We start from the raw sequence: 72,089 nt of genomic DNA, 5'->3' as shown, positions 1-72,089 counted from the left end.
AAGACGTACAAACTTGTAGTTACAAAATAGTCATGGAAATGTAAAGTAAAGGATAGGGAATATAGTCAGTAATATGGTAATATCTATGTATAGTGCTAGGTGGGTACTAGACTAGTCAGGGGGATCACTTCTTAAATTATATAAATGTCTAACCATTATGCTGTACACCTGAAACTAATATAATATTGAATGTCAACTGTAATTGATGAACTTAAAAAAGGGAGAGAGAGGAAGGGGAATAAGAGGTCCAAATTTCCAGGTATAAAACAAATAAGTCATGGGGATGGGATGTACAGCATAGGAAATATAGTCAATAACATTGTGATATCGTGGTACAGTGTCAGATGGTTGCTGGACTTATCATGGTGATCACGTCTTCAGGTATATAAATGTTGAATAACTATAGTGTACTCCTGAAACTAATATAATATTGTAAATTAGCTATATTTTTAATCAAAATCTTAAAAAAAAGGCCATGAGACAACTCTTGCAATCATATGGGATTAGGAGGGAGGTTGATTTCAGGGAGCAATACCCTTCATATGCTTATGAAGGAAAATAACAGTATATAAATTAATGTAATCCTCCTCATTCATTTGTATTCTTAAATTGGCTATATCCTAATTGAGGTATATGTGTACACTATGAAGAAAAGTAGAAACAACCTGAATGAGTAATGCTGGAGAATTGGTTAAATACTCGTACATTATAAATCCATGATCTAATTTATGCAGCCATCAAATCATGTTCTGTAGGAATTCTTTTTTATGAAGAATATTCATAATCTATTCCTGTGTCATTTATGGCTGTCTGGTTGCTACAGTGACAACAACAGCAACAACAAAAAAATAGAATACAGAATCTGAGAAAACTTAAGTAAAAAAGGAAACTTATGGATAAAATATGGAGAAGCTTATGTAATTTAGGGAAAACTTTAGGGACAGTGGGAAGCAGGGCTGCTGAGGGGGTCTGAGGAGGAGGAACCAGTAAACTTCGTTTCAGTCCGGTACTGTCAGAAGAAATCACTTCCAACTATTGTGCATCTTCAGTTTTTCTGTGAAGAAGTCTTTTTTACTTAACTTGCATTTTAGGCAAACTCTTAGCAAGAGGAGTATGGAACCCTCTAAAGCTGCATACAACAGGAACAGTAGATTCTCAAAAGAAAATTGGGGTATTGCTCACAAAAGAAGGAATTGTGTTTGTGTGCATGTATATTTATCAGTGCCTGGTTGAAATTCCACTTTCACTGTGGATTAGCTGCATGACCTTGGGCAATGTATCAGTCAGGGTTCTCCAAGAAACAGAACAAATAATATGTGTATATATAGAGAAAGATTTATATGAAGGATCTGGCTCCAGTGATCATGGGGGCTGGCAAGTGTAAAATCTGCAGTGGGCCACAGACTGAAAACCCAGCAAGGAGGTGATATTTCAGTTCAAGTGTGAAGGCCATCTGTCTGTGGCACAATTCCTTCTTGCTCAGGACAGGTCAGTCTTATGTTCTATTCAGGTCTTCTACTGATTGGACGGGGCCCATCCACATTATGCAGTGCAAACTGCTTTACTCAAAGTCCACCAACTAAATGTTAATCTCACCCAAAAATATCCTCACAGAAACACACAGAATGTTTGACCACCTGTCTGGGAACCATGACTCAGCCAAGCTGACACATAAAATTAACCAACACAGGCAAATTACTTAAACCCTCTGTCTTCCTTTTCTTATTTGGAAAATGGTGATAACAATAGCACCACTCTCACAAGGTTGTTGAAATGATTAAATGACTAATTAAAATACAGAGCACTCAGTACAAACACTGGTTCACGGAAATAGCTTGATAAATGTTTGGTGTTTTGAGTAGCTATGGTTATACTGTAATAAAGGATACTTTTTGCAATCAGAAAATACATGTCTTTGGTGGCACTGCTGGGACTTTCTTCAATTGTCATGATTCTTGAAGTTCTGATGGTTAAATTACTTTGCAATAATTTGGACCTTCTTATCCATAGTAAACCTAAGAGAAACTTGGGGACAAGCAACACACCATTACAAAGATGTACATTTAACCGAGGCTTATAGGAGTCATGAAAATCCTCTCTCTCTCCCACTGGCATAAGCTCCTTGTGGTCATGGGAACCAACCACTTCCCTGACAACAGGAGGAGAAAGACAGAGGGCAGGTGTGAGGGAGGTCTCAGAGGCAGCACCACTGCAGACTTCGTCCCTAATTCACATAATTTTGTATTCATGAAAATCTTCATCTTCTTCATGAGCTGTTGCAATTTTTGAAAGATGACATTTGCCCAAGGCCATTGATCCAGATACTCATTACATAAAGTAGTTTGTTCCCAGAGCCAATATTAATGGAACAAACAAAGGGTATGCTTGCATAGATCCTACAACTAACTAGGAAAAAATAAAGGTGAAACATTCTAAAATGTTAGGCTATTCCTAAGCGGCTTGCTTAATAATCAATAGGGGCAGGCAGGCAGGGAGGTGGCTGTATTACTGCTCAGACTTAGAGTCACAGGGGAGAAATAGCCAACAGAGCAGCTCCCATCTCAAGTCCCAGATATGAAATCTGTGGCCCCAGAATAGATTTCCCAAATTGCACTGACTAGTACCCTCCATAAACTTTCCCCCAAATTTATTTTTTAAATGAGGGCTCTGGGTTCAGGACTTTACAGTCTCTCTTATAGAAGAATAAACTGTATTTGCCTCCTCCCCGCCTCTTTACCTCCCTCCCTTTCTCTTCTCCAACCCCTTCAGTTAGGCATTCACGACCCCACACTATTAAAATTGCTCTTATTAAGTTGGAAATCATACTCAACTTTTGAGCAGCATTTTCTTTACCACCCCCTCCTATGGGAAATATTTCCCCCTACTAGCATTCTGACACAACACTCTCCTTGTATTCTTTTATCTTTCTGGCTGTCTTCCTCCATCACATTATTTTTTTGGTTTTTCTTGATGTATCAGGCCATGATGGGGAACCCCTTGACTCCATCCCAACCTTCCTCTCTTCTCCTTGCATGCTGCCTTTTCCATGTCATCTAGTCCCATGGCTTTAGATTTAAACTCTACACTGCTGACTCTCAAATTCTATCTCCATCTCCTCCTTTTCTCTCCGGCTTGAACTTGTATGGGCCAGCATCCATGGACATCTCCTAAACTACTGTCCATGAAGCCTCTTCCCATATCATCCCAATTGTGGCTTGTTTTCCCCATTTGTGGGCCCAGACCCTCTTCCTTTGGTGTTTTGCATTAGTTCCATTTCAAATTGTGGATTCTGCTGTATTTGATTTCTTTTTATTGGCTTCTTTCCTCAGACTTCTCAGCGTTACCCTGCTCCCCCTACTGAACACTCTTGCTCAAGGACTTATCAAATTCTTAATTTCTGGGACACCCCAATGAAGATCTGACCCTCAAAGTTCTGCTTTGTAAATGCTCTAGCCCTCGCCAATACTGCCTGTCTCTGAAATAGCGCCATGTTTTCTGTGTGCATGGCCTAGCTGGGACTTGAAAAGTGTTTTTTCATTTTGTTATTCATTTGTTGTGGATGGAAGTATCTCCGTCTTAATAACTGTAAGACGGTCATTTGTTCGTTGGTTTTTCTGGGACCTCACACTGAAAAGATACTAAGTAAGAGCTTAAGGCGCTGGACAACAGTGAGTAGCTTTAGGTACAGTGCACTGTAGCAGGAGCAATGGGCGAGCTAAGCTATTATTATGTTTTTTTTTTTTTCTCGGCCTGGACAGACTGTCCCATACATTATACTTTTTTCTGTGTGTGTATCTTCAGTGTTCCAGGGTGCTGCCTGGAATACAGCAAGTGGTCAATAATATTCATTGAATTTAACTCAATTAAGGACACTTTTGGTGGAGAAGGTGAATTTCCAAAGCTGCCTGAATAATATAAAAGAATTGATAGGCTCTTAGGAAAAGGATGACATTCTGAGCACATTATTCCTTTCCAGCATGTTTTAAAAAGGAAGAAAAAAGAAAAAAAAATGTACCAGGGTGAATAACCAATAACACACATTTTATGTTGCCTATAGAGAATTATAGAAACTCCCCATTTCTGCAATAATTTAGTCACATTATTTCGTGGTAACATGGCCCTACTAACCCCTTGGTTTCAGACTTCCCGCCTGCAGAACTGTGAGACAATAGGTCTCTGTTGTTTGAAGCCACCTCGTTTGTGGGACTTTGTTAAAGCAGTTCTGGGAAATTAGTGCAGAAACTTAATCCTTACCTCAGTCCATGTGGTTTTGGGGCTTCTAGTTACCTTTGTAACTGAAAGGGAAACTGAGTCCTTGAGGCAAAGCAGCAAGCTCAGAGTCACAGGGTAGAGCCTAGAATTTAAAGCAGGCAGTCTGACTCCAGAAAGTATGCTCCTAACGCTATGCTACACAAGTTATTAGAAAAGTTTTGCCAATTTCGTGAATTAGTGTCTGGACCTATGGGATTGCTCTATAGTTCATGAGCACATGCAAAATCATTTCTTCTTAACATAGTGTGCTAAATCACATTTCAAATAAAACAGTACATCCTCTTGCCATGGGTTTTATAACCACTGCACACCCCCACCCGACTTTCTACCAATTATTCACTAACCAGATACTAGCTTTCACTCTGTTATAATGGGGTGCTTTGTATGCAATATATTTTTTTAAACCTTTATGTATAGAAATGGAAAAAAAAAGGGTAATTCCAGAGCTTATAACAGCTGTGTACCTCTCCAAAAGGCTATTTCTTTTTTTCTTGAAAAAACTGCAAGACTAGAGCAAGACAGCTAAGTCAGCTCTTCGCAGTTGAGTGGCCAGGTTTTGTGAGTGAGCTTTAGCAGAGCGCTCTCTCTTCGGTCAAAGGGTCTGTTCATGAGCATCCCCGTGTGGAACACTGTGCCATCCACTGTGCTAGGAATCCTTACCTCCCACTCCGCACGCTACGTAAGAAATTTGCCAGTGATTTTGAAATTATAGGACACTTTCTGTCTAATCACTCCCTCTAGGCCCAGGAAAATGGTCTGCGTTGCTGGAGAACCAGTTTCTGAGCTGTGGTCCTCAGGTTTGGGCAGAAGGGAAGGAAGCAGCAATAAAACGATTCCGACTGGTAAAGTTGCTCCCTCTCCTTAGCCAGGTGATGGAGGGATGCTCTGATGACGGGCCTCGTGCTACGCCTGCAGCTGGGAGCATGACCGGAACAACTTCTGGTGTCCTTTCAAACATCAAATGACTAGCTATTGCAGTACCACTCAGTCCCCATTGCTCCTATTTAAACATTTCAAAACCTAACTACTGCTGGGGCCGTTGAAGTCTTAGACCTTCAAATGGAAATTTCCTCCCAGCGCAAAGAAAAGGCCTCTTAGAGAAACGTTGAGAGAGAAAATTAAGCTCTACTTTACAAAGGTCAAATCGCTTACGACTTCATCAGGTGCAGCCGGACCATGCACCCCCCCTTTCTGAAGGTCTTGCAGGTGCAAAGTCTTCGGGGCAAGTGAAGGCAGCAGGCTCATGCGTTTTATACAAGCGGGAGCCTGTTTTCCTTCTTCCTGGGAGCACGAAGACTGCTGGCAATGGCTTATGTGTAAATACCCACAGTGAGGTCAGCAGATGGGGCTTGTTAATTAGAGGAAGGCTAAGCTGAAGCAGAGGTCGAAACCATTCTGCAGGTATTATGTACGTGCCAGAACGATTATTCCATCAGCACTGGCAGCCTCGTTTTGGAGTTTTACCCGCTGGCTGGAGACCTGCAGTAACTCCACTGACTTTGCTGGGACTTATTTTTGTCATCAGATAACACGAGGAAGTGGTACCTTTAGATTCCTGACTTCTGTGAATCTGTGAAACTCTGACACAGAATCAAAGGCCACACAGCAGAGAGGAAGGGGCCAGTCCTGGAGCCAGCTATTCTGCCATCAACTCTCAGCTTCGTGGTTAATTCAATGACAATGGACAAGCTATGGGAACTCCAGCCCTTAGTTTTCTCATTTGTAAAGTAACGATATTTATACTGACCTGCAGATCTGTTATGACAATTAACAGAAATAATGAACAAAGAACAATCAACTTATATCTGTTGATAAATGGTAACCTTCATCACATTCTCTTTATCTGTCTAATCACTCCCTCTAGACCTGCAGCAATGATCCACATTGCAGGAGAACCAGTTTCTGAGTTGTAATCCTCAGGTCACAGCAGAGAATTTTAGTTTTCTTTAAGTGCACCTTTGACTAGCATCTAACATAATGCCTGGCTGATTCCTGGTTTCCATAAACAAGTGGCTGTTGAAAGAATGCATATGTAGGGGAATGAATGAATGAGAGCTAGCCACGTTCAGTGCTCTTCAGGCACCTGGCTCTGTTCATGCTGATCACTCATGCAGACCCTCCTAGTAGCCATCATGCTCTAATAAAATGATTGTGGCCTCATCACTCACGAAAACGTTTTTAAAATTAAGTTATACTTTCAATAAGAAACATTTTACATTTAGATATTCTACTAACATATTTTGATGTATTCCTCATAACAAGCATATGATATAGAAATTATTATTTCATGTTACAGTTGAGAAAAGTAAGACTTAGAATAATTAAGAATTTTTTTCCTAAGGTCATTCAGGTAAGAACTAACAAAACCAGGATTTAAACCTTGGGGTGTCTAACTCCAACTCTGCTAATGTTGATCACTAAATTATATAGCCTAAATCTCAAGGTGCTCATATACTAGTAGGAAAAAGAAGACATTTACACATATAATTGTGTATAAGAGGAAACAACCTAAGGACTATGAGAGGACATAGGAGAGATGGCTTCTACCAGGTACCAGGTAGATCAGCAGACGGTCTTAACAAGTTTGCTGATCCGTGGAGGAATAGGCAGATTTCTGATGGTGGGGAAAAGAGTAAGGGAGAGGATTTTAGACAAATAAAATGTAAGGAATGGCATGAAGAATTATGTATGTTTATGTAATATCCAGCCATTGGATCAAGTTGGAGCACAGAGGATGATGAGGGTAGTAGCTGTTGAGAAGGCTGGAGGGGGAATTATGGAGTCTTAAAACCCAGATCAAAGAGTTTTGATTTCATTTGAAATAAAGAGAAGCACCATTTATGAGATTTTATCCAGTGAATGATATGCTCAGAGCTGGTTTAAGAGGCCTGATACAGCTAGGGGTGAAGGGTGAAGGGGGAGAGGAGACATGGGTGTGAGGAGCCAAGGTAAGGCATGGAAGTAATTCTGATGAAGGAAAAGAGAAACATTTGTTAAGCACCTGTTAGGGAAATGCACTAGACATTTTACTCACATCACATTTTTAGTCCTAACAACAATCTAATGAGGAGACATGGACCCAGTTTTAAGAGGAGGGGGCCGAGTCTCAGGGATGGAATGGTCAAATGGTTAGGGACAAAGATAGTATTGGACTATGGTGCTCTCTGACTCCAATGGCCACTGAGTTAGGAAGACTCGGTTGCCAGTGTCCTGTTGGACGATCCAATTTATAGGAGGACTGGGCCGCAGTGGAGAATTAGGGACCTCTGGAAGCAATGGCTTGAAGTCTACCAGGTTGTTTCTACTTTCCACACACATTTCTTCCCATTAAAGATCCACTTTCTCGAACACCTGGTCACCATAGCCACAGCAACACCCAAATTTTACATCTTTCATTATTAGTCACTAGAGAAATACTTAGTGGGTCACATATCTCTAAACATCTGTGGGGAAAGAAGAATAATCACCTAGCTTAGGGGTAGCACTCATCTCTAGATCAGTGAACTCTGGGCAAGAGAGAATGGTCTGGTATGAGCAGAATACTCTGGAGGGTCTCACCTCTGTGGTTGGAGGGCATGGTCACACTTAATTAATATGTAATCTCCTTCAGTAAATATGGGGATGGAGAGAAGGCCAGTTTCTATTAAACAAAAAATTGGGGTTGCATGAGGTAAAGCATCCCATTGGTAACCACGCTATGCATTGTTTCTCTACTAAAAATCCCTTTGGACTGTACTTTTCATGGCCTGAATCATAGGAACACCCATCAAACTGGAATGGAGAAGGCAGATGCAGTGGTCAGTAGCAGTCTAAATTACGGACTTCACCATCAACGTTTCTTAACGATCTTTGTAAAAAAGCTTGCCCCAGTCAGCTCTGCTGATAGTCAGTGGGTTTTTCTACTGCACTGAAATTCTTATTTTTATCTTATGTCATGGTGTTATCTTACAAAAGCCACAGATGCAAAACCAGTGATTTTTTTTTTTATATGGTGGTGATTGACTATCAATTCGTCACCATCCCATAAGAAAATGATGGCAAACATTGCATCTTTTCTTTCAGACATGGGGATTTTTCAGAGGCTTTGACAAAAAGCAACATATTTTCCCCTTTTTGTTCTTAAGTATATGTTATTCTTTGAGGATAAGTTGACAAGGGAGGATACAGTCAAAATACCAAAGCCTATTCATCAGGATAAAATGTGTTACCCAGGCAACCTATGAACACGTTTAAGATCTGTTTTGCACAAGAAGTTAAAACATTTATTTTTTAGACTACTTAAAGATCTTTCCATCCTGTTCAGTAGATTCTTTAGTAATTACCTAATATGTTCACCTAGTTTTATAGTGCACTGTATTTTCCCATATATTTTTTTTTTTTTTTTTTTTTTTTTTTTTTTTATTTATTTATTTTTTAATTAATTTTATTGGGGTGACAATTGTTAGTAAATTTACATAGATTTCAGGTGTACAATTCTGTATTACATCGTCTATAAATCCCATTGTGTGTTCACCACCCAGAGTCAGTTCTCCTTCCATCACCATATATTTGATCCCCTTTACCCTCATCACCCACCCCCCACCCCCTTACCCTCTGGTAACCACTAAATTATTGTCTGTGTCTATGAGTTTTTGTTTCTCATTTGTTTGTCTTGATCTTTTTGGTCTATATACCACATATCAGTGAAATCATAGGGTTCTCTGCTTTTTCTGTCTGACTTGTTTCACTTAGCATTATTCTCTCGAGATCCATCCATGTTGTCACAAATGTTCCTATATCATCTTTCCTTAACGCCGAATAGTATTCCATTGTGTATATGTACCACAACTTCTTTATCCATTCATCTATCGAAGGACATTTTGGTTGTTTCCATGTCTTGGCCACCGTAAACAAAGCTGCAATGAACATTGGAGTACACGTGTCTCTATAGAGAGATGCTTTTATATTTTTGGGGTAGATACCCAGGAGAGCGATTGCTGGGTCATATGGTAATTCTATTCGTAATTTCTTGAGGAACCTCCACACTGCCTTCCATAGCGGCTGCACCAGTCTGCATTCCCACCCACAGTGTATGAGAGTTCCTTTTTCTCCACAGCCTCTCCAACACTTGTTACTATTTGTTTTGTTGATGAAAGCCATTCTGACTGGGGTGAGGTGATATCTCATTGTGGTTTTCATTTGCATTTCTCTGATGATTAGCGATGTTGAGCATTTTTTCATATGTCTATTTGCCATTTGTATATCCTCTTTGGAGAAATGTCTCTTCAGGTCCTCTGTCCATTTTTCAATTGGGTTGTTTGTTTTTTTGTTGTTGAGTTTCATGAGTTCCTTGTATATTTTGGATATTAGCCCCTGATCAGAGGAACTGTTTGCGAAAATCTTCTCCCATTCAGTTGGTTGCCTCATTATTTTGTCAATAGTTTCTTTTGCTGTGCAGAAGCTTTTCAGTTTCATATAATCCCATTTGTTTATTTTAGTTTTTACTTCCATTGCCTTTGGAGTCAAATTCATAAAATGCTCTTTGAACCCAAGGTCCATAAGTTTAGTACCTATGTTTTCTTCAATGCAGTTTATTGTGTCAGGTCTTATGCTTAAGTCTTTGATCCATTTTGAATTAATTTTGGTACATGGTGACAGGTAGCAGTCCAGTTTCATTCTTTTGCACGTAGCTATCCAATTCTGCCAGCACCATTTATTGAAGAGGCTGTCTTTCGTCCATTGTATGTTTTTAGCTTCTTTGTCAAAAATTATCTGTCCATATTTATGTGGTTTTATTTCTGGGTTCTCAATTCTATTCCATTGGTCTATGTGTCTGCTTTTCCGCCAATACCAAGCTGTTTTGATTATTGTAGCCCTGTAGTACAAGGAAAAATCAGGGAGTGTGATACCTCCAGTATTGTTCTTTTTTTTTAATATTGCTTTGGCTATTCGGGGTCTTTTGTGGTTCCAAACAAATCTGATGATTTTTTGTTCTATTTCTTTAAAAAATGCCATTGGGATTTTAATGGGGATTGCATTAAATCTGTATATGGCTTTGGGTAATATGGCCATTTTAACTATGTTGATTCTTCCAATCCATGAGCACGGAATGTCTTTCCATTTCTTTGTGTCTTCTTCAATTTCTTTCAAAAATGTCTTATAGTTTTCAGCATATAAATCCTTCACATCCTTGGTTAAGTTTATTCCTAGGTATTTTATTCTTTTTGCTGCAATTGCAAAAGGAATTGTTTTTTCTATCTCTTTTTCTGAGATTTCATTGTTGGTATATAGGAAAGCAATGGACTTTTGTACGTTGATTTTGTAGCCAGCAACTTTACTATATTCATTGATTGTTTCTAATAGCTTTTTGGTGGAGTCTTTAGGGTTTTCTATATATAGCATCATGTCATCTGCAAAGAGTGACAATTTAACTTCTTCATTCCCAATTTGGATGCCTTTTATTTCTTTCTCTTGCCTGATAGCTCTGGCGAGGACTTCCAACACTATGTTGAAAAGCAGAGGTGATAGGGGACAACCTTGTCGTGTTCCTGAACGTAGAGCAAAGGGCTTCAGCTTTTCACCATTAATTATGAGGTTAGCTGAGGGCTTGTCGTATATGGCCTTTATTATGTTGAGGTATTTTCCTTCTATACCAATTTTAGTAAGTGTTTTAATCATAAATGGATGTTGTATCTTATCAAATGCCTTTTCTGCATCAATTGATAAAATCATATGATTTTTGTCCTTTATTTTGTTTATGTGATGTATCACATTGATGGATTTGCGAATGTTGAACCATCCTTGTGCCCCGGGGATGAACCCCACTTGGTCGTGATGAATAATCTTTTTAATGCATTGTTGTATTCGATTTGCTAGAATTTTGTTTAGGATTTTAGCATCTGTATTCATCAGAGATATAGGTCTGTAGTTTTCTTTTTTTGTGTTGTCCTTACCAGGTTTTGGTATCAGGGTAATGTTGGCCTCATAAAATGAGTTAGGGAGTACTGACTCTTCTTCAATTTTTTGGAACAGTTTGAGCAGGATTGGTATTAGATCCTCTTTGAAGGTTTGGTAGAATTCACTGGTGAAGCCATCTGGTCCAGGACTTTTGATTTTGGGAAGGTTTTTGATGACTGATTCAATTTCCTTACTGGTGATCGGCCTGTTAAGATTTTCCAGTTCTTCCTGATTCAGCCTTGGAAGGCTATATGTTTCTAAGAACTTGTCCATTTCTTCTAAGTTATTAAATTTGGTGGCATATAGTCCTTCATAGTATTCTTGGATAATCCTTTGTATTTCTGTGGTGTCCGTGATAACTTCCCCTTTTTCATTTCTGATTTTGTTAATTAGTGTCTTCTCTCTTTTTATCTTAGTGAGTCTAGCCAAGGGTTTGTCGATTTTGTTAATCTTTTCAAAGAACCAGCTTTTTGTCACATTAATTTTTTCTATTGTCTTTTTGTTCTCTATTTCATTTAGTTCTGCTCTGATTTTTGTTATTTCCTTTCTTCTGCTGACCTTGGGTTTCGCTTGTTCTTCTTTTTCTAGTTTTTTAAGGTGTAACATGAGGTTATTTATTTGGGATTTTTCTTGTTTCTTGAGATAGGCCTGTAATGATATAAATTTCCCTCTTAAAACTGCTTTCGCGGCATCCCAAAAATTTTGGTAAGATGTATTTTCATTGTCATTTGTTTCTATGTATCTTTTGAGCTCTCCTCTAATTTCTTCTTTGACCCAGTCGTTCTTTAAAAGTATGTTGTTTAATCTCCATGTATTTGTGTTTTTTCCTGCTTTCTTTTTGCAGTTGATATCCAATTTCAAAGCTTTGTGATCAGAGAATATGCTTGGTATGATTTCAATCTTCTTAAATTTGCTGAGGCTGATTTTGTGTCCCAATATATGGTCTATCCTTGAGAATGTTCCATGTACACTAGAAAAGAATGTATAGTCTGATGTTTTAGGATGAAGTGCTCTATATATGTCAATTATGTCCAATTCATCTAATGTGTCATTTAGGGCTGCGATTTCGTTATTTATCTTCTGTTTGGATGATCTATCCATAGCTGTCAATGATGTATTTAAGTCCCCTAGTATAATTGTGTTTTGGTCAATTTCTCCCTTTAGTTCTGTTAGTAGTTGCTTGGTATATTTCGGTGCTCCCTGATTGGGGGCATAAATATTGATGACTGTTATGTCTTCTTGTTGTATAGTCCCCTTTACCATTATGAAATGTCCATCTTTGTCTCTTGTTATCTTTTTCACCCTGAAGTCTGTTTCATCGGAAATCATTATGGCTACACCTGATTTTTTCTGGGTACCATTTGCTTGAAATGTCAATTTCCACCCTTTCACTTTGAGTCTATGCTTGTCCTTGTAGCTGAGATGTGTCTCTTGTAGGCAGCATATGGTTGGGTTTAGTTTTTTGATCCAATCTGCTACTCTGTGTCTCTTTATTGGTGAGTTCAGTCCATTTACATTTAAGGTGATTATTGATATGTGAGGATTTCCTGTCATTCTGTCTTTAGTTTTCTGGTAAGCCTGTGTCTCCATTGTTTCTTTGCCTTTTTGTTGTTGTCTGTTATTTCTGTGTGGTAGTATTCTATGATGTTTCCCTCTGTTTCTTCTTTTATTACAGTATATATTTCAGATTTGGATGTTTTTTGAGTGGTTACCCTTGAGTTTATGTAAAAGAAAGTTTGATATTTAGAGTATTCCAGTTTCTTCAGTACGCTTACTTTCTCTATTCCCATATTCCAGTTCAGGCCTTTACGCTCCCCCTTTTTATGTTTCGGTTGCCACAAGTTGTCCCTGTTGATGGTGGTCTAATAGCCTCCTTTAGTATTTCTTGTAGTGCAGGTCGTGTATTAGAAAATTCCCTCAGCTTCTGGATGTCTGGAAAGGTCTTTATTCCTCCTTCATATCTAAAGGAGATCTTTGCTGGATATATTATTCTTGGCTCATGATTTCTCTCTTTCAATAGTTTGAATATTTGGTTCCATTCCCTCCTAGCTTGTAGAGTTTCTGCTGAAAAATCTGATGATAATCTAATGGGCTTTCCTTTGTAAGTTACTGTCTTCTTTTCCCTGGCTGCCTTGAGGATTCTTTCTTTATCATTGATTTTAGACAGCTTCAATACAATGTGCCTTGGTGAAGGCCTGTTGGGATTGAGGTAATTAGGTGTTCTATTTGCTTCTTGGATTCGAGGATCCAGTTCTGTCCACAAGTTTGGGAAGTTCTCATCGACGATTTGTTTGAATATATTCTCTGTTCCCTTCCCTCTTTCTTCTCCTTCTGGTATACCCATTATTCTTATATTGCTCTTTCTGATGGAGTCAGAAAGTTCTTGTAGAGTTCTTTCATTTCTTTTAAGTCTCAAGTCTCTTTCTTCTTCCCTCTGTGTAAATTCCAGGTTCCTATCTTCGATGTCACTAATTCTTTCCTCCATCTGGTCAACTCTACTACCTAAGCTGGATATTTTATTGTTAATTTCTTCTATTGAGTTCTTAATCTCCAGAAATTCTATTTGGTTCTTTTTCAAGATTTCAATCTCTTTTGTAAAATGCTCATGGTGTTCTTTGATTGTGTTTCTGAGTTCATTAAACTGCCTTTCTGTGTTTTCTTGCATCTCGTTCAGTTTTTTCAGAATTGCTATCTTGAATTCTCTGTCATTTAAATCACAAAGGTCCATATCTCTAAGTTCCTTTTCTGGAGACTTTTCACTTTCTTTCTGAGCTATCTTGTTGCCTTGGTTATTCATGGCAATCACTGATTTACTATTTCTCTTCCTAGACATCTACAGGAGTGTCTTCTGCAACAGGTTGATAGGTATGCGAAGAGCTTTTGGAGTTCCAAAGCTCTTTCTGCACCAGATTCAGAGCCCGTTTTTTTCAGCAGTTCTGTTTACTCCTGCAGGGATCAGCCCAGATAGGTGGGGCCAGGGGCGGGGTGAGTTGTGAGAGGTGGCCCAGAGCAATGGCGGCGACCACCACCACAGCCAGTCCTGCTTCCACAGCTCCCTCCCCTTTGCCGGAACTAGTTGAGCTGCGAATCTGTGTCTGCGGTCCACAGTTCTCAGAGCAGCAAATATTCTGTCCTTTGATCCGACACTGCTACTTTATCGCTTCTAGCACCGGGCAGGTGGGGGCGGGGCGAGCTCTGGGAGGGTAGGGAGGGGGCGGCTAGTCTCCGTGCCTAAGGCTTCCGTTCTCCGCTCGGCAGTGAGGGCTTAAACCACCGATTTCAGCCCTCTTCCCTCAGTCTTTGCTCCGCGGTCTGCCGTGAGGGAGCGTTGGGTTCAGCGGTTTTGTATGCTGCCCCCTCAGCCCTGTGGGCCGTAAGCGGAGCCCTAGCAGTCCGAGTCCTTCCCTCTCCCGCAACGGCGGTAGTTCCGGGAGCAGCGGGCTCCGAGCACTGAGCTAGGTCTGTGTCCTGCGCCCACGCGGCTCCTTCTCCGCACTTCTCCTCTCCCTCCTCCCCCGCTCGAGCGATTCACCCACCTGGAGGTGAATTCAGTAGTCGGCCTCTTCGTCTTGCCTGTCTGCTGTGCAAGGAGTCCTTTGTGGAGTTATTGTTGTCCGATTCGTTGTAAATTCCAGGGGAGCGTTACAGAGGCTCACCTCACGCCGCCATTTTTTTTTCTCCTCCTTGACTTTTTCTATTTTCCCATATATTGTCCCTCTGAGATTCACGGTAACTTTGCAAGGTAGCTTAGGAGGGCATTATAATTCTCATCTTGCAGATGATGAAATTGAGGTTCAGATGGACTGATTTTCCAATTTTCAGAGTGTATTGATCTTGATCCTTACAAAAACCAGAACTCCTTTTTTTTTTTTTTTTTTTTTTTTTTTCCTATTGGGAAGGAAAGGAATGTATTAAAGGACATTTAGGAGTTCATGAGGAGGCTGAAGACCCAGCCTTGATGGCTAGGTAGCCAGAACATCACGGGAGTTACACTATGGAATCCCTCCAGTGAAAATGAAGGCATGATTATTACTTCAGGGTACCACCTCTCATGCTTGTGACACTGGCAGGAGACGATGTTCCTGGAGGGCTGATCGATGTTGCCTTGGGGAGCTGAAAGTCTCCAACACCACCCCTCCAGAAAAAGATTCTGTGCCTGCACTGGACTGAATGTTCATTCTCCCCCCCAAGCCCCCCCACTCCCCGCAAAAATCTGTGTGTTGAAATACTACCCTAAGGTGATGGTATTAGGAAGTGGGGCCTTTGGAGGGTGGAGCCCTCGTAAATGTAAGGATTAGTGCCCTTATAATAGAGACCCCAGCGAGCTCCCTCACCCTTCCGCCCTGTGAGGACACCGCGAGAAGGCTGCTGGCCATGCACCAGGAAGGGAGCTCTCACCAGACATGCTCTTAGATTTCCCCACCTCCAGACTGTGGGCAATTCATTTCTGTTGGTTATAAGCCACGCAGTTTAAGACATTCTGTTACAACCTCCTGAACTGGCAAAAACAGTGCTTCTCCTGCGTCTGCAAATGAGTCCCCTCTACACCCGAGTACTAACAGTACGTCTAAGTGGTAGAAGCAAGTACAGAGAGTTCCCGGATACTCCAACCCCCATACATGCCTGGCTTACCCCGTTATCAACATCCCCAGAGTGGGACATTTGTCACATTAGATGAACCGGCATTGATGCACCATTGTCACCAGAGCTGATAGTTTACATTAGGATTCACTCTTGCTGTTGTGCATTCTATGGGTTTCAACTAATGTACCCACCATTACAGTCTCATACAGAGTAGTTTCTCTGCCCTAAAATCCTCTGTGCTCTCTAGTCACCTTGCCCCCAGCCCCAATCCCAATTTGATTCTGTGAAACTCTGACACAGAATCAAAGGCCACACAGCAGAGAGGAAGGGGCCAGTCATGGAGCCAGCTATGACAATGGACAAGCTATGGGAACTCCAGCCCTTAGTTTCCTCATTTGTAAAGTAACAATATTTATACTGACCTGCAGATCTGTTATGACAATTAACAGAAATAATGAACAGATTTTTGGGGGGAGTGGGGGCTTGGGGGGGAGAATGAACAATCAGTCCAGTGCAGACACAGAATCTACTATCCCCATAGTTTTACCTTTTCCAGAATGTTGTATAATTGGAATCACACGGTATGTAGCCTTTTCAGATTGGCTTTTACCTAGCAATATGCACTTAAGTTTCCTTCATGGCTTCAAAGTTCACTTCTTTGTAGTGCTGAATACTATTCCATTGTCTGGATGAACCACAGTTTTTTTATCCATTCCCCTACTGAAGGACATCTTGGTTGCTTCCAAGTTTTGAAAATTATGCAAAAAGCTGCTATAAACATCCATGTGCAGTGTTTTGTTTGTTTGTTTTTGTGTGTGTACAGGTGTTTTTACTCCTTTGAGTAAATACCAAGGAGTGTGACTGCTGGATCATATGGTAAGAATATGTTTAGTTTTATAAGAAACCACCAGACTGTTTTCCAAAGTGTCTGGACTTATTTGCATTCCCACCAGCAATGAGTGATTTATGTTTTTTATATCTTTAATTTGTTCATCCCATTAGGTCTTTTTTAAGTCTAAAAACTTAAAGATGCCTCATCCAGCTTTCCTCCAATATCGGTGAAAAATCAAACCTATCTGCATTTGATTTCTATCCCTGCCAAACAGCTTTAAAGAAAAATCTGTATTTGCTTTCTCCCTTGCTGCTTACTACCTTCAAAATCATACCTCTACCTGGCAATTTCTTTCTCTTAGAGAAGAAAAATATATAAAACAATGTTATTGAAGGCACAAATTATAATGGATTATTAGTTCTCATTCTTTTTCATTTCCCTTCTACACTGCGCAGTATTGAGGACACTGTCATGGAAAGCCTTTTTTTTTTTTCCTTGAGGGTAGTCTGTTTTTCTGATTCTGCTTTTATAACTCTGCTTATCTATTCCCTTCTTCCAGCCTCTAAAATATAATTCCCTGAAGATATTTTTCTTTGTTTTCATTGTTTTCTTTATTGTCAACATTGTTTATCTTGGATAGCATATGTTTCAATTATTGCAAATCTGTGAACTAACCCCCAAATATTTAGCCACCCACCAATTTCCAGGTTATCTTCCCCAATTAAATATTTAGATGGGCCCCCAAATGCAAGGCATGGTGCCCAGAAGTGAACTGACACTTTCTTCTCCTAAAGCAGTCCTGCTCTGTGCCCTGAATTTCTATCTTGGCTACCACCACCAGCATCTCCACCAACCGCAACCCTCCAGGTACCTGGCACGAAACTTCAACACGTTAAAAACATTTTTTTCTTTTGATCCCACACATTCAATCAGTTGACAAGTTAAGTCAGATATGCTGCCATATGTTCATTTTTAATTTTCCCCCCCTCTCCTTTCTTTTAAATGATTCCAGTTCTTTATTTCCCACCTGGACTTCTGTAAGCAGCTTCCCATTCAGTGATTTTCGAGTGTGAGATTTGGCAGAATGTGGGATGGGGGACGAAGCATGTCCTGTTAGGAAGAGCTGTCAAGATATTGGTCAGGAAAAGGTAGCACTTGTAGTGTGCAGACAAGGTGCTTTCTGAGGCATGGGCATGAAAGCGACTCATGTGGTGTCCTCCTTCTACCTCTAGGCCCCTAGATGGGACACCTAAGGGGGAATACAGAGTGACCCAAATGGAGGGAGAACAGTTTAGATCTTCTATTTTCTACTTACACTTACTTTGTTTTGCTTCCAAAACAAAATAGGAAAATAGAAGCACTACTAGAATCTAATGCATGGCTGTGCATGGGCCCTCGCCTTTCCCATATGGAAGAGGCTCACCTGTTATTTGGCTCTGGTAGCGGGGAGCTCCTGGGGGAATGGGAAAGTAAACAGTGGCGTCCTCAGTTGTTCCTTTATAGTAACACAGTGACTTATGTACCCTAATAATGGATTTACAGCGTATTTTTATCTAGCTTTAACTAAATGGGCCCTCACAAAATAAAATGCCTAAAAATGCCAGTAAAAATCAGAAGATAATACGAGCAATTAAGCACAAGCAAACAAAAATAAGTGGCAGAGCTGGTATTCTGAGCATAAGCTCTTTGTTACTCACATTGCAACACAACATAGTGATAATCTAACCAGTTAGGACAAGGAATAGGCCTCCACCCCTCTAAATGAACAAGAAGACTATTTGAATTTTGGCTATATTTCACCTTTAGTGGATAAAACTTGCCTTCAAGGGTATATTGTATGTTAAAATATTAGCTAAAGATAGGATGTAGCTGCCATTAGTAAGATGCAAAAAAACAAACAAAAAAACTGAGCCTATCCAACATGATTAATTATATAAATATGTGTGCATGTGTATGGAGAGAGCAAAAGGATTTATTGTACCATCAAAAATGCAGTAAATACATATTAAAAATATTGTTTATTTCATCTTTTTAATTTCTTTGTTTGCATAAATAATATAGTATAATTTAAATAAATATGTTGAAGACAAACTTTCAACCTTCTCCTGAAAATACGCATGAAGAAAATGTCTGGACACAAATGGCCTTTACCAAGTGAGACAGAAAAACTTTTCTTTGCTGCTCTGCTGTTGCACTGAAGGATTAGCCCTTAATTCTCCTGTATACACGTGTGTAAGTCATTTGCAAGGGTTTCAAGTCTTCCTGTTGGCCCCTGCACAATCTCAGTGAACAAGCCTCCTGGAGGGGTAAATGGGTGCCGATTTTATCAGCTTTATCTATTTTTGGCCCTTGTGGATTTCCCTTACTTTCTTGCAAGCTGGGTATTTCAGAGAAAGTTTATTATATTTTATTCAACATATTTAGGCATTTTGCAGTAGGAAAGTTTACAGATTACATAATGTGTAATATTTCTAGAAATAGGAGGCAGTTTCATATTTCATCCAGCTTCCAGATTAATCTTCTTGGGACATAGGTCTGTATAAAATTATATATTATTAAACCATCGCTTGTTTCTCATTTGCTATCAAATAAATAAAAAACATAAAGAGTAGCCTAGCTTTCAAATTCCTCCACTCTATAATTCCCACATTTATCTATGAATTTTTTTGTCACCTATTTCTGTATTAGGCAGATTTTGTCTGTTTCTTAGAAATGTCCATTTCCTTTGCTCAGGCCCATCTGTCCACTTGGTGGCCCTCTCTTTACCTCTCTATGTGCCCAGTCTTACTGCCTTTACAGATCACGACTCCTTCTGCCAAACTGTCTCCAAATTTCCTGATGACAATAATTTTCTCTTCAGAACTCCCTCCACCTTAGGAATTCATCTTTTTTTTTTTTCTTTTATGGCACTCAGTGTTTAGCCCTATTTTGTTCTAATTTTGTATTTGTTATTGCCTAACCTTCTTAATACTAGGCATCCCCTAAACTACAGACTTCGATGACTTTCATGTAGCAGAACTTCATAATAATTTTTGACCGTACAAATAAATAAGTTACAAAAACATCTATTACTTTAACAGCTGTATCTTGGGAAATCAAGACCTGTGAACTGAAATCACCTGTGTTAATATAACGTGGATGAGACTGTAGAACTCCTAGATGAATACGACTTTAGTGTTTGCTTCAGGAAACCTTTGTCTGGAAAAGAGAAGACCATAAACCACTTCTCTTCAATGTTTGCTTAGGGAAATTCCTACAGATCAATTTACTGGGGACAAAACTCTTCACTTGGGCCAACCCCTCACTTATCCAGTGCTTCCTTGGTCTTGTGTCCACCGACCCTTAATTATTATATCAGCAATTTTGCTTACTCCCCATCAGTTTCCCGCTTTGTAAGACCTGCCTATGAAATGACTGAGGCCCGATCCCAGAAAGTGTTTCATTTCTAAATTCTCTCTTCTGAGACACTCCTACGATGGCCAGTGCTGTTCTTCACTCCTTAAGGAAGGCTTGCTGGTGATACTTGGGGAGTGTAACATACCCTGTCAAGGTTTCGGTCAACCTACACTGCATATTCCTGAAAAATGAATTAACAATATATACCAAATTTCTCAAAATCCAAGATTTGTCATTTTCAAGTTGAGATTTGTGGTACTGATCTGTGTTTAGAAAATAGAAACAGATGTTTTCTTGAAAAACAATGTTCAATATGATCATTATAAGATCTTATACGATCGCCACCTGCAGAAGAGTTCTTTCACATAAAATTCAGCTCTCTTTGTACTGATGGATAACATCAATCCTTTTTTCTCCCTCTCTTCACTTACTGGAGAATTGTTGGTTTGATGGTTGTTTCTAGTTCACAGAGTCACTGTTAAAGTAGAACGTTTATTTTTGTTCATTTCAAGTCTATTTGCATTGGAAATCTGAAGAATTCTTGTGATTTTAAATTTCCTTATGAAATATAGAACAAATGATCATTGTACTCAAATTACGAAAGAAATAAAGCAAGGATATCATTTATATTAGCTGGTGACTTTTGGTAAGTAGAACTCAACTGTAAAAGGGCTGTTGTAAATTTGTAAAGCACTCTATAAATTTTCGAATTCCAGAATGGATCACAGTGAGTGACACTTAGGAAGAATGAAATGCTGTTTATTGAGTGAATGACAGCTTTTAGCCTGCAATTAGAGGGCTTTAAAAATGTTTCTGAATAATATAATATTAGCTTATCTTTTCATTGTAGTAAAACTGCTAATATCAGATCCTTCCTCAAGAACAGGAGTCATCTCAAGCCAAGATAAAGGGAACAACTAAGAGTGTGGGACATGTGACACCATCTTGGAGCCATAGGTGGAAAGGGGAGGTTGGACGTACAGGGCTTTCATTGATAGGGGAGCACCTGCTGTTACGTGAATGGTGTCCCAGGGTCACGTGTGGCTGGCGTCACAGAAGCCCTATCTTTTCCATTTCAGGAGTGAGCTGTTGTCTGTCCTATCAGTATGGAAAAGTCAAGGAATTTCATTCAAACTTGGGTTTGCTCCTAGACTCGTAGGGTTCTGGGGAAGCCCGGGGGAACAAGCCTTTTCACTGTGCTCCTTCTGCCCACCTGGCAGGTCCCTGGAATGTGTGGAACCCTGAGTGGCTGGTGCTCTGGGGTGACCCTGGGGAAGGGGAGATCTTAACACAGCCCATCCACAGAGATTCTAGTCAGGAATGCAAAGTAACAGAGATAATGATCAGTCCACAAGGGAACTACAGCCAGAGCATTAACTGTCGAAGAAGAAAGGTCTGGTTTTCATGTTAATGACTTCAATTATGAAGAACAAAGAAGGAAAACTAGAAAGTGGTGTTTACTGTAAGATTTTTCCCCCAAAAAAATCTTCCAAATAGAGCATGTTTTTTTTTGGTATCTCTCGTCCTTATTTCTTAAGCTCTTTGTAAAGAGAAAATTACATATGAAATCTTAGCTGTGTGTGCTGGTGCATGTGCAAGATTACACACACACACACACACACACACACACACACACACACACACACACACAAATACGTATCCTCAACATCATCCTGCAGCACACAAATGTCCTGTCTTAAGAAAGGATATTGCATCATAGAAATTATGGGGGAAGGGAAATAATTCAATTCTTTTGTATAACAGAAATATTTCTTTTCGGTTTAAAGAGGTTTTGGCAGACAGACTGCCAAAAGTATGTCTTATTATTAGCAGATTCATCTGTGGATAGTTGAAGATGGTGGTGGAAATCTCATCCAAGGAGCTGGTCCTCTTGAGTTCTCCAGAAAAAGTTGCCGAACTCCTTGCTATTTATTTGTAGAAGCAGGAGGAGGGGTCGTCTACCAACGGAAATATTCATCTCCTTTAAAACTAGTGGATGGCATATTGTTATATCTTAGGGAGAGATCCGTCGTGATACAGGTGATAAGTGATGGAAGGGCAGTCAGCCCTCCCTGATGGAGGGCTGAAACAAAGCAGAAACGATGACACCATTTATGGAACTATCTCAGATGTTCTCTATTTCCCCCTAGAATGTTTCCTCCTGCCTTCCGTTATCTCCAAACACAAACACAACTGTTCCTGGATTGTAATTCATTTGGAGAGACCTTCAGGAGAACATGGTAATCTGAAAAAACTTCCATGCTGTAGAGTGCACAGGACTTTATGTGAAAAAAGTCTAAAGCGGTTAGCATTAATTATCCAAACATTCTAAGTTGTAGCTCATAGCTTAAATGGAATTTTATAGTCAGATAGTCAGATTAACTTACTGGTCCTTTCTGTTTTCTTCACTCTCTCAGGAAAGTGCCCAAAGTGAAACAGCACATGGCTGAGAAAAAGAGGTGCAGGTGCCGAGACAAGCAATGATCTGAAGAAGTGGGGTGATTATGGTGGTGTGGAGTGGGAGGGTGAGGCAGCAGGAAGCATAAGAAATATAAGAGTTTCATCTTGATCCTTTGAGACACAGCTTTTGTCACGTTCCGTAGAAGGACCCAGAACATCTGTGCTTTAGACTTTGTAAGTCCTCACAACGATGATTAATGAACACTTGTAGAACCTATCACATGTTGGGAAAAGTTCTTACAACAACAATCCAATGGGGGGAGAAAGAGGGCTATTGTTACACCCATTTTACAAATGAAGAGACTGAGGCCTGGAGAGTCTAAATATCTTATTCAGCATCACACAGTTACTCAGCAGCAGAATCAGGATTTGGATCCTGAAGTCTTCCTCCTGGTATGGGCTACCTGTCAATATTTGTTGAATGAATGAAGGGCATCATTACCTATTGTTCAATGTTGAACTTCCCCAGGGAAGGGTTTTGTATCCTAAACATCCAGGAAAAAAACCAAAAAACTAATTTTAGAGCTAAACTTTAAACAGACTATTTTGAAGTTCCTTATTGAAAAGAACCTCAGTTTCCAGCTCATTTTCAGCAGAGGATACAAAGAGGAAAGTATGAAGACAAAAAGTCTGTTCCCCATTTGACTGACATTAGCTAAAAATGCTAATAACCCAGCACAATAACTCCAGCCCTTGATACAGTTCCTGAATTGGTTTGAAAAGGAGTGGACTGACCCTTGTAAATGAGTTTAAGTTGCTTTTTCACATGGATACAAACTGTCAGTTTTCTGTCATCTAAGCTGCCTTGAGAAGCTCTTTATGTTCCATGTGTTGTGTGACAGTTTCTTTGTTTTTTTCTCCCCTGATTTCATACAATCTCTGGAAGGACCTTTTCCTTTCCTTAGAAACATGCCACTGTGACGGACAGCAAAGCAAGCTCCTTCTTCCTCTTTATCTTCAGCTCATTGCCAAGGTCCTTGTATTCTCCTCACTTCATTTTAAATGTCTTTCATTTCTTTGAGAAATGGGAAGGCTGAACCTCCTTCCCCATCTGCATTTGTCATTGATCAGAGTGTAGAGAGCTCTCCGGAGATGTGACCTGGATTGGGGGGACAGTAATATATTCACATCTGTTGGGAAACTGCACTGCAACACCTCTACGAAAGCAAGCAGTCATCTAGAACAGGTTACAACTCCAGGGTCACAGGCTGATATCAGGCGAGAATCTCCTGCCCTTTGCTTTTCTTCCTTCCCTTGTTTCCACCCATAGCAGGGTAACTGGCAGTTTCTTATCCCTGAGCCTCAGGCCTGACTCTGTCGAAGGTTACAGAAGCCCAAGCCTGGAAACATTAGCTTCTGGTGCCCAGAATCACAGGTCAAGGCTCACAGTGTCCCTCTGTCCAGCTCTCAGTGTTGCAGAACTACCCTGTGGAAGGCATGTTCCACAGGGATGTTTCAGGGATGTTTTCTTTGAAGGTTGCCAAGAGAAAGGCTTATTTCCTCTGCCTCTTTTCTCTGTCCTCCTCCTTCTGAACTGTTAAAAATGAATATTATCTGATTATTAACAAAGAGATCCTCTCTAACACATCCTACAAATCTCACAGGTAAAGAGATACTGCAATTTCAGTCAAGAAAAAGAGATTGGATATTTTCAAACATAAGGGCCAATGATTACAGTGATTTTCGTATTTCTTGGATCTCTGTTTGCCAATATCTTCAGATGGCTTCAAATGTCGTTTTATTGCTTCAGATATAGCTTCATGGATGTTTTTGAACATCCCAGTAAGTACTGACAATTTGTCTTTGAATGGATGGCAGTGGCATCATTTTATTAAAATGGGAGAAAACAAGAGCCATTTCACACGGGGTTATAGAAAGAGATGACTATTTCAGGCAAACAGAATGGTTATTGTGCAATGTGCACTGGAGAGATGCTCAGATCCACTGGGGAGCAAGTGAGATAGTACACTGCTCCCTGGCAAGGCCTCCTGACAAAGGGACAAAGGAAATTGTACAATACAACTATTTATCCTCTTTAAAAACTTAGTGGAAAATGACAGAAGGCACCGCTATTGAGAAAAGTAATAGGGAAAAGAAAAGCAACTCCAAATGCTATACGCTGCCCTCAATCTCTTCAAGAACTTCTCTGTCACCTTCAGTGGAGATGGAGGGTGCCTGCAGGTTTACAATTCCCAGACTCCCTTGTTTGGCTGACCTTGCCCCACTCACAAGCCAATCAAGCTCCCCACGTGCTTTCCTCTCAAGTTTTCTGGTTGGTTAGTCTGGTTACCAGAGTGAAGAAACACTTGCCTTCTGTATTTTCATTCGTAGAGGTGCTACTCTAAACCTATGTAAATGTATTACAATTATTTTACAATGAGTTGTTGCTTGACCTTGTCAGTGACTTTTACAGATAATATTGTTAAATGACAGTGACAATTTTGATGCTAATGCTGACTTTTTTTTTTTTTTTGTAAATTATTTTGGGAAACAATTGCTAACATTCCTGTGTATCAGCCTCAATTCATTAATTTTTTTTTCTTTACATCTTTCACATATTTAGAGCCCCTGAATATAAAGACACTTAATCTTTCCTGACTGATGTATGCAGTGTTTTTATTTTAACCTTTGAGTTGTGATTTCACAGCAAAATGATTTCTCACTGGCAAATGCTAATAATTTTCCAGTGTAGGAAAGCTTAGCAATTATGTATTAATTTTTCTCATTTTTCTCCCTTCCCACCCATGACAATTCTCTTTTTATTTAGGTGCATTTACATGATACCAGAATCTTTGTTCATTAAGAGTTCATCTGCTCCTGCTGCTTATTCTCCACCTGAAATTCTAATCCTCTGTTTCTGACAACATAATCATTTCCACAGCAACCAATTGTGAAGCTGCAAAGCTTCAAAGGATTAGACTTCAGGTGGGGAATAAGCAACAAAGGGCTGATGATCTTTGAAGAAATAAAAGGAGTGCCATTTATATGCAAATCTTAAAGGTGGCCAAGAGGAGTGGGGATGCATTGGGCAGAAAGGAATGAATAATAAAGTAACAGCATCATTTTAAATAGACATGAAAAAAAAAATTCTTTCTGGGAATTCAGTGAGCCTTTTGATGCTGCTGCAGGTTGATTTGGTTTGTTTGTTTTCATTCATTCATTCATTTTCAGTTTCAGGATTGGACTTGCAGTACAAAATCTGGCTATTGAAAGAGAAATCTTTATGATGTCAGTGTCCTGTTGAATGTACTAGGTAGGGAAGGATAAAGAGAGGACCTGTTTTGTGAATGTTTCTATTTTTAAAGAAAACTTCAAGAGGAATTTTCTAACTTTCATCCTGAATATGGGACAGAACAATTACAATGAGCCTCTTGACCTCCCTGTTTCAGCTTAGGTTAGCAAGACACAAACGGGATCATGAGATTCCATATACAGATTGTGAAAATACTACGATGGATTTCCGGACTTCTAGAAATTTCAGAAGTACAAGAGGGAAGAAGAATATCATTGGGTTCTCTGGTCACTTTAAGACCTATCACTCAATTCTATTTATTTATTTTTTTAATGAGCAAAACACATTTACAATCTTTATTTCAGATTTTTCTGAATCCAGAATTCAGACCTATCACTGATTTCTCATGTTTTGTAAAATGTCAGAGCATCAAGGATACATGAGAACGACTTAACCTAGAAGTTGTGTAAACAAAACAAAACAAAACAAAACAAAACAAAAACCAAAAAACAAAAAACTTGCTCTAGGCAGAGTTACACAGGCAAGGAAGACTTCATTCAAGACTATGGCAATAGTGGAGGGAGACTGAACTCAATTCCCTTGAAACAAAAAATGAGAGGGCTTTAAGTGATGGAGTGAGCTGATGGAAAAGTAGTAGAGGGTAGTAGTGCGGGAGATTGGCCAATGTAATTAGGCCTCCGTGTTTGCTACTTGTCTTTATTGAAGTTAGACTCCTGCCCTACGACAGACACTAAGAGAAGGGGGTGCGTCTCCTTCACTGATTACATTTCAAAAAATGACTCCCAGTCTCTTGAGACAGATGTTCCTGGGTTGCAAAACTGAGAAGGGGCTGGAAGCATATTTATGTACAATTGAAAGGGGTAGGGAAACAATTTACAATTATAAGTTTTTTAATGCTCTCAGAACAGGGAGGTCAAACCCGAGTTAGCAATAGACCTGTCTAAAGTTTTGTCAAGCTAACTGACCAAGGCCAACTTCCTCTATTGTTGGATGTGTCGTAGGAGGTCTGGGCTTCTTACAGGGATGCGGGGTGCAGGGACCTGGGGAGCACACTGCACGGTGATGAAGCTCCCTTTCCTTGTACACCGGAGCAAAGGATTTCCAATGTTATCTGTTTTGCATAAAGGATTTTCATGTAAGCTTTCTTTTAAGAAGAATTTTTTAACTACTAGCCAGGTACACTTTTCTTGTTTGCTTGTTTGTTTTACAGATGAATAAAATAAAGCTGAGAAGGAATAAAGTGAAGACAATGTTGAACTTCACCTGAGTCCTGGTAAACAGTGAAGCTTTGTGTTCAGGGACCGTTGATGTTCAGGAAGCCGCTTCATGCAAGAAACCCCCCTTAACATTTGACTGAGATGAGACTCATGGATGCCGCCCTTGTTTACCTAGGAGAAGATCAGGCATACACCCTCCGAATGCCCTTTCTTTGCCTCATGGATGATTAGCTGAACTGTTTTGACTCCATGATCAACTGGAAGAAAATACTCGTTAAGCAAACTTTTGTTAAGCTTCACTCCTTCTCCCGGGTCCCTGAAGCTTACCCCGCACACCCCCTGCAGCCTGAGCTGGCTTACAGCCCCTTCCTGACAGTGCATCCCAGGAAGAGTCTGAGTCTGACCTCAGGGTAGAACTTTCTCTGATCCACAGTAAGCTCAAGACACTTCTTCACCTGGCTCATCCCACTTTCTCACATCCCTTTACTTCCAGCCTTGTTCACCGCTCCCTATGAAAGAAAAGCCCTCTTCTGCCAAAAATCTCATGGCTGGAGCATTCTTCCCCCTGTGATAGTTCCCCTCCTGCTTACCCAGGAGTCCCTTTCCCACCCCTTGCAGTAATCCTCTAGACTAAAGTCCCCCCCCAAGTCCGAATTTGCTATGACAGTGACACATACACATTCCAATAGATTTGTTAAAAGTTTGAATTAATACCCTGATATCCACTTCAGTATTTTCTCTCAACACAATTCTGTCTCTCCTAACTGAATGCAGCATGGTGGGTTCAAAGGAAGAGTCAGGACTGACAGAGGTGAACATATGACGTGTGGTGCTGGAGGCTGGGTTCCCTCAGAAGCAGACCTTGAAACAAAGATTGACATGCAAGTCATGTATTTAGGAGGTGGCCCAAGGAAGCACCTTGGGTTGGGTGTGTGGGACAGGGAAAGGATGGGAAGCTGATTCAGGATGTGTTCATGAGTAGGTTACCACATGGGAAACTGGGGATTAATCCCCTGGAGACTTCTAGAAGGTTCAAATCAATTCATAATAAAGATGATGAACCTCATGAATAATCAGAGAAATGATAATTGTAAATACAATGAGTGAACCGATCATAAACATAAAATTAAAAAAAAATCTGACAGTCATAACTGGTTCAGGAAACATAGAAATCACACAATGCTGAGGTCTAAGGGAGATTTACACCACTGCTTTCAATAATTCTCTAGTTTTTGCAGACTGTAGCTGTGCGTAATGTATGGCAGCAACTTCCCTTCTAGAAAGAACTCCGAGAAATCCTTGCACGCTGCATACTTGGAGACATGTGCAAAAACGTTCACTGCAGCACTTTTGGTGTACAGGAATCTGAAATCACTAAAATCCCCAGCAACAGGCGAATGAACACACTAACTTTGTTGTTTTCATACAATGAAAACCACACAGCATTTAAAATGAGCTTTGTGGGTAAATCTGAAAATGTACAATGCTAAGCAAAAACAAAACGAAAGAAAAAAACCCCTCAAGTTGTAAAATGACACCTATTGAATCATAAAATGTATCTCAAGTTTTAAAACATGCAAAATTATTATCATATTTGCATTCATATTACACGTACATGAAACATGGAATTTAAAATACTCACCAAATTCAGGAAGTCATCATAGGAGTATTTGAGAGGGTAGCAGGATCTGGTAAGAGCATAAGAGGGCTTCATCTGTATTCCACATGTGTTATTTCCCTGAAAAACAAAAGTAAATATGTAACAATATCAAGATTTAATAAAGCTGCATTGTCAGCACTTGACTACTTACGATATTTGCTCATACTTTCTATATGCTTGAAATGTTTCACAATGAAAAGAGAAGGAAAAGAAAAGAAAACATTTCTCTTTATTTATTTGGTACCCGCTGCTGCTGTGAGAGCCTTCCCCAGACTTCAGTATTCGGTATTAGAGCAGGCCTTTCTGTGGTTGGGGGTAGAGCCACATACCTATCTCTACTTGAAATGTAGTATTGTTTTGGGGTGAAGCAGCTCAAAGCCTTTTTCTCAACGCTACAGATCCTTCTGGATCCCACGCACAGCCCGGGGAGTTGCTGGTGAAACATCTTTAGGCTACAGACTGGATCCAAGGACAGGGAAGGGATTGGGGATACTCTGATAAGAAATCTGGTGATGACGTGGAAACACAGGAGGATTAAGCTGAATTGGCAACAAGAACACGTTGTTCACGAGAAAATACTTGATCTTATTTGCAGGCAAAAATAACATAAATTACAAAAAAAGCTCCGTCTGTCAGACGTATATTCATTAATGGATTAACAGGAAAATTTCCTGGAAAATGTTCTTGCCAATAAAAATTTAAATTGAAGCATTGACAGAGGAATAAGTGAGAGCGATGTTTATCTTTGAAGGAGACTGAAAGGCTTCTATAAGAAAAATAAGTAATTTGGTCACTTTACTTTTCATTCTAATAAATATTGAATTATGTAAGTCAATTCCAGTGAAAATAACATAAATCCAAACCTAACATTGTCATTGAAATTAATTTGAGGCAACTATCTGCTTGGACAGCTGGCATATAACAGAATGAACATTTACTTCACAGTGTCACAAACACACTGGGTTTTATTTCATTAACTCTTTGACGAGTGATTCAGAAAGAGAGGTCCCTTGTGTATGCCAGCAAGGGGCTGCTATGGTACCGTGGGGACGGCCGAGGCCACTCCAGACAGCAGTGAAAGAAGTAAAGGCAACTGCAGATGACTGAATGCAGATATAAACCTCAATCCATATATTTTTTTAATTGGGTTCCTTAGAAGAAAATGAAATTTCTGCTGTCATTATGTCAGTTATCTTACTGATAATGTGTACGTATAACTATGGGTTCCATAACCACTCGAGTGTCATAGCAATGGTCTCCACAGGATAACATACAGATGGCTGGAAAAAGAAAACATTCAGGATGACAGCGAGACCTTTTTCTCTAAACAACGACATGTCACTGAGTGTTTAAAAATCTGAACCGGAAACATATTTGTCTAAATGGAATTATGACTTTCGCACAATATAGATAGATGACTATTGAAGACAGTGCCCAGAAAGAAACAGAGGAAACAATTATTTATTTTACTTCCAGCACATGTCAGGAAAGGAGCAAGCTGCTTTATAGGCAGCGTCACATTTACTCTTCCTGACAATTATAGCAGATTTGTACTATTTTTTCTATTTAAAAGCCGAAGAAAACTGTAGTGATGATCATATGCTGTTTCACCTCACACAGCGGGCAAAGGAGAGAGCTCAGAGCGGAAGTCAGGACCAGGACGCTAGTCCGGGTTCTTTTCTCCATCTTCCTGTTTCTGTCTTGTATCACGCTCAGAATGTGCATATCTTGTTTTAAATCTTTGGCCTTAACTTATACTTACAGATAAGTAGTATTCGTGTTGTCATTACTTTATTTTTGAAAGAGCTACTGTTGAGTTTTGTAAGGACCGTTGGACACACTCTTAATTGACAACGACTGTTCACCCACTTCACCAGGGGAGCATCAAGAATATGCCCTCAGCAGGGCTGGCACTGAGCAGGCTTTGGGGGCAGTGACTTAGTGGAGGCCTGAGAACGAGGTGGAATTAATGAGGCCAAAGTAAGAAAGTAGGAAGACTTTCTGGGCACAAGAAGCAATGTGAACAAAGATAAGGGCTAGGAGACAACATGTTGCATAACAGAAATTAAAAATAATTCATGACTACTACGACATGAAGCCTGGGGTGGAATAATTCTAATTTTCTGGTTTCTTCTTATTGTCTCTGGAGGAAAAAAAGACTTCAAGTGATTCCATGAGTAACAGGGAGAAAAATATAATTGTAATATAGTATATATAATAATATAATGTAATATTATCTAATCTAAGTAATATAATATATGATTATTACTATACTATACTATATAATAGTCACCTCACTCTCTCTCCTCTCTCAAAGGAGTATCCTGACATTAATTACCTGGAATTCCCCCTTCCACAGCTCCTACCCTCATTATGTATAGGAAGTGACAACAGTGTCAGAGACAATCGTTGGAAGAAGAAACAGACTGATCCAGGAAGATGAAGAGAGGAGCAAAGTGAAGAGCAGCCTGTGTGGGGTTGGGCTTTGGGGATTTTGAGGTGGGATTTAGGAGTCAGGAGAAGAGTTTGAGGGCATAACAACCATCCATGTAAGAAGGGGAGTAACAGGGCTGGGGATTTGAATGAGGCTTTACTGTATATTATTCATATCTCCTCTGCCCACCTATTTATTGGCATTTTTCTGTCAGGTTGTAGAAAAAGCATAGCGTTTTCTCGTAGACTACTTTTACTAGGACCAAAACTCTGTCACTTATTTCCACATATATATTTTAACATATACTTCAACATGTGTTTTTAAACTATTAGCAGTGGTTGTTTACAAATATATTTTCTACATTTCCCCAAGGAACACCAATGTTCTCTAGTACTATGGTAATGTTCATTAGGGAGTCAAGCAAGTTGTTTATCAGAAATGGATAAAAAAATGTTTCCAATCATTTTAGAAAATATTTGTGATATGATTTATCTTCAGAATTGATTAAAAGAAATGTATCTAAATAGTCAAAATACTTTGTCCATTAACACCTAACAGAGAAGGGAAGACATTCCCTTGCCTATAGATAGAAATACCAATCTACATATTTGAGCTCAATTCTGCTTCAATGAACTGAGAATTGCATATACTATGTTTAATTGCATTCCAAGGTTTGAATCATTTTCTCGGCATCAATACATCTTCAAAGAAACTGGCATGGGAAAAAAATCAAACGTGAACGTTATTGAATTTCAATGAGCAATTCATTATACAAATTTCAAATGTGGAAGCAATTACCTTTAAGTTTTCTTGGAATTGAGTTTTATCAGAAAAATACAAATGATGATAAACATTCTTAAGCCACCTCATGGCCTTTAAAGAAACCCAACTCCTGTTAGAAATACTTTTCTTTAGTTACTACTGCTACTCCATCTGGACACTTTCTAAAGGAAGCATTCCTCCTTGCTCTCAGATGCAAACTCTCTCACTATTTGTTGGTTTTGCTTCTTAATATTTTAAAGTGTGACTTAGTAGCCAAACATAGTTTTAAGCTCATTTCAGCGACATTCCTGTGAAATCCAACAACAGTCTTTGTTCAGTTTTAGTGCCCACTCTATTTTCATAGATTCTGAGACGAATCGTTGAACAGGATGAAGAATCTGAGCTGGAAATGAATAGAAGTAGTTTCAAGTAGAAACCTACACATTTTTGAACATACACAGAAATATGTTTCTAAATTTTGAGAGCAGCTGCATAGCGTTGAAGTGACCTTTGGCAAAGAAAGTATGTGAAAGTGGAAAATAAGGCAAAAAGATGGATGGCATGGACTTTTAATGTCACATAGAGGTGAAGGCTCTGTCACGGTCTGTCTAGACAGTTTAACCAGCTGTTTAGTCTTGACAGAAGGCCCCAGACTTAGTGCAGCTAAACATTAACTTATACAAATTTGTCAAGTGGAGATACAAATAATTTGTCTCTTACAGAACAGACTGAACCAAAAGTTTTTGGCCCTGTGGGACATGTACCACTTTTGTATCTACTCTGAGAGTCTTACCATCCTGTAAATGCCCCAGCTTCCAAAATTCTTTTTGAATGAGTCATAACATTTCACTGGCTCTCTATTAATTAATGAGTTAAGTAAAATCTTAAGTGTGATCATATTATATTTGTGCAGAAGACAGGGTTTTTCTCTTTTTGAAAATTATACTTTCACTCTCCCCAGGAAAATCATGATCAATGATAAAGATGAGACAGATAATAACACAAATAAGAATGTCTATGAAAAGGTAGGTTTAAGATTGGATGGATATTAAGGGGAATAACAGGCCCATTCTGTGAACAGTTGGGATATTAATATGGAAGCAAGAAAATTTGGTCAGATCTGAACTTTGTCATTGATGAAATGTTTAAGTTTCCATCAGTCATTTAATTATTCCACAATGTCCCATTTCTTTAAAGGGTTGGGCGGGGGTGGGGTGGTAGGGGAGTGGGGAGATAGCTAACATATGTAGCTCAGCATTTCAAGAAAATGGAAGGAATTAAATCGACTTGGTCATAATAATGAATGGATTAAGCATAATAAAAGTGGGATTTAGTGGGTAATAAGTAAAATGCTAAAACACAAAGGAGCAACAGTATGTTTCAAAGCTAGTACTAATTTGCTGGGTGCTGTCTTTAAATGTTGGGAGATACAAACCACAACTGAAAAGAACACACAATAAAAATAACTTGTTATGGTTACCTTTAATTTTCAAAGAATTTAATTTAACTTTCAAACGACAAGAAAAGTTTTCCTAGAAAATAATTTGGCTTTTTCACAAAAATATGATATTCAGCAGTAAGTCTAAGAAAGAAGCTTTTGTATTATAAGACAGAAAACTATTTTTACCCCCTCTGCATTTTTGAAAAGGAGCTGGCCGATGCCTCATTATTTATGAGCAGCATGTCATTAGATTTTATCCATATGATCAGAATGTGAGCCCAGACTGCCTTGAACAATTAAGGCAGTTCACACCAGAAGCACAGCCCTTAGAGTAGACTGTGGGGGACAGTAGAAGAGGCTGACTCAGCCATGTGTAGACAGTGTCTCCTGTGAAGCATGGAAAGTGTGGAGCATGTGCGATTTATATTCTTTAAAACACTAAGGGAAATCAAATAATAAACACATACATAAATACATAACATTTAAAAAGCAGAGTGGTTACTCATGCATTCTTAGGTAATATCTTCATGAATTTTGTATCAAGAAAGCTATGTTTCAAAAGAAATGTCCATTCTATTCTTAAGTGTCTGAAAATGCCTCTCTGGTGTCTTCAGACATGAAAAATCACTGACTGAGTAGAGGATTCTTTACTTCTAAATTGAACATGTGGTGTGATGATCTGCTGACATTAAATGTTGTAAAGGAGAAATATTAAACAACAAATATTGTGAAAACAGTTACATATTTCCTGTGGCAGCACTATTTATCTATATGTCAGAAACCTAGCATCTAGATGAGTGTGAATGTATGCCTTCACACTCCTTGACTTTTTTTCAAAAACAGGTTTGCCATTTGTTGAATGAAACCATTGAGCTAAATGATCACCCGGGATATTCCAAATCTCAAAACTTATATCTTATAACCATGTTTCAAATAGTCCCAGAATGCATCGCGCATAGGAGGGTAAGTGCTTAGTGTATAATGAATGTACATTGAACAGAAATTCTTCCTTAAGAAGTCCTGCATTTTGCTATGTCCATTTGATTGCATGGCACATTTTGATCTTTGAAATTATGAAAGAACATCAAAATGCAGCATAAGAAACACCTGCTGGTGTTTAAATATAGGCCAAGGTATTTCAACGTATGAGAAGACTTTTGGAAAATTCTTAGCAATATTCAGGAACTTCAGTTTTTCATAAGATGCAGATTAGGCTACAAAAGATACAGCAAAATAAAACCAAAAAACACTTGTGTTATCTTTTCCTCCAACTCACTACATGCTGGATCAGGGCTTATCATCAGACAGTCAAGATGAACCCTGATTCTGCCAGTGACCAGTAGAAGTATTTAAGTTCTCTGAACCTCTGTGTCTTCCTCTGTGATGTACAGATCATAAACCTGCTTCCAATTAATACACATTTGAATGAATATAAAGAAGTGTCTATATATCAGGCATATAAGCAGTGCTTAATAAATTACACTTATAAATTCTATAAGAAGGTAAGTCATGCATTATCATCAACATCTAAGAGATAAGAAAATGGAGACCACTAGTAGCTTTGAGATTTTCAAAAGAAATATTAAGATGATTTAAAACCCCAACAAGGATTGGATCAAAGACCTCCTAACTTTGAGGTCTTCGATGCCTCATTTTCCCATGATGTATGGGGGGTTATTTTTGAATATACACTCGTATTTTTAACCTTTATTTATTCAAATGTGTCAGGATGTTGCGAGAAAGATTTTGACTATCAAATTGAAGTGAAAGTTCAATACTTTTATTATTATAATTGCACTCTATTCTGGATAGTGCAAAACATGTTTGTAAAAATAGAATAATCACATATTTGTTTGAACTCATAAAGAGCAGGGTCAAAGCAGAATATTAAATGTTTTGAGCCAAATATAAATAATATATCAAAAACGATAATGAAAAGAAGAAACATTCAAAGCAACACATGATGTATAAACAACTTTTTCATGAGTGTAACTTCTATGTCAGAAACTTAAGTGGATGGCATAAATTTCAGACGCTCAAGAAAAACTAAACATAAATCGAAGTGTCTTCAGTTTACAGGTTTCAAAAATAAAAAAGGAATTTAGGGTACATCTGAAAAATAAATACTACACATCACAAACTGAAACAAAGTGAAAAATGTACAAGTGCCCCAGGCACTTTTTCTAACAGTAAAAGGCTTTATTTTTTAAAACATGAAAATACAGTATACAGTTTTTACTTTTGATTTTCAGGATTTTTCATACGTACTTTGTCACTGGTTATAAAGTCTACCCAAACATGGTCGTCATCATCATGAAATCCTTTGATGGAAATCAAAGTATACCTTACAAAATTTTATAAGTATACACCTCCAATATATTTCACTGGAGGTAGATATTAATTTTTATCACTGGTATGTCAACACGTAGAACAGCAATCAGCTGGCTGAAGTGAGGAAACCAATTTGTCTCCAAAATCACAAATACAACACAAACAGTAGGACGTCTCAGACCTATTGAAAGACCTTCAGGGTCTTGAAAGCCATTCCATGGGGATCATACTGTGTTGTCTCCCAAACGCTCTGAATTATTTTCTAAATGTTGACAGTTCCAAAAATGTTTTAACAACAAAACCCATTTTATGTCTACGGTGTTTTGTAAAACAGCAACAGGGAGATTTTTCTTCAAAGTGCCCATAAACCCTTGGAACTCATTGCCAATTAAAGGCAGAAAAAGCGCCGGTGCTTTCTTGTGGATTTGAACGTTTGCTGACATGGCTGACACAGGCAGAGCGACTGCAAGTGATTAGTTGAGATCACTCTGGAGCCACCATATGCTAACGCTCCATGAAATCTGTCACATGGGCATGGTGCGGAGGGTGAGAAGAACTCTATGTGAAGAGCCAGGAGATGTTGGCTCAAATTTGCCTTGACTGTGATCTCCCGGGATAACCTGTAACTGGCCGCTTAATCTCTTGGGTTTCAAGGGAACTGTTTTGCTTCCCTGAAGGGCACCACATCAGTGCCTCCTGAAGTGCTTTTGCTGCTGTCATTCTGTCTCTTTGCTCTAAGTTTCCTAAGCTGAAGTATACTAGAAACTTCCTAATTTTGAAGCCATGGAGCATTTGCTGTACATGTTCCCTGGTTTTGCCCTGGAGTTACCTTTAGTACCAGGGAGCCACCAAACATAACATGTTTTATATGTGGACGGGAGACCTCTATGCCATCTTTTGGGTTCACAGAGAATTCCTAAGATCCTAGATATTGGAAGAGAAACAAAATCAGGTGAAAAGCAACTTTGCAACACAGTGGGAATTCTTACTTCCGGTGTGGATTTATGATATGTCAGTCTGTAAACTGTGAGCAGGGAAGAAGCTGAAAGAAGCCTTAAAGATGGGTTCTATCAAGAAAACTGAAGCTGCGATTACAAAGCACAAGACACTTGCTCTATGAGGCAAGTTCAATGGTCCTATGTTATAAGGAAAGCCAGTCTTCTTCAGCCTTATAAAGAATATGCAGTGTGTAAGCTCTGACTTATACATGATCTGGTTTGTAAATAAAATGTAAGATTTTTGTCCTTCCAGATGTAAACATATTATACATGTGCAAATTGCTGGTACATGTTTTATTTAAGCAATACAAATATGAGATTTTTTTAAAAAATTAGATGACAAAGAGAACTCTGAACTCCTTATAGAGTGAGACCACAGGATTTCTGAGTTAGAAAAACAATTGTATATCAAAGCACTATGAAGTAGAAGTTGAGAAGTTTTAAACCTTGCCCCGGTTATGATATTCAATTATTTCATAATTTCCTTCAGACTCTTGCTCTGCCTTACTGAGGGAAATTCCAGACTTTTGCCTAATAACAACTTCCTTAGCAAGGTATTTTTTTCTGCTTTTGGGCTCAAATTTTGCATGGCCCGAATGATTGTTTCTTTGGATGTTTATTTAAGTGACTTGAAGGATAGTTGACATGTTCTGTGGAAGACACCTTTATAAATCTGAAGACTGTAATGAAAATATTGTACGTTCATGCATTCCTTACACCTAAATGCACATATTTTCCCATTACTGTACCTAGGTAGTTCTTAAAGAAGGAAATCAGGCAGAAGAAACAATGACTTGTGAATCAGATGGATTTTTTGGATATCAGCTGTTATATATGGAGCAACAAGAGAGAGAAAAATAATAGTTCTTCAGGTTGACTCATAAAAATGGCGCTATTGCTTATCATAGAGAAATATTAGAAAATCAAAGCCACATGTCATCTGGGAAATGTAAGAGATTGAATAATAATGGCATCCAAGTATGTTAAAGCTAAGTGAAATTAACTGAAGGCTTGGAATGCCTTACTGATGACGAACTGAGCTCTGATGTTAGACTGTTTAGGTTGAAATCCTGGCTCTGCTATGCACTAATTGTGGAGAATTCAGCAAAATAATACAAATTTTAAGCCTCTATTTCCTTATGCGTATAATAGAGATGATAATATTTACCTTATAAATGACATGATGCATGTGAATTGCTTAATGCCATGCCTGGCATATCATAAAAGCTCAATAAATGTTAACATAGTCCTAGAACATTCTGAGTGCTTTGCCTTAGGTAATCCTCACACAATACATTGAAGTAGGTGTTCCTGTCATTCTCCCCATATCAGTGAGAAAACTAAACCAGAGAGAGGTTAAGAACTTGCCCAAGGTCACAGTAATAGAACTGGGAGGGCTTGTGATTCCAACCCAGAATTTTCTACATATTTTTAACTGTGATGCTAAAAGCCATGATGATAAAAGCCATAAACTCAGGTGCATGCAAGGGTAGACTGGGAATCATAGTTATGGATTCTAGACTTTGTTCTCCTTCAGTCACTTTGTGAATTAGGACAGATTTCTTAACGTCTTTGGTCTATTCAGCCTTAGTTACAATTATCTGGAAGAGATAGTCTTGGAATTTTCTTGTTCTAAGATTCCCACATGTCCATGATTTGACCTTAGTCTTTTCCCTTCATCAAAATTTATGCCACCTTCCCAAGCTTTTTAGGTACTTTGGAATAAATAAAGTTGTGGGAGTTAAAACTTTAGAGGGAATAGTTTGAATGGTGACATTTTGTCAAGCAAGCTCTATTAAATCTTGGAATACATCTGTCCTGAGTGTTGTATTTATTGTACTTGTGCTGATTTCTTTAGAATATTCTAGTTAAGTAGTATAATCTATAAATATACTGAAAAAGTTAACTGTATCTGTATTAACAATCGTCTGGCTAGGGTAGATAGAATTAGCGATGTTTAAAGACAGGCATTGTAATGTGTTAGGAGTGAAACAACAGATGTATTACCCTTGAATGACTACTATATGACTACCGTGTTTCCCCGAAAATAAAACCTGTTTGGAAAATCAGCTCTAATGCGTCTTTTGGAGCAAAAATTAATATAAGACCCAGTGTTATGTTATGTTATGTTATGTTATGTTATGTTATGTTATGTTATGTTATGTTATGCTATGCTATGCTATGTTATGTTATGTTATCTTATGTTATATACCCGGTCTTATAGTAAAATAAGACTGGGTCTTATATTAATTTTTGCTCCAAAAGATGCATTAGAGCTGATTGTCTGGCTAGGTCTTATTTTCGGGAAAACACAGTATCAGCAAGCTCATAGTCCTTCCTGTGTTCAGTTAGTTCAGTCCTTGAGGCAAAGACATTGGTGCAGTATAACTCCCATGCCGGACGACCCTGCTTCCATACCCAACGACAAGGCTTGCTCCTCTTGCCTAAGAACGTGGCACTACCCACTTCGGAAGCAACTTCATACAAGGTGCTAGCTGATGTGACAAAGAGCAATGGGTGAGACCTTTTCTGAACTGCAAACAGGTTGCAGAACTTCGCCTTCTTGCTAACAAGAGTCTTTCTATTGATGTTATTACATGATTCTGTTTCATGAGACTTGCTTTCATTGCCAAACGCCGTCTGGTAGCAATGGTGTGTGTGGGGGGTATTATTATGAATTACCTTTATCACTGAGGGCTGCTGATACAAAAGTTCTGATCATCAAATTGGGTTTAGGTGAGTTTAAGACGGTGACAAAGTCAGATAAATTATCGGGAGCATGTGGAGCTGCGTGTGATCACTTGAGATTCGAATCAAAGGACATTGAGGCCAGTATTTCCCTGGATAGATAAATAAGACAAACCATTATCAGTGGTATCAGTAAAAACAACAACAACAAAAAAGACAAAGATAAAGATATGGAGTTAAAGAATGTGTGTGAATAACCTCTTCCTGATCTTCCTTTGTTCAGAATAGAGTGGAACCAAATCAAATTGTTGGAGTAGAATTGACCAAACTGAAATAGAAAGAATGTGTGATTGTCTATGCTACTCTTGATTATCCTTCATTAATTTAAATGATATAGTGTTTGTAAAGTTAAGTTCTCAGTCCACTGATTCATTTGAAAATATGTGTTTACACCTACTTTACTTGGGTCCAGGGATACAGCAGGGAATGGAATAGGCAAAAAGTCCTGCCCTCCTGAACCTTATATTGTAAATGAAGGCAGAAAATAGATATATACGTACAAAATATGTTAGATGGTCCTAAGTGCTACAGAGGAAAGTTAAGCAAAGAAAATGGTAGAAAGCATTGGGGTGAAGAAGATGAATGCAGTTTTAAATGGGCCAGGGAAGACCAACTGCTACACTGACATTTGAGCAAAGACCCCAAGTTGGTGAGAGAGCAATCCTTGTGAATGAGAGAAAATGGCCAATGTAAACTGAAGGCTCAGAAGTGGAATGTTTAATGACAAGAAGCCCAGTGTAGGTGGCATTGAATAAATGGGGTAGGGTGGTAGTAGGAAATAGTTTGGAGTGGGAGACCAGATCATATGGGACCTTGTAGGCTCTTTTGATGACTTTGGGTTTGATTTTGCATGAAAAAGGAACCCACTGGAGGATTTTGAAAGAGGAGAGAAATACTTCAACTCATGTTTAACAAGATCACTCTAGTTGTTGGATTGAGAATAGATGGGAGGGGGAAAGGGCAGACACAGGAAGAAATCAGTTTAGGAAGCTGCAATAACTCACATGGGAAATAATGGAAGCTCAACCCAAGGCAGTGGGAATGTTGGGTGTGTGAAGTGGTTGGAATCTGGATATATGAGAAGGTGGAATTGTCAGGGGTAATTGAAAGGCAAGATATGGGGTGTGTGAGAAAGAGAGGAATAGAAGATGAACCCAAAGAGTTTTGGCTGAGCATCTGGAAGGCTGGAATTGCTGTTAACACAAATGAAGAAGGGACTTTAGGAGATGCAGAATTTGGGGGGAAGAACAGAAGCTTAGTGCCAACATTTAATTTTGATGTGACTATTAGATATGTAATTCAATGTACCATGTAGATGATTGAGTACACATGCCTGGAAATCAGGAGAAATGTCTGGGCTCAAATTCTGATCATCCTCACTTACGTGACATTTAAGATGTTATGAAACGACATGCATCCACCTTAAGTAAATACAGAAATGAAGAGACCTCAATACTGAGCCCCTGGAGCACTCCCAAAGTAAGAGAAAAGAATAGGTAAGGAGGAAACCAGGAAAGGGTGGAGTGAAAGGTATGTTTCCAGGAAGGAGTTATAAATTGCACACTGGTGTCACACATTGTTTCTTTCCTCCCTTTCCTTTAATATTTAAGGTGCTCCATTACAAATATTTTTTGGAAACTGAAATTATTACATGGAATATTTTGAGTATCCGTAACACAAGGCTCCTTGGTGGAGGAGGGGAGTTCTATGTTTACAAAAATGATTGCATGAGTGGCAGCCATGAAATCTGAGCACCTGCACAACTAAAAAATAGTGGTCTTTTTAGATCCATTTAGTTTTTCTGTCTGCTTATGGAAGGCAGATTTCTATAATATTCCTGTGAGGTCAGCTGTATGGCTCTCTCGCCCTCAGTAGGTGAGTTCTGGAAACTACAGTTTGCTAAGCACCTGGGATGTAGAGTTGACAAGCTGACAACAATTGAGAAGTGACAAGAAGCTCTGCAATATTAAATGTCTTCTCACATGCACCACCTAAGGGCTGAACATATGTTTCTCTGTTGACAAAAGGGGGTTTGTTTCAACCTTAGATATAGCTATTTCTAAAATGTTCATAAGTAAGGATTGTAAAGAAAGAATTCCAACATTTTGCTGAAAAAATGGAATGTAAACAAGGAAAGGGCAAGTGAGTGAATATCTTTTTTTGTTGTTGCTGTTTTATTATGAAAATGTTCAGACATACAGAAAAATTGAGAATTTTACAATGGACATCTTTATGCACACTACCTGGATTTTACAAAAAAAAATTCTACTCAATTATTTTATCACATATTTATACAACCTTCTATCCATTCACCAATCTTTCTTTTCTGATGCATTTCAAAGTAAATGCCAATATGAAGTTCCTCCTACGTACGTCAGCATGTATATCACTAACTACAGCTGGATATTTATTTGCAGACTTTTTTGATTTATATAGAATGAAGTTCACAAATTTCAAATGTGTATTGACTGAAGTTTACAATCCAAGCACTTACCAAGGTATAGAACATTACAATCATCTCAGAAAGTTCCCTTCTGTAATCCATTCGTTCTCCACTCCCACCTTTGAAGGCAGCCACCGTTTTGATATTTTCCATCATAGATCGGTTTAACTTGTTTTAGAACTTTGTGTAAATGGAATCAGACACTCTTTTCTCTTTTGTATGAGGCTCCTTTCCTTCCACATGTCATTGAGAACTATCTTATTTAAAGACGGGAAGCTTTCAGAACCAAAATGTTGATATGTTGAACTCTAAAGACGCAGTCAAATGAATGGATAAATAAGTGTAGCTGGAAATGGGATGATATGGGTGCTCTTGTCTGTGTGTTTAGAGTAACATTTGCATGCATGTGCTTGTGGGTAAAATTGTCTTGGAACACAACTATGCATTCTATTTAAGAAGAGCAGGTGAATAAGAGAGCTGACATATATAGGCCACCTAATGTGCACCAGATATTTGACACACGTTATTTGACTCAAACCTCATACTCCAAGAGAGATGTTATCTCCATTTTACAAGTGACACAGGCACACCCTACTATGCTTCGCTGTTTCCCAGCATGTCCTACTCTGTAGGTAGTTGGGTAATTGGGGCTCCCCAGGGTAAGCCGCCATTCCTAACTGGTCTTGTTTGCTTCTTCTCCTTATTGCTTTTTTAGTTACAGTTGACCGTTGAACAATGTGGGGGTGAGGAGCTCTGACTTCCTGTGCACTCAAAAATTCAAGTATAACTTCTTACTCCCCCAAAACGTAACTACTAATAGCCTACTGTTAATCAGAATGTACTTGTCTGGAAGAAGCTCAATCCTGGTAAAAATGCCGCTATCCACTACCTTCCTCGCACTTTACCTCCAGCACCTAGAAAATGTTCTGGCAACTTCAAGGGGCTCTATAAATACTGATGACTGAAGAACGGGGATGGTTGATGGGTGGAATTATGTGGTTATATAAGGTTATGTTGAACGTTTATTTCTTCTGGGATGTCCAGAATTACCTGGGATGATATGGGAGAGACCGGATAATACCAGTTATTAATAGTACCCCTTGGTGTGATGTTTTCTATGCGCCTTCCAACTGAAGCTCCATTCTATAAGGGCTTCTGACAATAGTTCAGAAGTGTGACATACTGGAAACTTCGAGAGGACCCCCCCACCCCTCACCCTCCACTTGGCAGTTGCTCAGCAGCCCAGGGGCTCCTCTCAGCAGTTCATTTCACTTCTATTGGCAGCAGCTTCCTGGAATATCTTGGGCTGATAACGGTGACAGTTCCAAGAAACTCCTAGTAAAAACTTATGGTGTTTCTGGTGTTCATCCAGGATTACTCCATCACAAAGCTGTGGCTACCTTAAATCAGTACCGTTCCGTGTTCCTTGAGGGCAGCTCTGCCATTTTCAAAGGTAAGTAATTTTTTCAATATCTTGCCTTTCAAGAAAATTCTTTAATCTCAAAAGTGCTATAGGGAAAGCAATGAGTATAATATCACAACACACAGCCACATTCCAGTCTGTCTCCTTCATTCAATTTGATGGAGGTTACTTCTCATTCTCTCCGAGAGGGCTCTTTACAGATTTTAACATGTGGAGTGGAATCCATCACTCTTTTCTGCCACCATCTAAACTCAGATATCAAGAGAAGCTCCCACTGTTTTTCCCTGTGTCTCTCTGCCCACAGGACTTGAGTTTCAGAAATAGTCCTGGACATATCATTCCCAGTTCTCCAACCTCCTTTGCCACTAAGTTATAAATGCAAACAGAATTGTATTTGTTAGCTCTAGGTTCATTAAAAAAGTATATATATACATAAATACACAATATATTCAAAATTGTCCATCAAAGGTAATTAAAAAGTTTGAGCAGCCCTAAGGGAGCAGCCCTTCCTCCCTCAGATTACAGCACTTTCCCATATTTGCCTGATTAAGGAATCACCTAGGATACTTGTTAAAATTCTGCCAAACCCATTCTGTTTTGATTATTGTTGCTCTGTAGTGTAAGCTGAAGTCAGAGTGTGTTATACCTTCGGCATTATTCTTTTTTCTTAGGATTGCTCTTTTATTTTTCTGTTCCAGGATCCTATCCACGAATCCATATTGCATTTTGTTGTCATGTTTCCGTGGGCTCCTCTGGACTGTGACAATTTCTCAGGATTTTCTTTGTTTGACACGAGCTTGACAACTCTCAGTTTGGGTATGTATTTCCTAGTTGTTGTTGATGTTGTTGTTGTTTTTTCACAATTAGACTGAGGTTATGGTATTTTGGAAAAAACACCATAAAAGTAAAGGACCCTCTCATTGTGTCATATTAGGAGTACCACATTCATTTGTAGCTGTGAAGCCACATATTTGTTTCCTCGCTGGGCATAAGGTCATATGTTAAACTGAACATGTGTGTATCTCTTTAGCATGCAGAACAATGCCTCCAGTGTACTAGGTATCAGCTAATGTATTATTATTTTTCGTTTTACCACACACTGTTTAGTTGGCTCCCTTGCTAAGGGGCCTCCTAAAAGTAGAGACTATCTTGGTCATTTGTTCTCTATCCCCTCTGCACTAAACCCAGTGCCTGGTATAAAGAAATGCTAAATAAAGGTTTTGAAATTCATGTTCAATGACTTGTTACCTTTTTTTTTTGGTAGCTGTTTTCAAAGGCCTGCCATGTTTAATATGTTCACACAACGAAAGTAGTTGGCGAGTCACAGACTCTTTTACTTAAGCTGATAAATGGTTGTTCTTTGTGGTAAGTACAAATGAGACTCAAATGAATGCCTTTTCCTGTTTATGGACACTATTCCAATTTGATCTTTATGTAACATAGATTTACTGATGATGTTATTGAAGCCCTGCCTCTTAATGGAGCCCTCAGGGTCTGTACTGGGATTTCTTATTCATCAGATGTTAATTCCTTCACTAGCAGATGCTCTGAGTGTTCCTGGCTTATGCTGAGCCTGGCCTAGCAATTGATGACATTTGGAACTAACGCGGCAAGTAAAAGAGAAAGTGATACAGAAAGACCCCAAATTAGAGAATTGATAGAGATAATATGTAAGGCTGCCCGAGAAGAGCACGGTACGACCTAAAGGTCTTCAACAGGGGGATATTTGCATAAATTAGGAAACATTCATATAATCGACTATTAAACAATCATTACAATTTTTGTTTACAAAGAAATTCTAATGGCTTAATTTTTGTTTATCGAAACAGATACATAATGCTTCCAGGAAAATTTTAATATAGACATGAAAAGTAGAATGTAAACAATACCCCAAGCTTACCCACTCCTTTCTCTGTGTACATGGGTGATTTTTAAGAGAGATGGACAGACTGACAGTGTCAGAACAGAGGGATTGACAAAAAGTCAATCTGCCGGTCTTCAACAAAACTGGATTATTTTAATATGCACATTGTTTTAGAGTATTCCATATTTTGTGTAAGCAGTTCACACATTTTTGGATATTCAGCTTGTTCCAAATAATTAAGTTTTGTTGAAAGTTTAGATGTGTCAGATTTTCAATCTTATAAATAGTACATGGCAGAGTAATGGTTAAAATCAGGTTAAGTTAAAAAAATATAGCAAGATATTTCTTAAAGTGACTGTAATATTTAAACATTTCAGTCAACTTAATATTCTATTTAATACCATAAAAAACAAATATTAAAAATCAGTGTTTGCTGTTTATTGTTTTGATTTTAATGTTAACTGTTTTAATATTGAAGATGTTAAAGATATGTTACGGTGGGCCAAAATTAACACTAATTAAAAGAACAATGATGGATATATTTATTTTCAATTCATCATTAGTTTCATAAAATTCGATTAGTTTCTCCTCTTGCAATTGATCTCTAACATATTTACTAATTTATGAGTACCATAAGGTTCTCTAAACATAGTACTCATGTAACAATGACAACAATAATAATAATAAACAGTTAGTATTGTATTTACTAACTATGAAGGATCTGGCTCAAGGTTTTACAAACAATAGCTTACATAATCCATACAATAATTCTCTGGTTTAGGTATTATCTATCCCATTTTACTGATGAGAAAACCGATAGGCTAGGTAGCTTTCTAAACGTCAGAGCTAGTATATGACCCAGTAATTAAAACTGAGGCCTTCAGGTCTACATAAACCCTGGTGTGGGGACAAAGCCCCAAAAAACAGTTTCCAGGCTCTCGGCCTCTCATAGAAAGGTGCTGGCTCAGGTAGTAAATGGCCATCAACTGTGATCAGATGGCCAGCAGCTGTGGCTAGTTGGCCGTCAGCTGTAACCCGTAGGCCATTGGCCACTCATATAACGGCTGTGGCTACGCTAGCAGAAAAGAATGGAGGCTAGCAAGAAGATGGTGGCTGGCAAGCTTGGACTGCTGTTAGGCAGATTATGTAGATCCTGTTTCCTGTGTCTCCAGCCCAGCAGCCAGTGAGAATATATTGGTTTGACTCCCCTATCTATGGTTCCGTGGGTGTTCTTTTTTGGCCTCACCATGTCCTGCGTTCTTATGTGGGGAGCGGGAACAGAGACCCCGCAGGCCGCCCCGCCGGACACCCCGCACGACACCTGGATTCTCCAGAAGGCTGTCTCTATTGCCTGCCTAGTGCTCCGCCTCCACATCCTCACTGGCAAGGTGTTTTCTACCTGTTTTGTCATCTGTTGGGAAAGGTATGTGGCTCAATGCAATGTGCTATAATGGTGCGTCGGTTCATGCTTATTTTACCTCTTATCTCCTATCTCATCCATTCCCCTTCTCTCCCTTTTTATGGACCTGAGACATCACGGACATAGGCTCTGAGAACAAATTTAGGGAAGGCTCTACTGTTGAATAGCAATTTGCTTAATAATTTTCAGCCTCGGTTTCCTAATCTGAAATGGAAATAATGATGTCTCTCACCTTTGGGAGGACTAAATTCGAGGACTCATGCAAAGCACCTCAGGCAGGCCTGACACATAATTCTTGCGGACTTGTGTCAGTCTCCCTGTGCTGCTGAAACAAATTATCACAAGCTTCCTAGCTTAAAACAATACAAATTTATTATCTTATAATTCTAGTTCTGGAGCTGAGAAGTACCAAGTGGGTCTCATGGGTGCTAAAATCAAGGTGTGTGCAGAGCTGTGTTTCTTCTGGGAGCTCTGGGGGCAATCCGTTTCTTGTTTTTTTCTTGTTTCATTGGTCTGTAGCCCCTTTCAGTTATAGCTTTACTTTGACCTCTGCTTCCATTGTAACATCTTCTCTTACTCTTTCTATCCCTTCCAAGGATTCACTCATAGAATCTAAGATAATATCTCCATCTCAAGATCCTTAATTTAACCACTTTGCAAAGTTTTTTTTAAATTTTATTTTTAATTTAATTTAATTTTTCTTCCAGGTAAGGTAACTTACACAGGTTTCAGTGATTGGGGTCTGGACAACTTTGGGGGCCAACCACACTCCTTTCCCCTTCCTCCTAAAATACAAGTTAGATGTCAGACACAGACACTCATTTGATGGATTTCTAGTATCTACAAACTGGAACTCAAGCTTTTTAGCATGAAATTGAGACCCTCCATGATTCAATCCATTCATAATCTTTCCTAACTCACGTCTCTCACTGTTCCCATCTATCTTTCGCAGCTTTTCTTTTATCCCTCCCAGCCACATGCTATTCTCTGCACAAAAACTTGGAAGCCTTTGCCCATATTTTTCTTGAACCTGGAATCTCTCCCTCTCTCTCCACCCCACCCCCATATATGTGGTCTTCAAGCCCTAGTTCATATTCTCCTTATTTTAAGAAATCTTTTCTGTGTACTTCAACTGAAAAGAATCACTCACTTTCCTGCATGGACACAAGTCTTTGTGCCCCTATCACTACACCTCTTTCATTCTCTTGTGTGTACACCTGTTTCCTAGGCCATCACTAAACTGAAAATAAAGCTTGCTTTTACTTTTCAGCCCAAGAGTCACAAAATATGCGCCATATGGCTCTATTACTCCAAGAATCCATATGGCTCTATTACTACAAATGCTGTATCTCCAAACCTCTGACATTTTCTCCTCTCAACTCTTTCTGGAAGACCTAAGAGGCTACCTAATATCTGTTCATGTACACAATCTCTTGCCATCCATGCGGCGTCCACAATTTTATTTCTCACCATGAACTCTACAGCGATCTGGAACTGAGGATTCTGAAGATGGTGCAAAGGACCAATGGATGTGTCAAAACAAGACACTGAACTCCCTGTCACTACTGGTCCAGGTGCTGTCTGCTGGCATCTCTGCTACCATAGTAAAGTGGCTTCAATGTTGCTCATTGCTCAAGTCTGTCTACCTTCGGGTACACTTGCGCTGAAAGCAATAGTGCTTGAAGTTTTCACCTCTGCCTCTGGAAGGTTTTGGTGCCTCACCAACAATTAGGCACTGTAGCTCGTTCAGTTTTTAGTAACGGTTCTTCTGACCCTAAGATCGGCTACAAATTCATAGGAAATAGGTTATATGATAATCTGAAGCATGTTCCTTGAACTTTGTTCAAAATAACTTGATCTTCAGGCTTTGTTCTCAGATCAAGCTGGTATGTTTTCAGCCTTTTCTCTGAGATTTGAGTTATTTTGCTAAATGCTTCTCAGCCACACATGCGACCATATTCCTGGCTGGACTGCCCATTAGTCTTCAAGTTATGTGCAGAAATCCACAGATAGCAGGGTGCCCTCTAAGGTTCCTTTATGATTCATTTTAACATTTCATTATGATTGATTGTGTGTGTGTCTTTCTATTTTGCTACTTTATAAAGTCCTTGAGGGAGGAGAGTAGTTTGTGCATCGACCCCAGTGTCTGTGGCATGCTTCGCACAAAGTAAGAGCTAAATAAATCATATCTGAATGAATGCTTCTTGGCTATTTTTAACATGGAGCCTTTTTCTCCCCATGCAGTAGGTGAAAGGGTTAACTGCATTGTTGGAAGAGCTAGATTAAGCACAAATAAAGCACACAATCAATGGGGCAGCCAGCAGATTCTGGAACTCTATCAAAATGTTTCAGGATGTTTATTCAAATTTGCCATTTTCTCCATGCATACACAGGCACACTTAGGGTTGATGTGCCCTGGGAGAACTGGCATTCATCAAGGTTTCTAAGCCATTACTTTTTCTATGGACCCTAGCTGATGCTTCCTTCAAAAAATGGGAAAGGCCTGCTAATTTCTTCTAATGAAGGAGCAATAGAGGCACAAAAGTTGAAACCTGAAAGGTCATTCCATGAAACATAGAAGAGGGGAGGCAATTCCCCCAAATAAGAAAATGAAAATAAATTCATCAGATCATCAATGTTTTATTAATAATCCTTAGTAAATATGTATGTTTGGCTTCCATTGAAAAGAAATTTAAAAATTTAGCATTTGTCTATTTTGGAGTATTAAAATCTCTATGCTTTTTCAAAATATTATTGATACGAATAATAAATAATGGCAATATAGTTTATGAAGGTTCTTTTTATGTTATTATTGACTCTCCTGAGAATGACTAGGAACTGAGGAACTCCTGGGAGCCAGAAGTTCAAAATCAAGATGTTGTCAAGGTCATGATCCCCATGAAGGATGAATCCTTCCGTGCCTAGGGGAGCACCTGGTGGCTCCCAGCAATCCTCGCCATTCCTTGACTTGTAGATGCGTCACTCCCATTTCTGCTTCTGACTTCATATGCCCGTCTTCCTTCTGTGTGTCCTCTCCTCTTATAAGGACGCCAGTCATTGGGTTTAGGGCTGACCCCAATCCAGTGTGATCTCATGCAGATCTTAACTAATTACTTCTGCAGACTTGACTCCCTCCTAAGCTCATGTTCTGAGTTTTTGTTTGATATGAATTTTGGGGATACTCTATTGAAACCACTTCAGGGTACTATGATCAGAACTAGGACTTAGAACGTAGCCACAGCACTGGACAAACGTGCATTTCAATGAACCCAGAGCCCACATCAGAAGTGGTTCCGAACATCCCACTAGAAGCCAGAAGGGCTTCTTGATGAGAAACGAAGTCTCCTTCCATCACAACACTTCTGCAGAGTGCTTGTATATGACCACACATATCCTCATCAACTCTAAGATATGAAGGACATGATCTTTGAGGTATACATTTTTCTGAGAAATCTACTTTTTATCTAAAGAATTCCCAACAAAGTTCAAAGCAATCACATGTTGTAAGTAATTTACATGGACAATTTAGGCAGAGGTAGCAGGTACCTGAATTGGAGAGAAAATGACTTTATTTCTCTTTTTTAGCCTTTGTGGCAGGACCTTTTTAAATTTGTTTGATCCTGGAAGTCCCTCATTTTTTCAGTGTTTCTTTTATCCAACTGTTCAAGGAAGACTTAGGGCGGCTCAGGAAGCAGGTGGTTTGGAGGTAAAAACGTTACATGTTTTGTTTGTTCTAATTATTTCCTTGTAGCATATGGAGAGAGATAGTCAATTAGGCAGGTAGGACACCGACCACTAAGATCTTTATAGATTCAGCTTTGCACTTGCATTCTGATGGGGCACAAACAGGAAGCCATTTCTTTAAAGAATCCTAACATTTTAACTGTTACCAAATCTAGCCCCTTCTAGAATGAAAAGCAAGAGCTGTTTAGTTGCCCTCAGCATCTCTAAACAACAAAGAACAGGAAGTGAAAAGTCCAGTTCCAACTGCAAAGGCAATAACTAATGAGAATAAGAGACTGCTTATTATTATTTCCTTTGGTTCTGATGACTGACATCAGCTGGATAGTCACTGTGGGTTTGATAATTTATTTCAATATACAGCTTTGACGCATAAAATGTACAGTATCAGCTTTGTAAAATTTTCAGCCGTATGTAATACTATGGAATCCCTGGTTTATAACAGCAAGTTATGGTTTCCTAGAAATATTTTACCAGATTAAATAAAAATAATTTAATTGAAAAAATAAAAGAAGATAATTGGTGAGCAATGGGATGCTGGTTGAGAATTTTGGGGGACTCTTCATCACAGATGTTTGAGGTGCTCATTTTCATAGGGAGGTTGTACTTGGCTTTGCACATGTTGGGCCAAGCCTGCTCTGTCCACAACTGGATTAGGACTCTTCACCATGGACACTTGTTTGAGTCCAGACTCCGTCTGGTATAAGCAGAGACCAGAAGGTCCTAGGCCAGCTGTGATAACCTGTTTGCTTGTATAGACTTGTCCAGGAACTGCTACCAGAACACTCATCTATGTTAGCCAGAACCAACACCATCCGAGACACTGAAAACACACATTAAACAACTGTATGCATCTCCCATGCCTAGGGGCACGAATCTGTTTAGTGGATTAGCCATGGAAGAGTTTTTAAATCATAGACTACTTGCTCCTACCATCCAGTGGGCTTCGGGGCTTTGGACCCAGCCACTCTTCATAGACTGTTCAGGGGATATATACCAATATGGATTTTAAGCCAAGAGGCTGGGGACAAGTAGGATGATAAATGATTTTTAGATCCAGGCATAAATTGGTTTTGCCGTTGAAGCAGCTGCAGTGGGTAGCTGACCATATTCCTTTGGGATGTCCGACTCGCAGCACCTGTGACTCTTTGCCTGAGGTCTTGCTTTGGGGACAGAAGCTGCACTGCCCACGCATGTGGCAGATCAACTTGCTAGGAGATGGAGGCCCCCACGTCCCACCAGTGGCTGCCGGAGCGCGGGGATTAACTCCCTGGGTTATTACAGTTATCGCAGTCCTGCCTCTGGGATAACTGAGGTTCAGGTTGCACCAGTGTTCTGAGTTCTCTGGGAGCATTAAGCTGCAATTACCCACAATGGCAATTTAGGGCATGATATAAACTTTTTGGTTGACCTTCCCTCTCCGGTCTCCCTTCCTTGCTCTTTTCCCAGATTGGATTACCTTCCAAATACACAACTTGAATTTGAGTGCTGTCTCAGGCTATGGGTCTGGGGAGCCCAATCTAAGACAGCGGTCATCTTCCACTTTTCATTACCTTGTCAGTTTCAAGAAGCCAGTTAAGCCTGTACTGAAACAGTGCTCACTGACGGGTTCTGGAAGCCTGCTATCTGTCCTGGCTGTGTTGGGAGCTGCACACACAGTGTTTCTGATCCTCATAGGTCGTCCCTAAGGGGGCTTGGTCACTGAACAAGCCAAGTTCTCAGCCTGAATCCTAACCCAATCTCCTTGCATTTCACTCTCCCAAAGTTCAATGGTTTTATGAGGTGCGTTTTGAGAAACAACAAACAACATGAATGCACCACTTAAGCGGGACTTTCTCCTCTGTCATCAAATGTCTGTGCCCAGGCAGAACAGGGGCTGCCTACGGGAGGCTCATTTGAGGCCCTGAGTCATTCACTAAAGAGCAGTTAAGAATCAGAGAGCACAGAAAACCTCGGGCAAGGCTGCTTCATTAGTGCCTCTGCTCATTAATCAAGAACTGGCTGCCACTCAGTTAAATGCCTCGAGGTGGAGTCGGAGGCAATCAGCCCCGTGGCAACTGCTTGATTGCTTCTCAAAGTGGCAGCTCGCTTTTGGACACTGTATTTGTTCCCGTCAGATCTGTAGTGTGACCTTCAGTGAGGACGATGACCCTGTCTCTGAGCGCACTATCTTGGAATCTGTTGTATGAAGACAGTTACACATGAAGATCCAGCCACGAAATCCCCAAATGTGATCATACTTTGGTTTCATAAATGCAGCTCAATTATTGCATTTGTCTTCCTTTTGTATTCAGCTTGGAACAGGCACCAAACGCTATATTTTTGTCTGCATTTTTGGAGTGTAGATCAGGAAAACGAAGTGTGCTCTCTCTCCCTCCCACAGTAAACAGCCACATAACTGTAACGAGAAGCTTTCTGAATAATTTATAATTTGCAAACAAAAATTCATCTGATTATGCTGAGATGACAGACATTCTGCATAACAATGGGTATTATCAAAGAGAGCTTTTATTCTTTTTTTCCATTCTTGTTACTGATTATTTATACAAATCGAAGAGAAATAACTATGTACACTATTACTATTGAATTACTTTTAATCTACCTCTTCATTGTTCAAAACTATACAGGAATGATATAATTATTCTCTGCCAGTCATTGATGATGTATTCCAAAGCATTTTCCTATGCGGATGAACAAAGCATGCGTTCAAGGTAACATGCAGGTCAATGCTTCTTTTTCCTAGGTAATGGGTGTTTCAAAGTTATAGCTCATCAGTGACTCAAACCTATGTAATGGTTAATTTTCCTTTGTTACTGGAAAAAAGCACATAATACATGCATTTTGCTCCACGGTCACACCACCCTTTGTGTCTTCTCTTGGCTTTGTGTCAACAGTGAAAATGATGGTGCTCTAATTTGTTTCAAGGTGAAAGTCATGGGTTAAACATGATGGTTTCGTTGGAGCCACTTTGGGAACTAATCAGAAGATGCCGAGAACAGAAGAAGTAATACCGTCTCCAACATGCTGGGGGAAGATTACACAATCTGGAAGTGTGTATGCAGTTTGGCTTAGCATGATGATGGTGTTGGTGAATCCTCTGAGGGGCTCCCCACTTATGTTTAAATTCTAAAATCTTGTATTGCATGACTGCTTCAGAGGTACGAGTCACAGATAGGGTTATAATCTGTAGTTATTTTTTATTCGGAAGACCGTTATTTTTCTTGAATGAGTTAATTTGTTTCCACAAATTATCTACACGAGCAACTGGCTTTCCCCTATTATTGATTAGTATCTAATTTACATCATGCTGGCTTTGGCATATTTCACCAGAATTTGCCAAAACTTGGTTATTGAGGTAAATAAGCATGCATCACATGAATTCATGTGTCAGGAACCAATGATGTGTCCAGAACACTGTACCAATTCCTGGGAGGTGTAAGAACTTTCAAAATGTACAATATAAGGCCTATGAGAACTTATTTGTAAGCAACACAACGTTACAATCCATTGGGCCATAGGTTCCTACTATTTGCAAAGAGAGAACTTATTTTAAATATCTTCAGTTGGGTATTTTCCCACAGGGAATGGGTGTTTAGGTGCAGCTACAGTGCTCATCAAGTTAGAATCCAAGAAAACAGTAGGAAACTGACCATAAAGATTTGTAAGATTTATAGCCATCAGGAAGCAGACTTTTTAGAGGAATCTGGCCAAACCTTTGTCTCAGGCAATGATCTGGAAATCATTTGTGAACCCAGAGATTCTGATGTCTCTGTAGTCTGCCTTGCCTTTCAAGTACATCCAAGTAACAGCAGAGGCCAGCTGGAAAAGCTGCACCACACTGGGACCGCCTCTATTTTTTTCTCATCACTAGTCAATAATAAGTGTGGTTGGAGGAGAAGTGTGGGCCGCCTGCAGGATCAATACCTCTTCTTTACAACCTGGCAGCATGCTGGAAAGTGAGGGCATTGATATTTACCAATGCCTTCAGTGTACTGGATCTGGGATTAAAGGGGGAGGGGGCTCATAGTAGCCTGTCAGTAGAACTTGGGTCTGGATTGATTGACAGCACCTGTAGGCTCCCATTATTTCATAATCAGGGACCTGCACTCTTGGTATGAAACCATTTTGCACCAACATTGTTTTCAGAAATTCCATTAGGCTGACATTTCTCTGTATATATTTTCACTAATATTTTAGCTGGAAAGCAGCCACTAGCTCTTTTTTAAACTCTTTAACAGTTGTCAGGTGATGGAACTTTTCATTTCCTAATAACCTGGGTTAAATTTAAACCATGCCGCATTTCCTACATTCCAATCACCCCATCTCCGCCGTATTAGCACATTTCTTCATGGTTAGAGAACCCACTAGGAACTCTGTGAATCAGGATGTCAAGGAAGAAGACACCTGCACACTTAGCCATGGCTAGTCCCATCTCCCTGGTGTGACGGAGCTGAGTTCATAATGAGGAGAGAATTTTCTTGCCTTGGTGAAAATGATTTGAGTCATAAGTTTATGTATTTTATTTGCCTTTATCTGTCAGGGATTTCAATTTCTGTGGAAAGGATTATTTTCTCAGGGCTATCTTAGGTAATGAAACATGTCAAAGGATTCAGAATTATCCCATCTATACAGAAAGTGTGAAAGATGCTGAGACCCATGGCCAGAAAGCTGTTCCTGGTCCCTTTGTATTGGACATTCGTGAACATCCCAAAAGCAGCCCCTGAAGGGGACTGATGTTGGCTCAATGTCAATTCTCTAGGACAACAGATGTTCCTCAAAAGAATGGTGTGTTTGTGATTTTGATGTCCCTATTACGGTTCGGTTGCATTTTTGGTATGAATGCAAGTGTCCTTGTGAAGGCCAAGAGTAAACAGGATGAGACTGAGCCAGACACTGTCTTAGTAAGACCTCTAGACACACATTTCATTCCATTATTTGGTCCTGAATATACAACTCAATTTTTGGTTATCTAAGCACTGACTTCATATACACAGGAGTTAACTAATTGAATGTTCCCTTGCTGATTTTTTATTCAAAATTAAAGGGACGCTAGAGGATCTGATGAAGATTCAGGTCTTGGACTTTAGTCAATTTTTAAGATTCTCATTTTGATTGACCACCACCACCACCACCAACAAAAAGTGGCAAGTCAATTAGTGCCAGAGTTAACAGGAATACAAATTTTCTAACATTTCTCTCTTCAACAATTTATTTGCATTTAAGTTGAAACAAAATGGATCAGAAAAACATGTGTTCTGTGAGGGAGGAGGTGAATGGAAAAGGGAACTGTTTTTACAGTGATGGAAATTGAAATTTATAAAGTATTTCACATTTAGTTTTCTCTTTCCATATTTGAATAGACAGAAAAAAAATACATAGCTGTAGTCCTTGGTCCTGTAAAAGAGTTGGAGGCATGTGTGATGACATGTCCTACCTAAAAAAGAAGCTTGGAAGAGGTGGGAGATGGAGAGGAACAGGGCATTTTTGTGAACGCAAAATAAATTCTCATGGAAATAGACCCTTGGCACAGCACCTGGCACATTGAGGAAATGAAGTGATGTCTGTTTTCCTACATTAAGAGAGAAGAAAGTAGCCTTCTGGGTCAGAGCTAAGGAGGAGAGTGAAAAGGATCTCTTTCTCTAGTAGTTTAATCTTTGTCTTCCTTGGCAAGGGCAAAGGTCATTCTGATCAGACAAGTCTTTGATAGTGTCGTTTGCTACAAAAGCAAAAACGAGTTGGGACAGAATTGTTGTTGACTTTTTCCCATTTTTTTCAGACAAGGGTAGTGGTGGATAGGACACTGGAGAGGACAAAGAGGAGAAAAACTATAGTCATATTCATTAAATAATAATAGCACTACTGAATATGCCATTGACTCGGCTTCCATAATACATACAGTGTCCTCTCCAGCATTATAGCTTTCAAAACAACACACGATGCGGGTATTATTGCCCTCATTTTACAGATGAATAAAACTGGACCCCAGAAAAAACTCAGAAAAAGTATCAAAGTAATGGAACCTGCGAGAGGCAGTTAGGCTTCGAACTGAAGTGTGGTGGGCTGAAGTCAGTATTATTTCCATGCTTCTGTCCTATTCTCACGGGTTCATCTCAGCTGCACAGGAGAACATCTCTGCTATCCCAGGAAAGTGGTACCAGGGCCTCAATGTCCCATGGGGAGGCCTCGACCTCCCACGTCTGCTAGGTGTCGGTCTCCAAGAAAGTGGCTCTCACCTCTGAGCAGCGACTTCTTGAGAGAAAAACAAGAACAAAGAGAAAGAGGAAACAACGGACATCAGAAAAGAAGAACCAAAGAGTTTAGGGAGGCTAGAGCTGCCATCATTTGCAGACTTTCTGTGATACTTCCTACACTGAATTCATTCCCAATTGTCCCCTTCATTGTTAGCAAAGATTACAAGGATTGGTCTGCCCCATTCCAATCTTTTCATGCACCACCTATTGCTACTTAATAGATATACCTTATCTTGCGAATGGAGAAAGAACAGGCTCTTAGAGCTGTATCTTTGACCCTATTTCTTCAGAGGGATGAGTGCACCCAGTCTCTCCCAGTTTCCTAAATTCTGCTCCCCGACTCCAAGAGCACTGAGAAGCAGACTTGAAACAGTGTGCTGAGAGGAGGATTTGGAATAGAGCACTGGAAAGTAAGGCCCTGGGAACCACCTGTCAAGAAAGACAAATAAACCCACAAGTGGGCTTCTGACACAGAAGATAAAGTCTTGTTCATGTACTGGCCTGCTCAGACCCGCCCATTCAAATGTTCTGTGGCTCAGAAGGAGGTCTCCATGGATGCCCTAGGAAGTGTCCTTGGGATGTCCTGGGTGCTTCTAAAGAGCTGGCTTCTTGAGGCCAAAGCACTGGAAGTGAGGAGGAGGCTGGGAAAGAGGTGAAGGAAGCTATGATGGAGGACAGTTTTTCTCTGCTTGGTCAACATGGCACATCTTTGAGCTGGAGAAAGAAGCAATGGGAGCAAGCATTTGATCAACAGTCCAGAAAAGCTTGGGGGAGGAGAAAGAAAGTGGAGGGGTTTCCAAAGTACAGCTGCTGAAGGAATGTTCCTTTCACCTTCATTAGTGGTGTGTCACCAAGGAGTCACCGGGCCAAGGGCAGCACTTCATGGCGTGCTCATCCCTGTTGCTTACACTGGGCCAACTTCAAAGACACATACCGTCTGTGTTAAGTGCACCTGCTAAGCAAGTATGGCTCTAGGTCAAGTCTGCAGTCATTGTTCCTACAAGATGGAGATCTACCACAAAGAGATTCTCACACAGTCCATGACGTCAACATAAAGGAAAGGTGAAGTCTGACATCAGTTAGTAAATTTATATGTAGACGGACAATGTACAATTCACAAATATGTACTCACATCCCCGCTGTCAATCTGTCTGTCCTTGGACAAAAAGGTTCCTAAGATCCATTTCTGAAGATACAATAGTATTTAATTTAGTGCTGTATTTAAGGCACATAAACTGTTTTAAATTACACTCTTCACCTCATCTCATTTGGGGTTGGAAGTTTGATGGATGCGAGCACTGTGTTTCGTAATACAGCAATGACTGGTACAGGAAACTTGGTTATTTGATTTCAGATGTAAAAAGTTCCTGTGCTGCTTGTTTGTTACTGTTGTGAATTTTATTGCAGTTTTTTTTTTTTAAGTAAAAAATGAGAGAAAGAAAGAGAGAGGGAGGGAGGGAGGGAAGGAGGGAGAGAGAGAGAGAGAAAGAACTGAAGGGAGGGAGGGAGGAAGGGAGGGAAGGAAGATTTCATAGATATAAGATTTTAAACCAAACTTTGGGTAACCAGGAGCTTACACATCTGAGTATTAAAGAACAGCTCAGATTTTGAGAATTTGTGTATTTGTTGATTACAATTTACAAACCCATGACTGTTCTAGAGTTATCCAAGATTTTGGTGTTTGGCTTCAAGGTATTTGTATTTATTAGGTAGAGCAAAAGTATGTAAAATAATTAGAAAGCAGTTAGATTCAACTCTACTGTATTGCTTTTAATAATTGAGAGTAACCTAGAAAGAAAGGACAGTGTGGATGGAAATTTGGTTTAATGGAGGACAATGGAGTATTTTCACTCTTGACCTCTGTTATTGTCTTTTAGTAACTACTCGCAGGGAAGTTTTGCATGAATACATTTACACAAGTGGTATCATATTATACTTTGACTAGGTTAGTGTTCCCACTGGACTGTGAGCCCCGTCAGGCAGGAACTGAGTCTTATTTATTTATTTTCATCCTGAGAAGCTGGTCTAGTGATAGTCACGTAATAGGTATAGCAGGGATATTTGATGAATAAAGCCAAGAATGAATATTAAAACGCTGTTTTTTGTTAGATATTTATAATTTTAGACTGGAGTAACACATTTATCTCATGAAAAATTCAATAGTCACGTGCTTCAAAGGAATAGTCAGTGTACAATAATGCTTGAGTTGTTTCTTTCAATTAAACTTTGCCTGATAGCAGTGGCAGACTTTATATTCCAAAGATGGCCTCAGCAAGAACTGCCATCCCGCACAATTTTGTCCCACGTGACCTTGCCACTCCCCTATCATGTGACTGAGTCTACTTTTCCCCCTTGGAGAGCAAGCTCGGTAACTACTTTGACCAAGAGATTATGACAGTTTATAACTGAAACATTAGATGAAGAGATAGGCCAAAGGACACTGAGGCACTAGATGTGTGAATGAAGTACTGACCTTCAAATGGATCCTCTGGCCCTATTTGCCCCACATGGATCCAAGACTAACACTCAGCTGAGACCTTCTTAAATTTCGGACCCAAAGATCACAAGTAAATTAAAATGGTTGTTTTAAGACACTTAATTATATTGTATAGTCTGGTAGCTAGCCATAGATGACCAAAATACTTGCGGAATACTATTTCTGGGAATCAAAAAATAGCAGCAGTAATCTTTCTCTCATTCAAAATCTGAATAACATAACATCGTAGACATTTGTCTTGTGTATCATATCTATCCCACCTCTCTTCTTTGATTCGATTTAGAGTTTGATGGTCGAGGTCATCACAAACGGATTAGCTGTCCTGTTTTAGATGTTATATGATCATCCTTCAAGATTCAAGTAATATTTACACACTATTTTATGTTTTCCAAAGTACGTTAAAATATGTTTGCCATTTAACCCTCCCAACATCATTAAATGCCATATATCGTTTTCCCAAACAGGCATGAGTAAAGCACTCACATATCTCGGGGATATTGCTAGGCTAGATGGTGGTGACAAAAACATAATCACAGGGTGGGCAGTGTCCTCCAGAAACCCATTATTTGTTGTTTCCACTTAATAGATTAAGCGCAGTGAAGTTTAGAGCGGAGTAAAAACTCAAATTCTGGTCTTTGAATTTCAAATTGCATGCTCTTTTAACTTTAGCACAAAATCTAATAATCCTTCGAATTGTGTTTTAGAGGTCACAAAGTACTTCTCATGTTACTTCAATCAATCCTCACGATGACTTTATCAGGTAGAGAGCAATTTCCCTCTCTGAGAGAGATGAGGTAATTGAAGTTGTGTTTTTCCTAAAACTTGACAAAGAAAAGGAATAAAGTCGGTACTGAAAATTGAGCCTTTTTAACTGCAAAACTAACTGCCGCTTCTGTATGTCGCAGATGTCTTCCTAGGGCGAGTGGTTAAAATCTAGACTTAGACTCTAGAGTGAGACGGGTCCAGACCAGGTTCAGTTGGCACAGTTTGCAGGAGAGTCCGAGAACTTCCTAGCTGTGTGACCTTGGGCGAGTCACTTACACTTCTTTGTGCCTTACGTGTCACATTTACCCTAAACTTACCTCATGAGGTGATTATAAGGATTTACTGAGATAATGCTTGTAAATCTCCTAAAATAATAGGTCAGTCCACAGAGAAATAATTTAATAAATGTTAGTTATTATTGTTTCAGGACTATTAGACCCACATGAAGAGATACTGGGAAGATGTTATCAATGTCACTGGGGGCTACGTGGTCACCTGAATAGGAAAGCCATCGCCAGCTGAAGAACGTTGGGGCGTTGGCAGATAGTCACTCCTCTGAATGCCATTCAGAGGCTTGCTGGTGTCTGTGCAGGGATGAAATTTAGTAGCCATGATAAGGAACCCAGTTGGGAAGGTGGCCATGGAGTGGAGGCTGCTTGGTGGAGGAGAGACAGTGGCAGTTAGGAGGGGACAAGGTGGACCAGGAGAGGAGCAGAAAAAAAGTTCAGCCAGAAATACAGCAAGTTTCTGACGCAACCAAAACAACATCATAGCCTGTTCTCTGTTTATAAAGACATCAGTTGTGTTGGATCAGGGCTCCATGCGTGGGACCTCATTTAACCTTAATTACCCACTTCCAGGCCCTAGCTCCAAAGACACTCACACTGCAGGTTTGGGCTTCAATCTATGTTTTTTTTTTTTCTTTTTTTTTCCTGGGGGGACACAATTCAGCCCATAACGGGATGCAAAGAGTCCATGTGCAGTCTGGTTGCCTGGTGATTGTGGCTATAACTTCCTTTTTAGGATTGACTCCTTCATGCAGATGTGCGTCTGATGTAGCTCAGGAGCAGAAATCGGAGAAGGAAATGGTCAGACAGAACCAGGGGCCTCTGCACACTCAGCCCAGTACGGACCCTATGCTCACATTGTTGCCTTCTGCAATCACTCGCTTTACATGAGAACTGCTTGAAGAGCTGCGGACTATGACCAGCTCTTCATTTTTATCAGTAGCTCTCCAGTTTCTGACTGGAGGAAATCTACTTCCTCAAGCTCTTCACCACACGGCTGGGATGCCACGTATGGGAAGGTGGATTTGGCATAGTTAAAATGCGTGTCTGCAAGAAGTAGACTGTAAGAAAGGCTAATAGTATGAACAATCTGCAGACTATTTTTAGGAAGGCATGGGCAAAGCCGTCACTTACTGTGAAATCCCGTATCGTGAATTATAGTTCTCATTTACTTGAGAAATGTATTAATGTACCGACACCTACCAGAGCTTATGGAAATCCCTGTGCCTTCTGGATGAATCCGAATCCCACGAGCAGGTTAAATGCAGGCCTTGCGATTGCCATTCAGTGTGTCTTCTGTCCTTGTACCAGTTCAGAGAAGAAATTGTGGGACGCAGCCTTCTGGCTTTCTGCTCCCGACACGTGTGTATTATGTGGGCTGCATGCTAAATGCTGCCAACAACTTGTAACCTAAGTCTCTAGAAGCAGTCATGCAAAACACTCAGCTCTCTTCTTTTATGTTTCCTGATGCACACTGACTCCTAAAAGAAATGCCATACTCTACCCAGACTGCCTTTCTCTGCATACAGTTTTTGAGAAAAATACAAGGGAAACTTGTACTATATTTGTTCTGAAATTTACATGAAGGTATGAATGTAAGAGTTTATTCTTCCGAGAAGGTTAGAGTACTTTTTCTTTTTTTCTTTCTTTTTTGGTTACTATTTGGTCAATAAAAGGAACATTTGCAATACAGTAATTTTTGCTTTAGTTCCCATTTCTACTCCTGATATACTGCTACCTGCTCTACCCTAGTGTTTGAAAAATTGTTTCTGAATCTAACTTTAGCCTTCCACTGCATAAATATCTGGCCCATCTTTTGGGAAATGTCAGTACTTCTAAAATATGCGCAGGTACATAAGGAAGCAGAGTTAAAAAGAATACACAGCCCATACAGGGATATAAAAGCTTGGTAACAATTTGCAAGGAGCAATATAAAAGAATTCTTTATTCTAACCACTTCATATTTGCAGAATCTACCCTAAACATCCTAGCACATTCAGATATTAATCCAATGATTTCAATTTTCCATTTTGAGAGAAAAAAGGGGGAAAAAGTAAAAAGATTATAAAAACAGTAATGACAATTAAAAACTCCACATTTAATTTAATTGATTCTAATACATTTCACACATATTTATTGAGCATCTACTACTATCTTCCAGGAATTATACTGAGGACAAGAGATATGGGGATTGACAAGAGGCAACATGGTACTGGACTGCATGACATTTACAATAGTACAGATATAGAACACGCCATTCTGATGTGATGAATATTAAATGGCAGTGAAGTTTAAAGAGCCAGGAGAACACAGAACAGAAGGATTTAACCTATTCCAGAGGTTACGGAAGCCATCCTAGTCCAATCTTGGAATGCTCCCTACTGGAATACGGACTGATATGCTGTTTCCATAATGTACCGGAGAATGGAGCTGAGCTACCTGAGTGCTCTTAAATCATGCATATTTGGCAGAGTAGTTACAAACATATTTGTGGTTTCTTCCATTCATTTTGGAAATCCAATGAAGAACAAAAAAATCTATTCCCCGGTTTAGGTGGTTTTTCTTCTCTTCGGCATAGGATAGTGCGGTGGGTTAAAAACCCACTGCGGAATCCTTGAGTGGATTGCCTATCGAGGACTTCTCTCCCTCCTTCCACACCTGAGACAGCCCCAACCCCAGTGGAGAGTGTGTGGGATGAACCCCTTGCAGTGTCTTATCCCAGGGAAGAGCCATGCAGGAAAAGCACCGATTGTCCATACTGATACCGAGGTCTCTACATGTGTCCCGAGGCTCTACCAGTCCCGGGAATAGTGGTTAACAGGCCCTTTTCTGGTCACATTTCTTAAACTCCAGACTGACAAGTTATTCTCATATAGAGAATATATGAGAATTTGCCTTGAATGATTTTCACATCAGCCGATGCTACTCTTGGCAGTCCATGGAACACCATCTTTGGGTGAAATGCCCATTTCTGACCCCATTACTGTCCAGCCACCTCTGAGTAAGGAAAAACTTCATAATTTTCCCAAATGAGGTTGCTTAATTCTAAAGGGGAAATCTGAGAATAGCAGACATGACAAAGTTATCTTTGTTATAAGACTAAAAGTACAGGGCTGTTCTCTCCTTCAGATTCCTTCATTGTATCCATCACTCCTTGATGTCTTATTATGTATTTACTTGCTTTTGTCTGTCTCCTTCACTAGAATTAACTTCCAGGAAGTCAGGGAATTTATTTTGTTCACTGTTGTGTTTTCAAGACCAAAACAGCTTCCTAAAGTCAGTTGTCAATCAATATTTCTTTAATAATGCATGAATACTCAGGCTGTATATATATTTTCTTCAACACACAATGGTTCCCAACATGCTACACAAGATCTAATCGTTAGGATCTAAATCTTCACTTTAAGACAGTTTGCAGATTTAATTGTGATTGGTCCTTTCTTTTCCCAGTTTCACTGAATGTAGATACGCTATGATTATTATGAAAGAACATTTTATGAGAGCTATGAAAAGTGGTTTTCATCAGATGAAATGAATTCAAGGAAGAATTCCAAGTTCTAAGATATAAAATAACTTCTTAGAAATTTTGCTCCATGAGCTTTGACTAAAGCCAGGATGTCCTCTTGGCTCTGTTACAATCCTGATGAGACTCCAGAGGTGGAGTAAACTTTCCTTGTACTGATGTCATTCCTGGATCACTCCACAGGGTAAAATTCTTAGCGAGGACATTTCAAAGTAAAGGACTTATTTTCTCACCTGGCTCACCATTTCTCTATCTTCCTCTACTGGAAGAACTAGTGTATAGTTTTGGTGAACACTAATGTAGAAGGATGTAGTCAATTTAATTTCACATGTATGGTATTTTCATCTATCTTATTTTCATCCTTTCTTATAGAAAATAATGCTTCTAAAATTTAAATTCGTTACTCCTTCTTGCAAACATTGAACTTAATTTCCTAAACCTACCCATCACCTTTGAGGCAACAGCTTATAAAAAATTCCCATTAGAGGATGAAGATGACTTTTTGAATCTTCCCAATGGTGCACTTAGGGAGCTAGGATCCTGCCAGTCTTCTCTAGAGCTAAAGGAGCAGCTTCCCTACAGAACACACTGCAAAGCATTTCACAGAAGCCATGGTTCTGTGACTTTAGAAAAGTTTGGAATCACTTAGAGGGCTTGTTAAGCACAGATTGCTGGGCCTCATCTCTAGCATTTAAAAACCAATAGTTCTCGGGCCTGTAGCCAGCTCCCAAGTGTTGCTAATGCAACTGCTTGAGGGCCACGCTTTGAGAACAAGGGCCCTAGGCTACCTGGAAAGCAAAATTTGCATCGTAACTTTCACAGTGGGCAGTGAATTCTCTTTTAATTTCCCTATGAATTCTCAGGGTTTCTGTAAAAAGCTCAAAGAGAGCTTTGCCAACTCAGGATCTAGAACAGCATCTGACTAAAAGAAGAAGATACTTTCTTGGTCTCATAACCTTATTAATTTTGATTCTGAAATCTAACTTACTGTAAAAGGTGGTGATTATTCATACAAATGTTTACTCTTCTGAACACTTAAGACAGTGGCCTAAAAACTAAAGAATGCCACTTTCCCCACTGTGCCTATTTTATGAGGTGGGGAATGGCAGCAAAATCTAGAATTTCAGCAGCACAAAAGAACTACTAATTACTTTTGATTGCTCTGAAATGTGGGAAGTCACCCAGCAGACATCCCTCTTGTGAGGGAGGATGGAAGGAAGGAGCTTTGGGGCCAGTGTATGATGTAGCAGACCTGTCAAGCTCACTTGGGTATGCTAATGTATTGAGTCATAAAGAAGTGATTGAAAAGTGGGTCAGATTTCCACCTCTTTAACTGGGAAGTCAGTCTGGTGTGTAACACCTGTGAAGGAGCTTGCATTAGTGCAGACATAATCAGCCTTTGTGTAAGCCCCCTCTGAGCTTACTGGGGAAGGAATTGAGGCCAGGTCCACCCTGGGGGAAATCAAGATTCCAGTAAAATAACCCTGATACCAGGTATATGAGTTAAATGCATTCCCCTTGCAAGGCAAAAGTGAGGTGGAGGTGGAAAGTGGGACCACGTTCAGTAGGATTTTCAGGACAGGGGCATCCTTTCCAGTGGCAGAGAACGATACACAACTAGCACTCATTCATTTATACCGATGGAGTGATAGCAGAGGTCAGAGCCTTATTTTGGGGGGTAAGTTGCATTCAAGCAAATTAGGCATTTCTGTATTAAAACTTTAGATCTAGAGGGTATCATTTAATCGAGCACATAATTTAATCAAAGTGAATCAGCAAACCAAGTGATTCATGAGGAAGCGGGGGGTGGGGAGCGGTGCTTAAAGTTAATGTAGTTTCTAAACCTGTCCATCTAGAATTTTCTGTGTAGCAAATCAATCACTCAATCAGGTGGATACTTACCACCACAGCAAGCTAGATTTTTATGGACTAATTGCAGCATGTATATACCTGGCCATTCTCAGCTGTAAAGACATTGTGCGTGCTGGATTCATTTTGAGGCAAACGCAATCATGTTGAACTGGCTGGTTTTTAAAGTACAAATGTGTTCACATTACAAAACCACTGTAGCAAAGCATTTCTATTAAAACAGCCCTGCTGCTCATATTTAATGCTTTCTGGATGCTGTGTGGCTCAGAGGGGCTGTGTGAAGCACATGAAGGCATTACAGTAATCATTAAAGATCAAGGGCTTTCCAATTATCAAGTCACACTTAGTAGACAATAGGCTGAGATAAATGAAGCATGGCTTGGCAGTTTCATATTCAGAATCAAAGATTTTCAAACCAGGAAAAGAGGCCTCCCCTTATGAAAGACACAGGCATTTGTCAATTAATTTGAGAAAGATGCACATCAAAACTCTCCAGGAACTCCCTAAGTGTTTCTAAGACTTTAACAGTTAACAGAAAATGTTTTGTTTTTTTTTTTAATGAAATTTATCCCTGTGATAAAGAACCCAGGGGTGCATTTGCAAGACATTTCCCACATTCCCATCCCAAAGCTATTATTCCAAAATAAGGTACATTATACCACCCATCAATGGGAATCCAATAAAGCTTCAATTAACTAAGATTGTGTTTCTTCTGTGCTTAATTTTAGTAAAGAGGAAGTTCACAAGAAAATAAACTGTAAGAAAGGATTTTTCCCCCAAAAAAGACTGACTTTCAAGATATATCCTGAGGTCTAACAGACACAGACCAATCTTTTTTATTCTTTATATTTACAAGTATAACACTGTACTGCAATTCTGGAGACTCTAAATGATGTCCCCAAGGCAGTGCAAGATGCTCACTCATCATAGAAAGATTCAATTCTATCTGCTGGACAGCATCTGCTAAGGCAGAAAAGGGGACTAACGTGTTTTAGAGAGAATTCCAGCAGCACGAGAGAAAGAAAAAGGAAATGGCTGAATAGTCTGATTGTGGTGAAATGGGCACAGTTTATTGCACAGAACTGCAAGGCTCTCAGTAAATGTTTCTTTAATTATATTATATTTAAACTAAGAGATTGATTAGCATGAGTTAATTGGGGGTTTGAGCATCTTCAAGATTGCTCCCAGCTCTGGCTTTCATTCTTTCCTGGTGTTACCTAACTTTGGAAGGCCCGGCCACTCTCAGTCTATGAAAGGAAGGAGTTTGTTTCTACATCTCTGGAGGCATTTTGAGTCCTCACCCAGGTTTCTGGTTCTTCCATTCACCAAGCTCTTCAGACAACGATACTAAAAAAAAATTTATCCTTGCTAACTTATTCAGATCCAACTGACATGTATTGCATTATTACTATGTGTGTACACCAAGAATATTCATATACATTAATTAATCATCATATTTCCCAGTGAAAAAAATGAGTCTGTGAGAGTTAAATTATCTGCCCACTTATAAAATAAATTACACTTGATCTTAGCCAAAAGGCCGAGAAGCGATAAATAAAATAAATTACAAAAGAAGGATTTGAAACAGGTTTTGAGAAAAGAAACTTATTTGTTGCTATATATGTTTACTACAATTGTGGTGTTTGTTTCTCTATACCACTCCTCAAATATAGTAAGTACCGGGAGACTTGGGGCCAAAGCTCCTCTCCTCAACCCGAGTCCCTCGCCATCCTGTCGAGTTTTCCAGACGTTTCTCATGTCCAAAGGCTCACAGCTTCTCTCTCACTCAGCCCAGAGAGTCCGTGCTGAATAGCTCTTCCCTGTCTGCGTAATCAACCTCAGATGTTGAGGTTTTTCTACGGTTCTTCTGACTTCTATGGGCACTTCTGAAGCAAAAGAGCCTTGTTTTAGCCCTTGAATGACTGTTAAAATGAGTCACCATCAGAGCTCTGCTCATTCCTCTGATGAGAACTTGGTGCTAAGCAGCTCTTTTAAAGAGAACCCTTGGGAAACCCTCATGCTTTCCTGGTTCAGGGTGCATTCTTGTAGCTCGACTCAGGATTATTGAGAATCTTTGTAAGTGGGACTAGTCCTGAGAGACGGTGATATGGAAATGAATAAGACACTGTTATTAATTTCCACGAACTCATGCAACACAAACTAATAACCCAAAACCTCAACCGGTTAAGTGCTTTCATAAAGGAAAGTGTGGCATGCTCAAAGAAGGCCTAGTCTGATGTGATTAATTGTGGTTAGGGAATTCAGAGAGGGCTTTAGCGAAACAGTGACAATTGATTTGAGCCTTGAAGGATTAGTCAGTTTTGCCAAGCAGAAAGCAAGGGACAGAGCTGTGTAGGAAGAAGAAATGATATCGACAAATTTGGGAGGTCTGAGAGGATAAGTAGGGTGTTGCCCCATGGATTCTTCATAGGATTGATCATCTTCCTTCATTTGGATCACAGCTCAAATAATTAAGAGACTTACTAAGACACTCTAAAATCCCCTCTGTGGGTCTCCAGAGCATTTGTAACAATGGTGTCCTTGGCACAGCTAGACATTCTGTCTTTGTTTGGTTAGTGGCCATGTCTGTCTTGTTGACTGTTTTATATGCAGCACAGTGCAGAGGGCCTGTCACAGGGCAGCACCAAATGAACAATTATTAAAGTAATTAATATGCAAATAAGGCAAAATTGTAATAACCTTAGGAAAAAACTCCCAGTTTCTTTCATCATTTTACATATATTCCAGATGATCACAGTTAAATTCTGGTTGGTTTCTGATTCTGATTAGTGCAATGATAATTTCAAAATATTTTTGGATAGTTTATGTGCGATATGTCCTTTGAATTTCACATTGGAACTTAACTATCCATATAGTCTGGTCTGTTAAAAGCACAACTTAACCTTATAATTTATTCCCTTCCTTGAGGGATCAAAGAGCTCCAGCTTTATTTGCCAAGGGTGGTCTGTTTACTTTGAATTTAATTTGCTCCCCTTTTTTTCTGGTTTCCCAAAGAAGAAGCTTAGATTATTGGTTTTAAATCTTTCTTCTTTTCTAATATATGCATTTAACGTTATAAATTTCCCTCTACCCACTGCTTTTACTACATCCCACAAAATGTGCACATAAGTATGTATAACAGAATACACTGTTGCTATTATTAGTTTGAACAAATCATTGTCTGTTAGGTCATTTAAGAATAAGACAATTAAATGTTTTATTGTAACTTTACTGATTTCTTCCCTGATGTTCTTCATTTCTTTATGTAGATTTGAGTTTCTGACCTGTATTATTTCCTTCTCCGTTAGATAAATTCTGTTAACATTTCTTGCCAGCCAGGTCGACTGGCAACAATTCTCCCCATTTTTTGTTTGTCTGAGGAAGTTTTTATTTCTCCTTCACTTTTGAAGGATAATGTTGCAAGATATAAAATTCTAGATTGGTGCTTTTATTCTCTCAACACTTTAAGTAATTCACTCCACTCTCTTTTTGCTTGCATAATTTGTGAGGAGAAAATGGATATAATTTTTATATCTGTTCCTCTACAGGTAAGGTGTTATTTTCTTTGTTTCTTTCAAGTTTGTTTTTCTTTATCTTTGATTTTTTTTGTAGTTTGAAAATTATATGCCTGCGTGCAGTTTTACATGCAGTTTTTTTGTTATTAATCTGGTTGGTGGTCTCTGAGTTTCTTGGATCTGTAGTTTGGTGTCTGACGTTTGGGAAATTCTCAGTAATTATGTTTTCAAATATATATATATATTTTTCTATTTCCTCTCTGGTATTTTCATTACATGTACGTATGTTATAGTTTTTGTAGCTATCCTACATTCCTAGATAGTCGTTTTTTTTTTTTTTTTTGTCTTTGTTTTATTTGCCTTTCAGGTTTTGAGACTTCTCTTGAGATACCTTTAAACCCAGAGATCTTTTTCCTCAGCCATTTCCCATCTACTAATAAGCTTGTCAAAGACATTTTTCATTTCTGTTAGTGCTTTGGATCTCTAGCACATTCTTTTGGTTCTCTCTTAGAAATTCCATCTCTGCTTACATTATCCATCTTTTCTTCCATGTGTGTCTACTATGTCCATTAGAACCCTTAGCATATTAATCATAAATTTCTGGTCTGATAATATCTCTGCCATAGCTGAGTCTGGTTCTGAGGCTTGTTCTCACTCTACAAAGTATGTTTTAGAATGCCTCATAGTTTTTTCTTGATAGCTAGAGATAATGTACTAGATAACAGGAATTACTGTAAATAAACTTTAATAATGTGGTGTTAAGATGTATGGCAGAGAAAACATTCTATAGTCTTATTATTAAGAAGCCTCTATCTTTTGGCAAGCCTATGCTTTTGTTTTATTAATATTACGTGTGCTTCTCCATACCCCATGTCTTAGGTGCAACAGTATGGTTAGAGTGGGGTGGGGTTGGCTGTTTCCCTTTCCTCAAAAAGAAGTCATGTAAGTAGAATACATAAATTTAAGAATAAAAGAAGGCCCAGGATTAAAACCGATGAGATAATAGCATATACAGGTAAAAGACCTCACAAAAATGACCATGTATAATTGCTATAGGGATGGAGATACATGTTGATGATACATGCATTGGTAAGAGAATGAATATTGGGGCCAAACAGGCATGGATTTGCATCTCTGTTGTGCAAAATGCCAGATGGTGCAATGGGAAAATTATTTAAGCTTTCTATTTCTTGATATCTGCATTCTTCATGGAATAACCCAAACCATTTTGGTGTTGTAAAGACCAATGTGACAAAAAACTCAGGGCAATGTTTGGGTCTAGGTGACAGCAAGCAAATGTTAGTATTACCATAGAAACAAAAGAAGAGATTACATAATTTGTAAGTAGCCCAATACCAGATACTTCAGAAAAAAACAACAAAAATTATGTGACCTTATATATGCCCAAAATAGAGGAGTTTTAGCTCAGTACAGAGTATGGATTCAGTGGACACATATTTCTTTATATTGCAGGAAGGACAATTGACCTAACTTACTTTGAGAAAAGAAGGTCTAGAAAGAACACAAAATATTTTAGGAAAGAGACCAAAAATCTTATATTTGGATTAGGGATAAAATGCAATCTAGGGATAAGATTTAATCCAGCTTCAATCATTAAATGATGGAGTTCAGGACTTCCTTCTTTTCCTATCTTATCTCTTTCTGTAAGTGATTTTGTCTTGCTGCTAGCTTCCAATGTCAGCACATATTCAAAACACTCAAATATGAATCTCCAGCTCCTTATTTCTTTTAGGCTCTAGAATCATGTACAAGTGTTTCCTCAGTCTGACAATTTGGATGTCTCAGCAGTGTCTCAACCTCAACATGCCATAATCTTCCTCTCTATATTCTCTCCAATGGTTCCCTTATCTCAGAAACTAGAATCCTAGAGTTATTCTAGAAAATTCTCATTCATCACCCTCCACAGATAGCCATTCTTTTACTAGGTGCTATCAATTTTTACCAATTTCTCACTTCCATCTAGTCTCAGTCATCATCATCTGGACCCTGAAGATAGCATTTACTTGTACTTCCTGTATCTCTTCTTGTCTCCTCTGCCCCTGTCCTCATCCATCCTATCCATTCTTCACACAGCATCAGCATGTAAACTTGCCTTTGCTCTTCCACTTCTCTGATAGACATTTTAAAAATGGCTTTACATGGCTTTCAGGTAAAATAAAAACCTATACCGGGTCCTACAAGGACTCTTAATGAGGTGGTCTTTGTCTTTCTGTCTAACTTTACTATTGTACCCTGCTAAGCATAATGCTTGACATGTAATAGCTGTAACAACATATATACTAAATGGATAAAGAAGTCAGTATCCGCAATAAGGCTCATTTTCAAAGCTGGGCCATACCTATGTAGACATATGAGAGAGGAAAAATAAGCCATAACATCCTGGAAAGGTTTGCTGTAGAAAAGAGGAGATACATTTTCTACTATCTCTCCTCAAATCATTCTCGTTCTACTTAAAGGACTGCTGATGAGGGCTGATGACGGTCACCTTGATCAGACTTCTACCTAAATCTTGAACTCATCCTCAAACAGTTGGATGAAATCTGTTTCAAGGGCTCCACTGCTTCTTTGTCTTCTGATACTTGAAAACCTGAATTCACTTTTCTGTAGAAATTTTGATTTGGAGAAAATACATAAGTGGGACCTAGGTAAAAGAAAAAAAAAAAAGAAAAGAAAAAGAAAAATGAGGCCTGGGCAAGGCAATACTAAAACTTCTCTGAAAATTAAAGTAAGAGTACTGTTTTCTTTGAGTGTAAGTATGGACACTATTTTGGAGCAAAGATTATATGTGTATAAGTTTTGAAGTTAATTTGTTTGGAAATTGAAGTTAAAGGAGAACCTGAATCTCACTCCTGTGCTAAAACGGTTTTTGTTGAACTTGTAGAATGACCTAAAAAGAAAGACTGTTATACAACACTTTTTCACAACATATATAAGTCAGAGCATGGAGCTACATCTCAAGGTTATAATACCAAATATGGGAAACAGAGACCAGTGCTGCTCATTCTTAAGCACCGTCATGGTACACACAGCAGGCCGCCGGCTGCCATGGTGCCACTCCAGTGTCTCTGTCCCCTTGGGCGTCTGTCTTCGCATTCTTATGAGGTCTCACTCAAGCCAAAACTGTCGCACATTTCAGAAGCAGCTGT

The sequence above is a fragment of the Rhinolophus hipposideros genome (genome assembly GCF_964194185.1).
Source record: "Rhinolophus hipposideros genome assembly, chromosome: 17".
Lineage (NCBI taxonomy): Eukaryota > Metazoa > Chordata > Mammalia > Chiroptera > Rhinolophidae > Rhinolophus > Rhinolophus hipposideros.
The sequence above is the reverse complement of the archived record's forward strand: the minus strand, read 5'-3'. Positions refer to the sequence as shown.